The sequence below is a fragment of the Somniosus microcephalus genome, chromosome 6 (genome assembly GCF_052327205.1).
Source record: "Somniosus microcephalus isolate GS21.2 chromosome 6, FLI_Smic_1.0, whole genome shotgun sequence".
Lineage (NCBI taxonomy): Eukaryota > Metazoa > Chordata > Chondrichthyes > Squaliformes > Somniosidae > Somniosus > Somniosus microcephalus.
The window spans coordinates 188,544,621-188,616,709 of NC_140992.1; the positions used below are offsets into that span (position 1 = coordinate 188,544,621).

At 43.3% G+C, this 72,089-nt stretch overlaps 1 pseudogene; it reads left to right on the forward strand.

The window, feature by feature from the left end:
* Positions 1 to 17,796: 17,796 nt before the first annotated feature.
* On the forward strand, positions 17,797 to 38,446 carry LOC147116257 (uncharacterized; annotated as a pseudogene).
* The last annotated feature ends 33,643 nt before the right edge of the window (positions 38,447 to 72,089 follow it).

Sequence of the window (72,089 nt, forward strand, 5' to 3'; positions counted from 1 at the left end):
CCTTATCACTGATGTTTCAGACCAGTCTAGATAATGGGCTATAGGCTATTGGAAAGGTATAAGATGTAAAACTTGTCATACTCAAAGCTCACAGCAGAAAAGGAGAGGGAATCATGATAGGCGGGTACTTGTGAAGGTCAGAATGGTGAGATAGTCCAAGAAGCTGCAAATTGCTATGTATTTTGAAAGCCAAAAAGGTTTAAAGGAATTGCTGTTGAACACTGAAAGCAGCGCAAAACCAGAGGATGAGAAGCTTCAGTCAACAGAGAACAGCAAGTGTTAAAGAGACCACACCACAGTCACTTGGAAGGAACACAGGGATACAATGAACAGACTGTAATATCTTCTTGTTAAGTATTACTTCTTTGTACTGGATGTTTAATGCTTAATAAACCTATTTTACTTATACACAATATACCTGTACCCAGAGTGGTTTGTGCAGTCATGGGCAAATTATTAATGGCCCAGAAATTCGGCTCTCCATGGTTGAGTACGCACGGGTTACTCACCCGTAGGCTGAATGGAAATGCCGGTTTCCTGCATGCACTGTGCATGTGTGGGAAACCGGCACTTCCAATCCTCTGAACGAAGGGGTTCAGAGGTCGAACACGCGCGCAGTGGAGGCTGCGCGTGTGCTTTGAACTTAGGCCTTTTTTGCAGGTTTTCACGCAAGTTTAAGCCTGCAGGATTTACACATTTAAAAAGCAGGTGTAAGGCCTGCTTTTTACAAGGTAAGTGGTCAATTAATTAAAATTAAAACATTTTTTCCACAGTTTTATTATTTTTAAATACTTTAAAGCAAGGTAAGTTTATATTTAGCTACGTTTTTTATAAAATTATTTTTTTCAAAAATTTAAATTATTGTTTAAAATTGTTATTTAATGTAATTTATAGTTTATTTACAAAGTGTGATTTTAAAAAAAATATTTGAAGGTTTACTGCTATTTTGGGGCCGTAGTATTCATAAGTTTTCACAGGTCTTCCTGTCAATCTTATGAATGGGCTTTTCCCTCCTCCAATTGGCTGCCCATGGCTCACGTGATCCCAGGGGACTTATCGCACTAACTACGCCCCTGGGACACACAAGCACAGCGCGCCGGCAGCTGGGCCAGGCCTCGGAGCTGAATTCCACGGGGCCCTACAGCTCAACTGCCGGCACCCAAGGTAAGTGCAGGTCGGGGGCTTGCACCCGCGGGAAGCCCCCGACCCGAATTTCTGGGCCATTATAAAGAGCTTTTAGAAGCTACACCTTCCATGAAATGTCTCCATGTACTCCGGCAATGTTCTGCTGGTCATGCAGGATCCCGAAATGTAATTTCTGGCCAGTTAGTTAAAACGTATACAGAATTTAGCTAAAGTGAAAAAAATTTACATTGAATTTCCCCATAATTTTAATTATTTAAAGAGGAATGCTGCTAATTAATGTTATCCCTTGTTACAGTGTGTTGCACCTTCGAACTACGGGTGGGAGGCGATCATGGAGGAGATTTTGCGTAGTTCTCCTTAGGAACATCATGACTCGCCCACTAACCACCTCAGCAAAAGGACACTGGGCAGAAGACAGGCCCCTAACTGAAACTATAATTAAAAAGCGCAACAAGTGTGATGAATTGGATAATATTCTGATTTGTGGAGAAAGGATGAGGAAGTAAATGGGATGGATCCTGTTTACGATGCAGACCTGAGTGATTTATCTGGAACATAACTATGGAGGTATTTCCAGATAACTCGTCTGTTCACAGGCTGCCTTTATTCAGCAGTTGATCATCAAAACAAGTGTTGAATGGAAGACAACAGTTAGGGTGCAAGTATTTCCCTTTATAACATTATAGGAGTAAGGCACTGATTCTACTTTAAGAACACATTGCCTATGACTCTGTTCATATAAACACAAGCACACATACACACAAGTATTTATGTATTTATTCATTAAATAAGAAAGCAATTGCAGAGCTACGGGGAAAGAGCTGTGGAGGGGAACTCATTGGACAACTGATTCAAACAGCCGACAGATGCTGCCTGACTGCTCAGTATTTCCAGCATTTTCTGTTTTTATTTAATATTTCCAGCATCTGTGGTATTTGCTGTTTTTTAAAAGTAAAATGTTGAGTGTTCTACCTTTTTCCCACATTTAATTTAAATATGTGCCAAATATTCTTAATAATTTCAGTGCCAGCTTTAAAGCACGTGCTTCCTTGTTTTAGTCCTTAAACAGTCCCTGTCTTTATAAAGCCTTTCGTAAATCTCAGCAATATTGCTCTACACAGTTGCTCCAAACCTCTTTGTCCTCATTAGATGTGGACTGTCACAGCAAGAAAAAGAATGTATCCAGTAGCGCCAGTCCCTACTTTGGCAATCTTCTTCCTTCTGTGCTGCACTCCTCTCCCTACCCAAAGACAGGCATGGAATCCCTACTACAGTTCTCAAAGTTACAACTGTCTAAGATAGAAAGTAGAAAATGGACCAGAAATTAGGATCGGGTGCTTGCCGCGGGTTCAAGCCCCCGATGTGCACTCACCCGGTGCGCCAACATCTGAAGCCTGGGCCTGCTTGGAATTCCTGTCACTGGTCCGGTTCAGATGTCGGCGCAATGTGCTTGCCTGATCCAGCGGTGTAGTTAGTGCGATGTGCTGGCTGGGATCAGGTGAGCACTGTGCAGCCAATCAGGGGAGGGGAAACTTCATTCATGAGTTTGACAGTAAGAACTGTCAAACTCATGAAAAGTACGGACGCCCAAAAGACTAGTTTAACTTTAAATAAAATTTTAAAAAACATCCCAATAGTTAAATAAACTATAAATAACTTTAAAAAACTATTTTAAACAATTAATAAAATTTTTGAAAAAAATAATTTTTTAAGAAATGGGGCCTAAAAATAAACTTACCTTACTGTAAAGTCCTTAAAAACAATGAAGCTGTGGAAAAAATGTAATAATTTTAAATAATAGACCACTTACCTTCAAGAATCCAGTCCTTACGCCTCCTTTTTATATGTGTAAAAAGTTCAGGCCCTTGCACACGGGCAAACCTGTCAAAAAGAAGGAAGTTCAACGCGTGCGCGCAGAGTCCTGCGCGCCCGCGTTGGACCTCTGAACCCCTTGGAGGAAATGCAGGTTTCCCGCGCATGCGCTGTGCATGCTGAAATCCGGCACTTCCAATGGGCCCACGCGTGAGTACTCCGTCCGTACTCATGCGTTGGGACCGGAATTACTGGCCCATTATTTCTTATTTACAAAGGATGCCCAGGTGGTTTATAACAGGGTGCCATTGGAATCCAGTCTTTAATTCAAGTAGTCGGAGAAACTTCAACCCAGTCTGTGGATGTATTGTAATCTGGTCCTCCTTTCATGTAAAAATCGAGCTTCACTTCTCCATTTACAGGAATGCCTCCATTTCAGCAGGTGATTCATTGAGGAAAAGAAAGACTTGCATTTATATAATGCCTTTCACGACCTCGACGTCCAAAAGCGAATTTACAGCAAATTAAGTACTTTTTGAAGTGTAGTCACTGTTGTAATGTAGGAAACGCGACAGCCAATTTGCGCAGAGCAAGCTCCCACAAGCAGCAATTTGATAATGACCAGATAATCTAGATAAGTGATGTTGATTGGGGGATAAATATTGGCTGGTTCACGGGATAATTCCCCTGCTCTTCTTCGAAATAATGTCATGGGATCTTTTACGTCCACCTGCGATGCTTTGTAAAAATAAAGCATACAGGAAACAAAGCTGATTCACATTTTCTTTGTAATCATTGAATCCCACAATGTGGACGTTTATTCTAAAGAACTTCATGTACCTAATATTTATTGTACACACATATGCGAAAATTCAGTTCTGTCTTGTCAAAATATGACTTCGTAACTGACATTCGTTTTAATCGGTTTCGCTCATGATATAAACACACACCTGCACCTTCAACAACACCGAATAACTGTGAAAATCATAATCTAATTTTAAGAGAAACATTAATAAATGTTCGAAGCAGAAGAAGATAAGTGGTTACAGGAAAGGAAAGGATGATGGAATTAGTTTTTGGTTTGCTCTATCATTAAGCCAGCAATGCAACAAATGCCCTTTTGTGCTATACGCTTCTCTTTAGTCAACATCCGTTTCTGCAACTATGGGGTTGAACTGCACTGCTTGGATCAGAATATTAACATTGTGATATTAATGCTCTCTTCCCTTTAATTCACAGAAACAATAAAGATTTGTTTGGGATCCAAAAATAATATTTTATAAAGTCACTTCCATTGACACAAAATAAGAACACAGTGTGCTGAATTTCTTTCTCCTTTCGATATTCTCGTTGTTTTTAATTTCAGGCTCATCAAACTACTCTTTCTTTTCCAGGGTGTCATAACAAGGTATTTGCTTACCGTTAAAAAAGCAAAATGCTGTGGATAAGGGAAATCTGAAGTAAAAGCAGAAAATATTGGAAATACTCAGCAGGCCAGATAGCATCTGCAGTGAAAAACATATTTGACGGGAATTTTCCAAGCGCTCAGGAAACCTGCTGTGTCAACCCGCCTCCAATCAATCTTCCCAAGTGTTGGGTCCCCGATTTGCGCATGGACCCGAACATAGCAGCGGGAAGAGGATTATAGCCACTTACCTGCCTGTTAACAGGTACTTCATACATGTTAACAGGCACTTTTTCAATTTTGCCGCTTCTGCTTCGGGCTTCCTGACGTCAGGACACCACGCCAGGTCAGTGTGGCGTATTGTGAGTCTGCTGTAATGTTTCTGCATTGATAACAGCTGCAGAAGTGTTCCGAAGGATTCAATGGTACACTGGTGAGTTTCAGAGATAAGAACATGTTGGTAATATCATTTTTAAAGCATTTACACTTTTCTGTAGGTAACAAGTTTTGAATTGGATGTCTAGTCCCACCTCATTGGGAGAACCTTTCTCACCAGTGACAGATCGCTTCTGGAACGTCACCTGCAGCTGCCATCTGTTCTAGCCTAAGGAAGGAGTCAATGGAGGGCCTGGGTGCAAGAGCTCACCTTTGTACAGTGATTGTCAGTGTTTGCAGCAGCTCAAAGCTGTCATACATTGAGAAATCAACATTTAAAAAAAATTATGTGTGGCCCTTTTAAGAAAACCGGCAGATGACGCATCCTCAAATGACGTAATCTGACTGGCTTACTCTTAATTGGCCGGCAAACACGCAGGCCAATTAACGTAAAATCAGGTCTGTGGGTCGGATGCAGTTGAGGGCGGGACTGGAACCCGGAACCCAGCTGACCCGCTCCCAAGCGGCTGTTTCAGGTCGATTACCTTTCATCAGAACGGGAAAAGTTAGCGATTTAAGCTTTTATGCAAGTGGCAGTGAAAGGGGAAGGGTTGGAAAGAAAAAAAGGAAAGGTCCGTGATAGATTGGAAGGCAGGAGCGATTAAGTGACAAAAATTATGATGGTGCAAGGCTAAAAGGGTGTTAATGAGAAAAGTAAAAAAACAGAAGTTGAGACTAGAGGAGCTGTAAATTACAACAGCAGAACCATCACCTGCACCTGTTGTCGGAAAAAATTGGAGCAGTGGTATGACTTGCATTCGTGGAACTCAATATTGAGGGCTGTAAAGTGCCTAATGGAAGAATCAGTTGCTGCTTCTCGAGTTTCCGTTGAGCTTCATTGGAACAGTGCAGGAGGCAGAGGATGGTGGTCAAAGTGGGAGTGGGACAGAGAATTAAAATGCAAATACTCCATGTCACCCCCGCGACGCCCTGGACCACTCTTCAATGATGCCCTATACACACTCCTCTTCCCACAGCACTTACCCGTGAAAGCGCTAGAGATGCAGCACCTGTCCATTCATCTCCTACACACCATCCAAGGCCCCAACACTCCTTCCAGATGAAATAGTAATTTACTTGTATTTCTCTCAATTTAATATACCGTATTCGCTGCAAACATTGTGGACTCCTCTACAATAGCAAAATACTGTGGATGCTAGAAATCTGAATTACCAACAGAAAATGCAAGAAACACTCGGCAGATTAGGCAGCATCCGTGGAGAGAGCGGATGCTGCCTGACCGGCTGAGTGTTTCCAGATTTTCTGTTGTGGTCTCCTCTACATTGGGGAGACCAAACACAGATATGTTGATCGCTTTGTTGAACACATCCATTCAGCCCACAGTCATGATCCTGAATTTCTGGCTGCTTGCCATTTTAAATCTCTGTCCCACTCCCACTATGTTCTCTCTGCTCTCGGCCTCCTACACGTTTCAAATAAAACTCAACAGAAGCTCGAGGAACAGCAGCTCATCTTTCGATTAGGCACGTTACAACCTTCTGGACTCAACATCGAGTTCAACAATTTCAGATCATAACCACTGCTCCCATTTCTTTTCGGACAGCAGTTGCTGATAATTATTCTTTAGTTGCCATTTACAGCTCCACTAGACACATCTTTTGTGTCTTTACTTGTCCCATTACCAACCAATTTTGTCTTGTACCATCATCCCTTTCTTCATGTAATCACTCTTGCCTTCCATCCTATCACAGGACTACTCTTCTCTGCTTTCCTTTCCTCCCCCATTCCCTGCCTCTGTACTTGCTTAAAACGTGTTACAGCTGTAAGATTTTCCAGTTCTGACGATAGGTCAACGACCTGAACCGTTGACTCTGTTTCACTCTCCGCAGATGCTGCCTGACCTGCTGAGTATTTCCAGCATTTGCTGCAATTACTTATCGTTCTGTCTTTCCTTCCTCCAATTATCGTAAGGATTTGTAAAACATGTTATTATCTAATCACTGTACCCGATGTGTCTTGTTTTCTCTCTAACTCATTTTATCTTTGCTGTTCTTTCGCTCTGTGGCCACTGGTTGTTCTCCTCAGCTTGAATTTGTTTTACATTTGTTTAAAGCTGTTCGTACAGCATTCGAAGCCCAGACAGTCCATTCTATTGCTATTGACACAAAAAAAATCTCAGAAAGTTCTATTTGCTAACTCAATTGACGTGGCCAATAATAACATTCAGCATAACCTACCTTTTATTTCAATGAAGGATATTTCCAAACAGATATTTGTTTTTAATTCGCTTATGGGATCTGGGCATCACTGGCAAGGCCAACATTTATTGCCCATCCCTAGTTGCTCTTGAGAAGGTGGTGTTGTGCTGCCTTTTTGTACCTCTGCAGTCCGTGTGGTGAAGGTACTCCCACAGTGCTGTTAGGTAGTGTCAGGGTCCCAGCTACACGTTCCTCTGCTGGCCGCCAGAGGGCGGTTTAGGAGGCCTCAGTACTCTGCTGCCATGTCTCGGTACCTGTCTCCTCACCTGTGTCTCATTAGAGTAATTGTCTCATGAGAGCAATCAGGCCTGTTATTTAAGCTGACCATTTCCTGCCCCAGTCGCTCAGTCTTGAGTTCTCATGCCTGCAAGTCACAGGTTAGTTTCTAGTCCTTGCCCTGCGTTTTGTATACTCGCTTTGTTTCTTTGAATTGTTACTTTGGTCTTTTGTTTGAAGAATTCTCTGTACGTCCTGTATTTGAAGAGCCTTCTACTAATGCATCTTTTGCGTTATACTCCATCTCAGATCTTTGGCTGTCTGTCTGTGCTTGGGCCCACTACCCTACCCATAACAGGTAGGGAGTTCCAGGATTTTGACCCAGCGATGATGGAGGACCAGCGATATACTTCTATGTCAGGATGGTATGTGACTTGGAAGGGCACCTGGAGGTGGTGGAGTTCCGATGCACCTGCTGCACTTGTCCTTCTAGGTGGAAGGGGTCGCGGGTTTGGGAGCTGCTGCCGAAGAAGCCTTGGCGAGTTGCTGCAGTACATCTTGTAGATGGTACACACTGCAGCCACGGTACGCTGGTGGAGGGAGTGAATTTTTAAAGTGGTTAATGGCGTGCCAATCAAGCGGGCTGTGTTGTCGAGCTTCTTGAGTGTAGTTCGGGCTGCACTCATCCAGGCAAGTGGAGAGTATACCATCACACTTCTTACTTGTGCCTTGTAGATGGTGGAAAGGCTTTGGGGAGTCAGGAGGTGAGACACTCGCCGCAGAATAACTAGCCTCTGAACTGCTCTTGTTATCACAGTATTTATGTGACTGGCCCAATTAAGTTTCTGGTTAATGGTAACCCCCAGGATGTTGATAGTGATGTTTTGTTGAGGGCAATGCCATTGAATGTCGGTGGTTAGACTGTAGCTTTTTGGAGATAGACATTGCCTGGCACTTGTGTGGCGTGAATGTTACCTGCCACTTATCAACCCAAGCCTGAACGTTGTCCAGATCATGTTGCATGCGGGCATGGAATGCTTCATTTTCTGAGGAGTTGAGAATGGCACTGAATGCTATGCAGTCATCAGCCAACATCCCAATTTCTGACCTTATGTTGTAAGGAAGGTCATTGATGAAGCAGCTGAAGATGGTTGGGCCTAGGACACTGCCCTGATGAACTCCTGCAACGATGTCCTGGGGCTATGATGATTGACCTTCAACCACCTTCCTTTGTGTTATGTGTGACTCTAACCAGTGGAGGGTTTTCCCACCGATTCACATTGACTTCAGTGTTACAGGGGCTCCTTTATGACACACACGGTCAAATGCTGCCTTGATGTCAAGGGCTGTCACTCTCCCCTCTTTTCCGGAATTCAGCTCCTTTGTCCATGATTGGACCAAGGCTGTACTGAGTTCGGGAGCTGAGTGGTCTTGACGGAACCCAAGCTGGGCAAGAGTGAGCAGGTTATTGGTGAGTAAGTGCTACCTGCTCTGAATCTATCACATTTAGCACAACACAATGGAGAGTGTCCTCAGTGTGAAGACGGGACTTCGTCTCCACACTCTTCTTCTTCTTAGGCAGTCCCTCGGAACTGAAGATGACTTGCTTCCACATTAAAAATGAGCTCACAGGTGGCTGATTTGTCCAATGCGGGACCTACAGTCTCTGTCACAGGTGGGGCAGACAGTGGTTGAAGGGGTGGGTGGGGTGCTTGGGTTGAGGTGCGCTCCTTGCGCTCCTTGTGTTGCTTGCACTTGGCTTCCACTTGCTCCCGGCGAAGAGACTCGAGGTGTTCGGTGCCTTCCCGGATGCTTCTCCTCCACTTTGTGTGGTCTTGGGCCAGGGATTCCCAGGTGTCGGTGGGGATGTTGCACTTTTTCAAGGAGGCTTTGAGGGTGTCTTTGAAGCGTTTCCTCTGCCCACCTGGGGCTCTCTTGCCATGACGGAGCTCCTAGTCGAGCACTTGTTTTGGGAGTCTCGTATCGGGCATGCGGACAATGTGATCCGTCCATCGGAGCTGATTGAGCACGGTCAGAGCTTCGATGCTGTGGATGTTCGCCTGAGCAAGAACACTGACGTTGGTGTGCCTATCCTGCCAATGGATTTGCAGGATCTTGTGGAGGCAGCATTGGTGATACCTCTCCAGTGCTTTAAGGTGCCTGCTGTAAATGGTCCATGTCTCTGAGGCATACAGCAGGGCAGGTATCACTGCTGCCCTGTAGACCATGAGCTTAGTGCCGGGTTTGAGGTCCTGGTCTTCATACACTCCCTTCCTCAGGTGACAGAAGGCTGCACTGGCACAGTGAAGGCGATGTTGGACTTCGTTGTCAACGTCTGCCCTTGTTGACAGTAGGCTGCCGAGGTATGGAAAGTTATCCACGTTGTCCAAGGCCTTGTCGTGGATTTTGATAATCGGGGGGCAGCACTGTGTGGCAGGGGCGGTTTGATAGAGGACCTTTGTCTTATGGATGTTTAGTGTAAGGCCCATGCTCTCGTATGCTTCGGTGAAGGTGTTTACGATAGTTTGGAGTTCGACCTCCGAGTGAGCGCAGACGCAAGCATCGTCTGCATACTGTAATTCGATGATAATAACTGTGCTGGTCAGTGCTACCAATGCTTTGATGGACAGATGCATCTGCGACAGGTATTTTGGTGAGGATAAGGTCAAGTAGTTTTTTCCCTCGTGTTGGTTCCCTCCCCACCTGTTGCAGGCCCAGACTGTCAGCTATGTCCTTCAGGACTCGACCAGCTCAGTCAGTAGTGGTGCTACCGAGCCACTCTTGGTGAAGGGCATTGAAGTCCCCCACCCAGAGTACATTCTGTGCCCTTGCGACTCTCAGTGCTTCTTCCAAGCGGTGTTGCAGAATTTTAACGGCCTAATCTAAGCCCTGTGTTAGCCATTATCACATAGAATACATTCTCATAATACAAAAATATTAATATTAACTTCTGTAATTTAAAACTAATTTCTTTATTTCTCGCAGATGTTCTAAACTTTCTACCGAATCACCTCTAATATACATCGCTGCTTTCTGCACTTTCATCTTTACTGTAGCCCTCTATTCAAATTACCATGTAATACATTTTACTCATGCGAAATGTTTAACCTATTGTATTATACATTATCCTATATAAATCAAATGTCGTTCTCACGTTGAACTGACCGAGAGATTGCGAACAATTTTTTGCCGTTGTTTCTCCTGTTGCTCTGAGCAATTACCTTTTGCATCCTTCAGCGTATACAACCTAAGTACAGTGGGGTAAATCAAATGTTTATATATTAAGGAAAAGGTGTTAATTCTGAAAAATAATAAAAGTTAATGATTCTTATTTCATCATATTCAATAGTTTAGAATTCAAGTTGCAATTCAATGGTTGGGTCATATATAACATATGAAATCTCGTAGCCGCTTCGTATGCCATTCACTATCAGCAGCCAGTGTGTGTGTGGATGTGCGCGCGTGGTGGGGGTTGCTTTGGTTGCTATTTCTTGTGGACGCGAACATGTTTTCGCCGGAAATACCTTCCAGAACAAAAGTATTTTACTTTTGTATTAGTGTTTAATTCACTGCCTCTTCTCTTCTAGGAATGCCCATTTTGAAGATCTTCTGCTCTTCTCTCCGGCGCGATTTCCGTTTGTCCCTTTTACCTTGTTAATCTCTCCACTGAGAGCGAAAACTGGCCCAAGATTACCACCCATCTGACACCGCGCATATTTTAGCATTATATTGTAGAATGCAGTCGTAGTTAGTACTTTTTCAATCAGCAAAGAACTTATATAGGAAAACGTGAACGTTATGATAATTGTTCATGTTAACTCTGTATCCGTTATCAGGACAAATGAAACGGTAATAACATAATGTGCTACTGTTAAATTTACGCACTCAATTGACTATTGCGCCTTCTAAAAGCCTCATTAAAGTTTTTGTTCAAGGTCTCAACCTGTCTTAAAAGCTTAGAATTCGACTGGATATTTGGTTATCTCACAGCAGTTGGAGGGGACGTTCAACTACATCTGTGCATTATGAGTTTGTGTGGCTTGCAGAATTTTACAGCGTGCAATTTTTGCATTCTGAGCATGCATACTTTGCAACATTTCCCTACATACTGCCTGTGCATCAAAAGGAATTGAAGAGTAGAAGGTTTTTCCCTTCAGTTCTGATAGTTTGACAATTGCTTTTCTTTTTCCAAAAGACTTTAAAATAAATTGGATATTGAATTCTCAAATGAAAGTGATGCTGTTCTCTGTTTTGAACTGCTTAGACAACGCCTGTGAGAGACCGACCCAGTGCTTAGCAACATTGTGACTGTGGTTTCCACAACCAAAATTTTACTCTTATGCCATTAAATTCAGTGGGCGGGATCTGCAATAACGTCGGCAATAGACTGGATTTTTCCTTAGAGAAACACAGGACATGGCTAAATAAAACTGGGATAATCGCTGTGGAATTTCCTGGCTTCTGAGCTGGCATATAAACAAAAGGACAAACGTTTCATTCTTGTATTTCGGGCATAGGCTGAGAGCGAATATTGTGAAATGTTGCACCTCCACGCCATTGATTGTAGGAAGCAGAGAAGTTGTACTTCTATACTTCAGCCTCTTGTATCTCCATCCATGTGTATGTCCTGTCCCACCGGCAAGAAGGATCAACCAGATGTGGTGGCACAGCGGTATACAGTCGGGAGAGAGTGGCCATGGAAGTCCTCAACATTGACTATGGACCGCATGAATTCTCATGGCATCAGGTCAAACGTGGGCATGGAAACCGCCTGCTGATCATCATTTACTGCCGTCCCTCAGCTAATGAATCTGTGCCACATTGAACACCACTTCGCAGGAGCACTGAGGGCAGCAAGGGCACAAATGTACACTCAGTAGCAGACTTCAATATGATGGAAGGTATCGGTGTTATTGCTATCAAGCGGCACTAACTCACCAATAACTTGCTCACTGATGCTCATTTGGGGTTCCACCAGGACCACTTGGCTCCCGACCACATAACAGCCTTTGTACTAACATGGACAAAAGAGCTGAATTCAGAGGTGATGTGAGAGTCACTGCCCTTGACATCAAGGGAGAATTTGACCGAGTGTGGCATCAAGGAGCCCTAGTAAAATTGAAGTCAATGGGAATAAGGGGGAAACTGCTCAATTGGTTGGAGTCATACCTATCACAAAGAAAGATTTTTGTGGTTGTTGGAGGCCAATCCTCTTAGCCCCAGGATATCACTGCAGGAGTACCGCAGGGTAGTGGCCTAGGCCCAACCGTCTTCAACTACTTCATTAATGAGCTTCCATCCATCATAAGGTCAGAAGTGGGATATCCACTGATGATTACACAGTATTTCCATTCACAAATCCTCAAAATGAGGCAGTCTTTGCCATCATGCAGCAAGTCCTAGACAACATTCAGGCTTGGGCTGGCAAGTTGCAAGTAACATTTGCACCACAAACGTTGCAGGCATTGAGCATTTCCAACCAGAAAGAGTCTAACGAACTCCCCTTGACATTCAACGGCATTACCATCGTCGAATTCCTTTCATTCAACATCCTGGGGGTCACCAATGACCAGAAACGTAACTGGACCAGCCATTTAAACACTGTGGCTACAAGAGGATGTCAGAGGCTGAGTATTCTTCGGCGAGTGAGGCATCTCCTGATTCTCTAGAGTTTTTCCACCATCTACAAGGCACAAGTCAGGAGTCTGATGGATAACTCTTCACTTGCCTGCAAAAGTGCAGCTGCAACAACACCCCAGATACTCAACACCATCCAAGACAAAGCCGCCTACTTGATAGGCACCCCATTCACCACCTTAAAATTTCAAAATCTCAACTTGCAGTGCATCGTGGCTGTAGTGTGTATCTACAAGATGCACTACCAAGGCTTCTTCAACAGCACATCCCACATCCACAATCCCTATCACCTAGAAGGGCAGGGGCAGCAAGCACAGGAGAACAACATGACCTCCAAGTTTCCCTCGATTTCACACACCATCATGACTTGGAAATATATCGCCGATCCTTCATCGTCGCTGAGTTAAAATCCTGGAACTACATAGCAACCAGCACTGTGGGAGTACCGTCACCAAATGTACTGTAGCACTTCATAATGATAGCTCACCAACACATTCTCAAGGTAAATCAGGAATGGGAAATAAATGCTGGCCTTGCCAGGAATGCCCACATCCCGTGAATGCTGCAGTTAAAATGCTAATGCGTATAAATTCTTCTTGTGCGGTAGTGGGAAAAACACGTATCCGTGAAACGACTGCTCGTTTTGCAGTCGGCTGATTTACCACTTCATTTATTTCAAGGAAAAAATAATCAGGTGGAGTGCAAAATGGAATGTCAGTTCACTGTTGCCCATTTTGCCCTAACGCAGAAGACAAATTTCTAAACCAATATGACACTAGGGTAGATTTTGAGTTTCTGCGATAAGGAAAATCGGAAATGAGGCCAAGATTTTCCGAGGGTCAGAGGACGCGATCAGTGGGGCGGCGGGGGGTTGGGTGGGAAAGTGTTTTTTTCCCCAGCGGGTCATAACCCTGCTATGAACCCGCCGCCACATGCCTTTCCCTATGAAGTGTCAGTCAGCATTGAGCAGACCCGACGCACAGCGTTGGGGGACCCAATTGAATTCATTATGAACTTATTTGGAGATTATTAAACATATATTTCAGCTTACCCTTTGATTTTACGAGCTCGCCCACGGGGTCCACACTTTTCGTTGACCACGTCTGTCAAGCTGAGGCAGGAGTTCAGTGGCCATTTTATCAGCTGTTGAGTTGACAGCTTCAAATGTATAGTAAGAGCTCCCACCTTATAGAGATATCTTCCCTCAGCCACAAGCTCGTCTTCACTGCATTTTCACGACAGAATCGTCAGGCTGCAAGAGTTTAAATAAGTCTCCACCCAGTCTGACCTCATTACCTCTCTCACCATTGAGAGATCGATTCTGTCATCTCTACTTCACCTGCCAGCTATACCATCAGCATGGGTGTCCTTTATACTCTCTCACCTTGGTCCTCAGAATCATACCACGATCAACCCCGACACCAGCAGCACCAGGCACACCAGCAGCCCCAACAACAGCACCACCAACTTTCTCTGCAATTACCTGATGCTGCACAGGACACAGGGCAACAGGGCATCAGCACCTGACCACATTGCTGACCAGGAGGCCAGGGATGGCCTCACCATGGCCAGATTTACTTCACTTGATGCTGTACACCCTGAATTGCCAGGTTGGCACCACTCCACACCAACATCATAAAGCATCCCTACAATGCCCAAGACATTCCTTTCACATTCATCACCATTGCAGGGGGTACCGTTATGTCTCACCATTCACTGTAACTCACTAAGCTACTTCCAAAGGTGCACACTGAACCGTCCAAAAACAAAAAGTGTTGAAAATGAAGATTTCACTGTTTGTGTGTTGTTAGTTTGCATGATTGTACTAGGATGAGGGTGATTGTGAGTGGTGGCTAGTGAGATGAGAAGTAAGAATGTGAATAGAGAGGGATGGGTAGAGGTGCAATGTAAGTTGGTGTGAGAAGGATGTGCAGATGTAGGGTGGGGAAGGCAGAGTGATGGGGATGTAATGAGTAGCATATCAGGATGAGGTTGAGTGTGGTTTTGTACTAACGTTTCTTGATCTACCGAGATCATTGAAACATTTGTGGCACAGCACCCAGATCCTCCTGACCACATCCGTTCTTGTGCCCTCCTCTGCAATGTACAACCAGGCTGTGTTGATCTCCTTCAGAGGTCTTTTTTGCCGATTGGAAGGGAAAAGGAACTCCCTGTGTGCTGCGACTTCCTCCATAAGCATATGCAGGAAGTCACGGGAGAGCATGGGTGGAGCCCTGTGCCTTTGTGCAGTCATTGTCAGTGTTTGCAGCACCTCACTTTTGTAGAACAATGACAGCACAAATGTCAAATTAAAGTTGGCCATGGTCCCTTTAAGGAAACGGGCAGATGACCCGCCACCGACGTCACCCTTCACGGACCCGCCGAGATCATCAAACTCCCGGCCAGAGTATAATCGGTGGACGAGCCACCACCACGCATTCTGCGCCCCTACTAAGGTTGAATTTCACTCCCTCTATTGCTGGCAGATCAGAGTGACTGCAGCAGCTGATCGCAGACCACAGACTAAATCCAGTTTCCTCTGGTTCTCGTCCCAAAGGGCAAATTGAGAAACCTTAAGGGAGGAAATGAATATTATTTGTTCTAAAATAGCGCCTCACTTGGCTGTTGCATCTGGCGATAAGGTTAAATCTATTTTAAGTACTTCAGGTTCGTCGAAACTATTTTATGTGTGCATTTGGTGATACAATGATGCCAATAAACAAAACAATACCGATATGATTTTGGGCCTATAAATGCGTTTTCCAGACTCAAAGCGAACTCAGAACTGATTGTCTAGTATACCGATTGGTGGGTTTTGAATGCGCAGTTTTACTCTGAATTTAAATGTGATAAGAAGAACAGAATAGTTTTTCGAACTCTCTGGATTGGATGACTATAGGCATTTCCAAGAAGGCTCCTAATTGCAATGCCAAATGTTCCGCTGTGACACAGTCCGAAAACTTGAAGTACATTTTCAGCAACGGTTTCCCTATAATTACGTTATTTTTCCATTCGATTTCTTCATCTAATAGTAATCATAGAATCGTAGAAACATAGAATTTTACAGCAAAGAAGGAGGCCATTCTGTCCGATGTTCCTCTTTAAAACAGCTGTCCAATTTAGTCCCGCACCCCAGCTTTTTCCTGATCATCCTGCAAATAAGTCTTCCTCAAGTACATCTCCAATTGTCTTTTGAAAGTTCTTATGGAATCTGCTTCCAACAATCCTTCAAGTAGTGCATTCTGGATATTACCAAACATCTGTATCAAAAGAATTCTTCTAACTTTCCTTCTAGTTCTTTTGCCAATTATTTTGCCACAAATCTGTGAGCTCTGGCTACCGACTTAATTGTTCCAATTGGAGAATATATAATTGGGGTATGGATTAATTTAATAACCCGATACCGGAATATAAAACAATCAGATATAACAGCCTGAAGTGTCTGCATGTTCCACTTATCACGTAGTCTGATAAAACTTAGGGAAATAGCGAAGGTTTTGAACGTGTGTGCTTTTTGCAATACTTAAACTTGTTTGGAAATAATGACACTAGCGCATTATGTTCTCCAGCTAAATGAAGAATGTGGCTCATCAATTCACTTCTACACAGCAGCAGTTCAAGTAATGGCCCAGAAAATCGGGTCCCAACGCGTGAGTACGCACGGGGTACTCACGTGTGGACCCGATGGAAGAGACAGTTTCTTGCATGCACTGCGCATGCGCAGGAAACAGGCACTTCCGTTCCTCTGAACGAAGGGGTTCAGAGGTTGAACGCGTGCGCGCGGGAGTCTGAGCGTGCGCATTGAAATTACGTTTTTTTTTCAGGTTTTTCCGGAGGGTAAGTCTTTAGATTTTAGAAATGTAAAAACCAGGTGTAAGACCTGCATTTTAAAAGGTAAGTGCTCAATTAATTAAAATTAAAACATTTTTTCCACAGGTTTATTATTTTTAAATACTTTAAAGCAAGGTAACTTTATTTTTAGCCCCGTTTTTTCATAAAATTATTTTTTTCAAAAATTTAAATTATTGTTTAAAATAGTTACTTAATGTAATTTATAGTTTATTTAAAAAGTGTGATTTAAAAAAAAATTATTTGAAGGTTTACTGTTATTTTGGGGCCGTATATTCATAAGTTTAGACAGGTCTTCCTGTCAATCTTATGAATGGGCTTTTCCCTCCTCTGATTGGCTGCCCATGGCTCACGTGATCCCAGGAGATGCATCACACTAACTACGCCCATGGGACACGCAAGCACAGCACGCCGGGAGTTGGAGCAGGCCCCGGAGCGGAATTCCACAGGAGCCCAGAGCTCAACTGCCGGAGTGCAAGGTAAGTGCAGGTCGGGGGTTTGCACCCGCGGGAAGCCCCCGACCCGAATTTCTGGACCATTAAGTTTAGCTCTGTTCAATGCAATATCCTGCGAAAGTGCCGCATACGCGTAGTTTTCACATTCAACCACAACTAAACTTCATATATGCGGTGTAACATTTCTTAACACCTAGAGTGCACAATGGCATCGACAGAAGATGCTATATTTGATCCATTCTTTATATTTATCGACATTATTCAAAATTTAGAACAAACATTAGGTGTGTTCTTCTAAATACTGCCACTTTATTTTTTTCGCCTACACCTCTACTACTGTGAAATTGGTTAGATCCCTTCCGCGAAGTTCCTCCATGGATAACACTGTTCCGCTGATCATGCGGGATCTCGAAATGTAATTTCTGGCCAGTCAGCTAAAATATAAACATAATTTAGCTAAAGTGATGCATTTTTAAATTGAATTTCCCCATTATTGTAACTTTTTTAAGAGGGCTGCTGCTAATTAAAGTTATCCCTTGTTACAGTGTGATGCACCTTGGAGCTGCAGGTGGGAGGCGATCATGGAGGAGATTTTGAGTAGTTCTTCTCCTTTAGTTGCATTATGACGCCACCCTCTAACCAACTCAGAACAGGATGGGGAAAGAACAGAACTTCCTTTGTAACTATAGTTGGAAAGCACAACAAGTGTTGTGAATTGGACAACATTTTGACGTGTGGGGAAAGTCTGAGGAAGACGACGGGATGGATCCTGGGTTACGATAAGTTGAGAGTGAATTATCTGGAACATAATTATGGAGGTACTTCCAGATAAGCCGTCTGCTCACAGGTTGCCATCATTCAACAGTTCAACATCAAAACAAAGGTAGAATAGAAGACAACAGTTAGTGTACAAGCATTCCCTTTTCTAACATTATAGGAACAAGGCACATGTTCTCCGTTAGGAACATGTTATACTTACACAAGTATTTATTTATTATTAAATAAGAAAAACATGCAGAGCAACGGAGAATGACCAGGGTAGTGGGACTGAATGGATAGATGTTGCAAACAGCCGGCGCAGACATGATGGACCGAAGGGCCTCCTTCTGTACCAGTATGAACGGAGATAGTAAAAGCAAGGATAATAATTTCCAACGATTCACAATTCGCTTTATGATCTCATTCAGATGAAAGTATATTTCTTTGTGTTATGTTCCCTCAACTACACCGAATAACGGTAAAAATCATAATCCGACTTTAAGGGAAACGTTCATAAATATTTGAAGCAGCAAAAGGGTTACAGGAAGCGTAAGGCTGCTGGAATTAGTTTTGGGTTTGCTTTATCATTAAGCCAACACGGACGCAATAGGCCAATTGCCCTCCATTTGTGCTGTAAACGTTGTCTCTTTAGTCCACCACTGCTTTCGGTTTCTGCAACTGTGTGGTTGAATTACATTACCTGGATCAGAAGATTAACATTGGGGCATCAACGCTCTCTTCCGTTTACTTCACAGAAACAATAAAGATTTGTTTGGGATGTAACACGTATATTTTATAAAACCATTTCCATTGATACCATATGAGAATATGGCGTTTTGAAGTTCCTTCTCCTTCCCATGTGTGGTACTGTTCCTCGAGCTTCCGTTGACCTTTATTGGAACCTTGTAGAAAGCCGAGGACAGAGAGGTCAGAGTGGGAGTGGGACGGAGAATTAAAATGGTAAGCGATTGGAAACTCAGGTCAGCCAGGGCCTTTGGAGAGATAAACAGCGTTGGGTTGGATTTTTCCAACCTCGCCGGGTCCGGGGTGGGCGACCACGGTGGCGTGTGGGAACCTTGCACCTGTCTCGATTCCGGCCTCCAACAAGATATTCCGATGATTGGCCGTGTTAAACCCGCCCTGCGGGTTTCCGGCCAATTAATCGGAAGCGGGCCTAATGATGTAATTTGACACCACGTCATCAGCCGGTTTCCTTAAAGGGGCCATGTCCAAATTGATATTGACAGTTCTGCTGCCAGTTTTCTGCAGCATTGAGTTGCTGCAAATACTGATGAGCACTGCAGAAAACTGCAGGCTGCACCGAGGCTCTCCCATATGAAGGGAGTCACCGCACACAGGGAGGTTATATTCACTTCCATTGGGCGGAAGACACATCCCCAGGACACCAACGCAGCCTGGTTACACATTGCACAGGAGGACACAAGCAGGGATGTCGTCAGGTGGATCAACTGGTGCACACCTTTCAATTATCTCAGTAGATGACGAAACGTTACTGCAAAGCCACACTCAGCCTCATCCTGCGGCGCCACTCATCACATCCCCATCGTTCTGCCTTCCCTACGCTACTCCAGCACATTTTTACTCACACCAACTTTACTTGCACCTCCACTCATCCCTCTCTATCTACATTATCACTTCCCCTGCTCACTAGCCACCCCTCACACTCACCCTCATCCTACTGGAAACATACCAATTAGCAACACACAAGGGTAGACACTAGGGTGCTTTAGCCTATGTACATGTGACGTTTCTGTTAATGTGCTGTCAAACATTGAAATCTTTATTTTCAACACATTGCATTTTTGGAGTGATTTGTGTGCACCTTTGAAAGTGTGTTAGTGAATTGCAGTGAATGGTGAGACAAAACTTCAAACCCCACCCCCACCCCCTCCCGCAATGGTGATGTGTGTGAAAGGAATGGCTTGGACATTGTAGGTATGCTGATGTGGGGTGTTGCCAACCTTGTGCATGATGTTGCAGCCAGTGTGTACAGTGTTAAATGAAGATAATCTAGACATGCTGAGTCCTTCACTGGCGTCCCAGGCAGCAATGTGCACGAGTGATAATGCCCTGTGTCCAGCGAAGCATCAGTTGATTCTGGAGAAGGTTGGTGTGGATGTTGGTGCTGCTGGAATGCCCGGTGATGCTGGTGTTGGTGCTGATCGTTTTGGGATTCTGAGGACCAAGGTGAGATCTTTTCAATGGCACCGATGCTGATGGAATAGATGGCAGGTGAGTTTGAGATGAGAGAAGTAATCTGTCAATATTGAGATAGGTTGTTCCAAGGAGTTGACAGTGGATAGAGAGGTTACTGAAAACACTTCAAAAGTGCATAAAGCTCAAAGTAGATTCTAAATACTGAAGGCTGAAGATTCTGAGATTAGAAACTGACCAGTTTTCAAATGTATGGTTTTAAACCACTTTTGCAGCTGTCGCCTATTGAAAGAAATGGAGGGTTGTTCAGACCCCGACGTACCTACCTGGCGTGATATCCAAGCGAAGGGACCCTCGTGGAAAGCTTAGCAAAGTGCTTAGGAAAATGGGGACTTAATTACTTTAAACACCCGCCTAAGAAGCGCAATTGAATGACCCGCCGCTTAGTGCCGTGTCTGCAAAGCACAGGCAGAAATGACACTTGGGAAACTGACAAAGAGGCGGGTTCAGAGTGGGATAACGGCCCTCTGTCAATCTTTTTGATTTTAACAGCGGACCCGCCTTCAAACCCACCCTCTGAATGCCGGCAAAATTGAGCTGGATTTTACCAACCTCGGCGGGTCTGTGGCGCTGAGGTCGGCGGCAGCTCCCGACCCCGCTGCTGTCACCATCCCGTTGTCCAAAATGATTTTTCCCCTGACTGACAGAAACGAACTTTAAATGGTGAAATACGTTGTTCCAATGAGGTGACACTGGATACAGAGTTTACTCCAAGCACGTGGAACCTGCATAAAGCTAAGTCTGTCTTCCAAATGCAGTAAGCAACAGCTTCTGAGTTTGGAAAGTGAACAGATGTGAGATGGGCACTTTTTTTTAGCGCATTTCAAGCTGTCAACTAATGAGATGATTCCATGGTCATAAAACTCCCGACGTGCTTACCTGACATGATCCCCGAGCAGCGTGGACCCCGTGGGTGATATCGTATAATGTAAGGTGATCTCAAACTACTTTTTAATGAGCTGTTAACAAGGTCATAATTACTTGAATTGCCTCCACTGCTGTTGCGTGTCGGGTCTGTTCAGTGCTGACACACCCAACAGCTGGGAAAGGCACATGACAGCATGTTGACAGCTGTCTAAAAAATATTTCCCACAGGACTCACGAGCGAACGCACCCGCTGAACCCCCAGGAAATTCCCCCTGATGTATTGCAATGGAAGTGCCAGTGTCAGTAATAAATTGCTGGCCATAAATTGGATGGGGGAACTTCAATGTACATCACCAAGAGTCGCTTGGTGGCATCACTACTGACAGAGCTGGCTGAGTCCTGAAGGACATAGCTGCCAGACTAAGCTTGCCACTGCTGGTGACAGAACCAACATGAGGGAAAAACCCAGTTGTCCTCGTCTTCACCAATCTACTTATGGAGGATGCATCTGTCCATGACAGTACTGGTAGGAGTTAGCACTGCATAGTCCTTGTGGAAACGAAGTCCCATCTTCACACTGAGGACACCTTTCATCGTTTTGTGTGGCACTACCACTGTGCTAAATGGGATAAATTCAGAACAGATCTAGCAGTTCAAAAATGGGCATCCATGAGGTATTGCAGGCCATCAGCAACAGCAGAAAATCATATCCCTCACTCTACCATTGCCATTAAGCCAGGCAACTAGCGCTGGTTCAACAGGGATTGTAGAAGAGCATGCCAGGGGCAGTACCAGGCTTATCTGAAAATGAGATGCAAACCTGGTGAAGCTACAACACAGGGCTACATGCAAGCTAAACAGCAGAAATAGCATGCTATAGACAGAGACAAGCGATCCCTCAACTAAAGGATCATATCAAAGCTCTGCAGTCCTGCAATGTTCAGTCATGAAAGGTGGCAGATTAGTAAACAACTAACAGGTGGAACAGGCTTCCTGATAATCCCCATCCTCAATGATGATGGAGCCCCGTGCTTGAGTGCAAAAACAAGGCTGAGGGCCCCGACAACCTCCCGAATGTAGTGTTGAACACTTGTGCTCCAGAACTAGCAACTGGCTAAGCTGTTCCAGTAAAGCTACAACACTGGTATCTAACCGACAAAGTAAGACGTTGCCCAAGTATGTCCTGTCCACAAAAAGCAGGACAAATACAATCCGATCAATTACTGCCCCATCAGCCTACTCTCAATCATCAGCAAAATGATGGAAGGTGGCGTCCACAGTGCTATCAAGCGCCACCTACTCACCAATGTGTGGCACTTCTACTGTGCTAAATGGAATATATCCAGAACAGATCCAGCACTACAGCCGGGATAGCACGCTTATTGTTTCTTAACTCCAACCAAATAGATTCTGCCTTTGGCCCCTCAAGGGCATTTTCTTTTTCTTGCACTGTAATATTATCCTTCATCAAAACTGCTACCCATCCTCCTTTTTTCCTTCCCTATCTTTCCTGAATACATTGTACCCTGGAATATTAAGGGTCCGATCCATACCCGCACCCCAGACCACTTGAACCAGGTCTCAGTTATCGCCACTGCATGATATTCCCACGTGGCTATTGGCGCCTGGAGCTCACCATCCTTATTAATTACACTTCGTGAATTTACACACATACACTACAAACCTAACTTAGGCCTCTTTGTATTTTCTATGATCTCACCTAATTCTGTATTATTTCTAATTCTAGCTGTCTCTCCCAGTTCTCTGCACTTTTAAACACAACATCTTGGTGCCCAACCCCCTGCCGAATTACTTTAAACCATTCTCCACAGCACTAGTTTTCTTGATCAGTTTGTTTCCAGCCCAGCGAAGAAGGAGCCATTGCTGTATCTAGTCCAGGGGAATGAACTGGGTCAAGTGCAGAATGGCAGTAGAGGAGCATCTCGAGAATCGTGAGCATGGTTTGGATTGTTGTGGACAATGACAAGGAGCAATTTAGATTAAATATATGTAACTGGAGGAGGGCTAATTTCAGCGAATTGAGGAGGGATCTGGCCCAGGAAAATTGGAGTCAAAGACCGGCAGGCAAAAATGTAATAAAGCAATGGGCGGCCTTTAAAGAAGAGCTGGTTCTGGTAGAGTTTAGGTACATTCCCACAAGGGGGAAAGGGAGGGCAAACGAAGCCATAGCTCCCTGGATGACAAAGGAGTTAGAGGGTCGGATGAAGCAGAAAAAGGGGGCGTATGACAGATGTCAGCTTGATATTACAAAGGAGCATCAGGCTGAATATAAAATGTACAGAGGAGAAGTGAAAGAGGAAATAAGAAGGGCAAAGAGACAATAAGAGAATAGATCGGCGACTAGCATAAACGTGAATCCAAAGGTTTCCTATAGTAAAAGGTTTATCAGCGAAGCGGTGGGGACAATTAGGGACCAAAGTTGATATCTATTGCTGGAGGCAGAAGGCAAGAATTAGGTACTAAATTAGTACTTTAAATCGGTGTTTACCAAAGAAGATGACTTTGCCAAAGCTATGGTAAACAAGGAGGTTGCTAGGATACTGGATGAGATAAAAGTAGATAAAGTGGAGGTATTAGAAAGGCTGGCAGTACGTAGTGTGGATACTTCACTCGGTGCAGACTCTTTTCCTGTAATGATTCCCTGTGGTGCTTGTAGATGATACTGTAATAGGGTTTCCAATGTTACTCCAATCGCTGAGTTATAACAAATCCCTGTAAAATCAGCATGAAGTGCTGTATTATCTGTTGCCCACAAGTTACTCAAAATATTTTCTATAAAATAATCCAGAATTGTTTCCATTTATGAAGAATTAAAGTAAAAATTAGAAATAATAACGTTATTAGATCTACCCGTTGAATTTTCTCTTGTATTCTTTAATGACTTCATTAAATGTTTACTTAAAGACCTCAGTCTATCCCAAAAGCAAGGCGCCAACTTCATATTTTTGCCCAGAGCTATGATTCTGTTCCGAAAAAGCCGTTACCGAAGAAGTGCAGTGTATCTAATTTCCTAGGATGCATCAGCACCATTCTGTCAACGGTACGGGGGAATATTTTTCTTTAACCTCAAGCAATTTATTCCCAGTTGTTTATCAAAGTTATTTAATGGAAAGCTAGGGGATGTTTATTCTGCGCATTTATGTGTGCGTTTGTAACTGTGAGAGAGACAGAAAGAAACAAGAATGAAAATGCGGTGATTACACGTCTGTTGAAGATTTTGTTTTGTGTTCCTATAACTTTTAGAAAGCACATTGAACTGATCGAGTAGCTCTTTTCTCACCATACGTTTTGTAAAAGTTTCAAAGATAGTTACATTTTGAAGCAACAGAACGCTTGTAAGCGTCTCTCCTGTGTTATTTTGACAGGTAGAAAATTAAATATTCTAATTTCGGACACTTATGAAAAGCACAGAAAGACAGAGAAACATATGTATACAAATTGATAGAAAGACAGACAGAAATATTTTCTTTTCTGTACAATCCACACGTGAAACTGCAGTCATCAGCAGCTTATTTTGCCAGGATAATATGTCACCCCACGTATGAAAAGAAATAACGGAAGAAGTAAAAGGCAGAGAGGCAGAAGAGACGAGCGATAGAGGAGAGGAGAAGAGAGAGGGAGACACCGAGTGTATCCGTGTTTATGTGAGAGAGAGGCAACGAGAAGCTTTAGAGTGAGAGAAACAAGGTAAGAGAAAGAGAGACAAAAGCAGAGAAGCAGAGACAGACAGAGAGACATAGCAACACGAAGACAACAGAGACAGATAAAAGCAAGATTTCCAGCATCTGCAGTTGAGGTTTATGATGTAATAGGATCGTTTCAAACTTCATTTATAACTTTTTTGTGTCTTGATAAAGTGCAGAATAACCAATTCAATCTTTGCTAATATTGAACCAGGATTTAGACACAGGTGAACTGAGCTTCTGCAATACAGACAATCAGGCACATTTTTTATATTTTGTTATTTATTCGATCATGGGATGTGGGCACCGCTGGCCAGGCTAGCATTTATTGCCCATCCCTAGTTGCCTTTGAAAAGATGGGGGTGAGCTGCCTTCTTGAACCGCTGCAGTCCATGTGGTGATGGTGCAGTAAGTTCCAGGATTTTGACGCAGCGACGATGAAGGACCAGCGATATACTTCCAAGTCAGGATGGTGTGTGACTTGGAGGGGAACTTGGAAGTGGTGGTGTTCCCAAGCGCCTGCTGCCCTTGTCCCTCTAGATGGTAGAGGTCGTGGGTTTAGGAGCTGCTGCCGAAGAAGCCTTGGCAATTTGCTGCAGTGCATCGTGTACATGGTACAAACTGCGGCCACGGTATGCCGGTGGTGGAGGGAGTGCACGTTTATGATGGCGGATGGGGTGCCAATCAAGTGGGCTGCATTGCCTTGGATGGTTTCGAGCTCCTTGAGTGTTGTTGGAGCTGCACTCATCCATGCAAGTGTAGAGTATTCCATCGCACTCCTGGCTTGTGCCTTGTAGATGGTGGAAAGTCTTTGGGGGAGTCAGGAGGTGAGACACTTCTCGCAGAATTCCCTGCTCTTGTTGCCACAGTATTTATGTGGCTGGTCCAGTGATGTTTCTGGTCAATGGTGACCTCCCAGGATGTTGATGGTAGGGGATTCGGCGATGGTAATGTCGTTGAATGTCAAGGGGCAGTGGTTAGACGCTCGATTGTTGGAGATAGTCATTGCCTGGCACTTGTGTGGCGCGAATGATACCTGCATCTTATCAGCCCATTCAGGGCATTCAGGACAATCTCTGCTTTGCGCGACCAGCGAATAGTGTGCAGCTACAGTCCTTTAATTCTCTAAGCGGCTTGTATCCTCAAATGCGCCATTGCTAGTTACCAGTCAGTTATTTTACCTTGAAATTGAATTTCAATATACTTGGCTGTAAATACAGTTTATTTAATATTGATAACCAGCTTTATCCCTTTTTAAAATATTGTTTCTGTATCGCTCACAGGTACAGTTAACTCGGACCAGAATGAATCAGAAATAGATAAATTACATGTATACGCTACATCCAACGGTTTGAAACTTTGAGATGAGGCAATGTTTAGCATGTATTCATAATTCACCTTCCTGAAAACGCACACGGGCTCAGCGCCTCTCATAAAACGTCCAGAACAGAAAGACAACAAATCCCCAAAACAAGGAGTTAGGTGCAAACAGTCCTGTTTTATGCTAATATCGAATTTGTAAAGTTGCCACCGATGATTACATTGATTGTACACAAACCGCATCAAACGCACACAAGAGCTAGAGTCACATAGAGAAACTGCAATACGATAAGATTGCTCCCCGAGGGCAGCACGGTGGCATAGTGGTTAGCACTGTTGCCTCACAGTGCCAGGGACCCGGCTTCGAATCCGGCCTCGGGTGACTGTCTGTGTGGAGTTTGCGCATTCTCCCCGTGTTTGCGTGGGCTTCCTCCGGGTGCTCCGGTTTCCTCCCACAGTCCAAAGATGTGCAGGTTAGGTTGATTGGCTATGATAAATTGACCCTTAGTGTTAGGGGGATTAAATACGGGGATAGGGTGGGATATGTGTTGGTGTTGGTGTAGGGGTTATAGGGATCGGGTGGGATATGTGTCGGTGCAGGCTCGATGGGCCGAAATGGCCTCTATCTGCACTGTGGGGTTTCTGTGATTATGTGATAAGCATCTATTCTGAAAATTGCCCTGTGTGATATTAACACAGGATCGCTGAAGGTGTGCGTATTAAAATTGTTTCCCCTTATTTTACTTGAGACAGCAACTTCTTTGAAGTACATTCGTTAATGCCTGTATTGAAATAACCGACGGAAGAAGTTGTTATGAATTCGTGAAGATTGCTAACCGAATGTAGTACTGCATAATTTCAAGGGCTTTATTCAATTGTCCGTAAATATCTGAGTCTCTAGTTATGCTGTGAGACAGTAGCTTTGGAACTCGGAATGCGTTCGTCCAAAATTTCTCTCTTCCTCATTTCACCGGATGCACGAACCCTTTTAAAGCAGAATGGCAAACGCCTCCTCTAAAAGAGGGAAGATACAAACTGCAGATAATACCTAAATTGTTCTCAGAGAGTAACCTCAAGGCCTATTTGTACAAGCCACGTTTATGGATGGGGTTGGATTTGAGAAATGTTATTACTCTGTTTCGAATAGTTTTATGTGGCAGTAATTGGCGAACATCAGATAAAACTAGAATCCTGATCACGTTCAAAGTGAGAGCTATGGTGTATTCTTCATTACCCAAACACTGCCTAATTTCTGGACCCTATTTGAATCAGTGTTAAAGCCAAATCAAGCAGCTGCTATCACTAACACTACTTTATAAAAACAAAATATGTTATTGCCTACATGGCTGAAAGCGCATTTAATCACTTAGCCCAAATTATTTCTCGTTGAAATATTGAACAGGACGTCATCTTTGAGTTCTCAACTTCAAGGTCAAACATCACTCGTTCCCACTGGCGATATTCCTTTCCATTCTGCTGTCCATTTATCAGCTGGAGAGATGACAGGGAGGCAAAGACATCGATTTATATAGGAAAAATGATCAATCTGTATTTGCATTCTTGCACCTCACCCTCTGCTAGAAAGTGCGCCTGAGCGGATACCATGAGGGGAGAGGATATGTTTCAGCTTTGTTGGCCCTAACAATCGAAAAGCCTACCGCCACTCTAGGACACTTGGGTGAGCGTGTAGAGTGTAACAGGCAGCCTTGGGTGTATATCCAAAAAAAATTCAATTCCTACGAAGAACGGGGGAGGACACTGAAGGCATATAAGTCAGAATCAAATGTCTGAAGACCACTGGCAACAAATTTAAATATGTTTTATCTCTGACGAGGTGAAGAGACTAGCAGCAAACTGAATTGTTTACTGAATTGCTGGTAGGCACACATTAAATACCCACTGCAAAATGCAGTCGAAAATTAAAAATGGCTAAACACCAATTATAACTTTAGTAGAAATTGCGAGAGTGTAATGCTGCAATATCTATTACACAAAATTTCAATCAAATATCTTCTGGTCATGTAATTAAATGAAGAGTAGATGTGTATCTGGGATAGCAATGTATTGTTAACTCATTTCATTGGATAAGAAGGATCCTGCTTGGGATTAAACCAAAGAACGAAAAGAAAGAGCGGAAGAACGGTGACGATTTCTACATTGTGTATTTTTATATACAGTCCATGTAATGGGCAACTCATGAGGAGTAAACCTGTGTGGGTGCCTCTGAATATTAACTGAACATCTCGAAGACATTAAGCTGTGTACCTCGGTGACGCATAGAATCAGGAGCAGTTAAACAAAGATTGTATACATGGAACAAGATTATAGTCACCTACGATACATATTTAAATGCTATTTTATTTAGTTGTTATTTTATTGCTCAGCCGAAGCTTCACATCGCATAATATCGTTTATTTATTGCTCTGCGTAAATTGTTTAAATGATTCGTTATGGACTAGAATTGAATCGGTACACGGAAATAAGCTAAGATTTGTACAGTTGATCCTTACTGTGTCTCTCTGTGCATTCTTTATTCTCCAATTGAGCTTCTAGGTTAAGTTTCATTCCCAGTTCACCTACATGACATGTCTCATCGTGTGTTGTACCTTCACAGTACCTTGCCTATCTTACCTAGAACAGAGATGCCTCAATAAAAGGGACCGCCTTGAACTACGTCATGTCAATCTGAGTGTCATCTTAAAATTGATTAATTGTTGAAAAACAAAGCAGATGCTAACATATTTATCCCAGCCCGTTAAACCATTTGCAAAAATCCAGGCACTGTCCAATACCCCGACATAACGTACATCATTTACTCACTGGACTAGTTTCGAGCGATCGATACTGAGAGGTGTCTCAGGCCTTAACTTTATATTTGGTCCTGGGAATTACGTTTGAACGGCTTTCCAAATTGCGTACACGCATGTAAAATAAAGACGCATAAATTAGAAAGTAAACTGATTGAAAAAATGGCAGGTTATAAGACAAACTTTAAACGGTATAAATAATATATAAAAAATAGAAATAGCCGGGGTGCTAATCCGTTACTCAAACAAAACATGCTAGCTTGATCTTTCAGTACTAGCGTTAGACCAATGATTGCTGTTCTTTTGATTTGAATGTTGTAAAATGAGCAAGCGACCGTGCACAATGAGGTTATAAATTTATCTCCTTCAACCTGTTGCAGTGACCGGGCGAATGTTTCGCAATGTGATGAATACGGTTGTGCGGCGGCGATAGGCTGTTTACGGTCCTTTCAATTTAACCAGATGCTCGAGTTATTTCTGTCCAGGAAGCTTCGGTTGCATTAGTGCAGGTGTTAATATTTAGCCACGCAGTAAACCTCACTACCAAAATATATCGAATATAATACACCATGCACTCTTTATATATGAATGTGCTGTATGTCAAATGGTAGTAATCGCAATAAAATTAAATAAATGAATTGGGATTCATCTGCAGTGTTACGAGCAAGCACCTTCCCAAGAGGAAATGTGATCACAGCCTTATGACTCGGGATTGTGTGACCACAGAACGCTGACTTGCTGTTTTCTGAAGGAGGGAATGCAGTGGGTACGGTAGTGTAGTAGTTATGTTACTGGACTTGTAATCGAGCGAGCGTAAGTTAAAATTTCAACATGGCAGTTTGAGAATTTGAATTCAGTTTGAAAATAAAAAGCATGATTAGCAAAAATGTTTCAGATAAATCTCTTTATGGATGTGATTGAAGGAGTAAAAATCTGGTAGCAGTAAAAGCGAAAATCAAGCTGTTGGATTGTAAAAATCTCAGCGATTTACTGTTGACTAACGATCAACTAACGGCACATTCCTTTAGGCAAGGAAAACTGGCACCCGGCCTATACGTGTCTCCAGTATCGCACCAATGTGGTTCACTCTGAACTGTACTCTGAAAAGGCATAGGAAGCCATCCAGTTGTTAAAAAATTCCTCATGGAAAAGGCTCGGCACCGTCTCCTTCTCATGTTAACGGGATGCTCCCAAAGCCACTTAGAAAATAAAGAACGTCTACACTGTAAACGCGATGAATCACTTATATTTAAAACAGTTTACCTGCTTTCGAAAATGCAGGAGCAGATTTAAAACAATGTTGCCTACTTTCCTGACCATTTTTCTGCTCTTGAAAGGGAATCAGATAAGTTCACATGCACAATTAGCCCTCCTGTACCATTCACCCTCACCAAACTGACCATTCTTCAAGCGTCAACCCAATGGTGACTGGGGTTGGAACATAGGAATGGAGCCAGAATTGGGCCACATGGGACATGCACGCATACACACACACACCTTGTAGCAGGCGTCTCGGTTCCCAAGTAGATACAAGTGAGAAATAAATTTGGGCCGTGTGCCCTGAAAGACGCTACAGATTCCGAACAGATTGTTTATGAAATAATTGCACAGCTTATTTTTTTATCTCCACTACACTAACTGGACGTCCCTTGAACATGGTGACCACTCCTGTGTGAAAATAAATCTTCCTGATATCAGTCTTAAATTTACCTTCTGCTGGATTGCACTCGTGTCAATTTGTCCTACATTCACTGCTTAGCTGTCAGTAGTATTCCAGAAATACCTTTACAATCCTATTTTATACATAAGGATCGTAGAATGATATAAATTTACAGCACAGATGGAAGCCATTCGGCCCGTCTTGCCTGTGATGGCACTTTGAAAATGCATCCATGCTTAGTGCCACTTCCCTGCTTTTTGTCCGTAACAACCTTTTAAAATTATTTAAGGAATCAGCTTCCACCATTTTCGAGTGAAAAAGAAACTCCTCATCACCCTCTAGATCTTTTGTCAATGATATTTAACTTATGGCCTGTAGTTATTGCACCGCTCGCCAGAGGGAATATTTTTTCTCTACACTATAAAAGCCTCTCATCATCTTGAAAACCTCAATTAGGTCACCTCTTAACCTTCTCTGTTCCAAGGAGAACAGTCCTACCTTTTCCAACTTCTCCTCCTAACTGAAGTCCCTCATCCCTGGTAATATCCTAGTAAACCTCCTTGTATCATTTCTAAGGCCTTTACATTTTTCATGAAGTGTGGTCTCCAGAATTGTCCACAATACACAATCTGAGGACTAAGCAGTGATTATAAAGTTCCAGCATGATCTCTTTGCTATTTATATTCTATTCCTCTATTTATAAACCCAATTAACCCATGTGATTTTTAACCATCTTGTCAAGTTGTCCTGCATCATTTCAGGATTTGTGTATATGGATACCAAGGTCTCTCTGCTCATCTGCACTTTTCAAAATCGTGCAGTTTTCAGAATATAGTCTTTCCATATACGTCCTCCAAAGTGCATCACTTCACATTTCTTCGCATTGAACTCCATCTGCCATGCTCCTGCCCATTTCACCATCCTGTCTATGCTATTTCGAAGACTATAACAATCCTGATCTCTACCTACTACTTTACCAAGTTCCGCATCATATGCAAATATCTGATCCCTACAGCCGAGTCTAGGTCGTTTACAAAATTTGAAAAGAGTAATTGACCCAAATCTGAGCTTTGAGGAACATTACTGCAAACCACCTCCAAGTAAGAAAAACATCTATCCACCAGTACGCTTTGCTTCGTGTCACTGAGCCAATTTTGTATCCAAACCGCCAGTTTACCCTTAATTCCATGGACTTTCATCTTCTTAATACGCCTCCTGTGCGCAATTTGTCCAATACATTCCGAAAGTCCATTCATACAACATCTACTGCACGACCTTGATCAACCTTCTCTGTTACCTCATGAAAGAATTTCATCAGATTAGTCAGACAAGGTTATGACTTTAACAAATCCATGCTGAATCTCCTTGATTACCCCATGCCTTTCCAAATGAAAGTTTATTTTGTCCCTGATAATGGTTTCTAGTAACTTCTCCACTACCGATGTTAGGCTGACTGGCCTGTAGTTTCCTGGTTTATCTCCCTCCCCTAACCTGTATAGTGGTGTAGCATTAGCAACCCCCAGTCCTCCGGCACTTCTCCTGTATCCAATGAGAATTGAAAGATTTTGACCAATGCCTCTGCTATTCCTACCTTTGCATCTTTCAGCAACCTAGGATACATTCCACCGTCTTTTGTGAAAACAGATGCAAAGTATTAATTTAATAGTTTAGCCATGTCATCTCCCTTGACATGAAGGTTCCCTTTGGGCCATTAATAGCCCAACGTTGTCCCTTGCTAACTCTTTACGTTTTATATGTTTGTAAAAAGTTTTAGCGTTCGTTTTAATATTGCTTGCTAATCTTTTTTCGCAACCTCTCTTTGCCTCCCGAATTAACTTTTTCAATTCCCTCCTGTACTTTCCATAAACTTCCTATTTAATAATTGAATCTTGCTCCTGAAATTTGTCATAAGCCTCCTTTTTCTGTTTTATTTTAACTTGTATTTCCTTTGTCATCCAGGGCGCATTAACATTGGATATTCTACCTTTTCCCCTCGTAGACGTATGCTTAGTTTGCAATTGAACTATCTCTTCCCTGGATGCTTTCCATTGCTCCGTTACTGCTTTACCCTGCAATCGCCTTTTACAATATATCTGTGCCAGGTCACTCCTTCAATCACTGAAATTGGCCCTTCCTTATTTGAGCACTTTTTCCTTCGATATTTTTGGTCATTTTCCACACTTATTGTAAACAGAATTATGTTGTGGTCACTTTTAGCTAGATGATCTCCTGCGGTAACACAGACCACTTGCCCTTCTTCATTTCGCCGAACCAGATCCAACACTGCTTCCTTCCTTGTTGGACCGAAGACATATTGGTCGAGAAAGTTCTCCTGTACACATATCAGAAATGTCTCTCCTTCCCTACTCTTAGCACTATGTTTTCCCCAGTCTATATTAGGGTAATTAAAGTCTCCTAATATTACTACTCTATTTCTGTTACACGCCTTTGAAGTTTGCCGACAAATATGCTCATCTATCTCCTTCAGAATGTTTGGAGCTCTATAAAAAAAATTCCAACAGTGTAAAAGCTCATCCTGTCCTAGAACTATCGACTTTCGACTTAGAACTTAGAACTGTAACATTATTTTTAATCAATGCTGCCACGCACCGTGCTCTTTATCGTTTTCTATCATTCCTGAATACTTGGTAACCAGGACTATTAATAATCAATTCCTAGCTTGTTTTAGTCAGGTCTCTATTAATACAAGCACGTCATAATCCCATGCAGCAGTTTGTGCCTGCAGCTCAACAACCTTATTACACTGCGGACATTGGCCTACATACAAAACTTCATTTCAGTTGACTGCTTCAGGTGTGGATGACGACCCAAGCCTAATTGATCACTATTCTCTCCAGTGTAGGAGCACTTAGCTCAATCATGCCACTCATGTAATAGTTATTTCTGAGGTCACCTAATACAGAAGACTCCAAGGACGATGGCTTCCCCAAATAAGTGAACAGGTCATGGTAAGCAACCATGCAATCTGAAACAATACAGATATATAGTGAATGAATTTAGTGTCAGCACGAATGTTCGCTGAACGTACATATATAAATCAAACTCACACCGGAGCATTTGATCGGAGGATGGTGCGAATGGGATACTCATAGACTATGGTAGACACTGCAGTCAGTTACTAGAAGCCACTAGGACAGTATGTGTGAATTCAGCAGGATCTGGAAACTATGATCGGGCAACAGGATGAGGGGATTCACTATAACGCACAAAATAACTATAGTCCACACGATCTGGCGTTCCACTTTCACTCTTGTTTACTCATTTGTTCGTTTCAACTTTCATCGCAAATAAGACCAGGAGGTTAATTTCCTTGATTACCCCATGCCTTTCCAAATGAAAGTTTATTTTGTCCCTGATAATGGTTTCTAGTAACTTCTCCACTACCGATGTTAGGCTGACTGGCCTGTAGTTTCCTGGTTTCCTGTATTGTTTCAGATTGCATGGTTGCTTACCATGACCTGTTCACTTATTTGGGGAAGCCATCGTCCTTGGAGTCTTCTGTATTAGGTGACCTCAGAAATAACTATTACAGTAGCGGCATGATTGAGCTAAGTGCTCCTACACTGGAGAGAATAGTGATCACAGCTGAAGTCAAGAGTGTTGTTACATTTGCACAACTGTGGACCAGACAAATAGGATCCTCCAATTTACAGCAGAATGTGAGTCGCTGGATTTTGACATATGCATTTACGCTCTCTAACATGGAGAACTCGGTTGGTTAGCGTAAAGGCGCACGGGATTTCAATGCATAGAATATTTTTTTCACTGATCAGGGTTTGCTGTAGGAATAGGCGGAACAAAATACACCAGTACAATCAATAACGATATATCACTACAAGGACAAGACAGGAGCACAGACATTCCAGAATTCTCTCCGTGTTTCCGCCAAGAGAGAAGTGCAATCTGGAGGCAAACAAGTTACATGGCTTTAAAGATGGCGCATTTTTGCGTAAGTGAGTCAGACGAGTAACTACAATACGCCTAAGTATCCTAGGTCGTTTAAGTAGGGGCATTAAACCCTGAGCCTGCACGACTCTCCGCCCAGAATACTGTCTTAACAAAGGAAATACATCAATTGAAATTGTACATTTAGGCACGTGATATTACGCGCCACTCTAGATCACGTGCAAACCCCTGGCTTTCAAAGCTCCAGGAGCTTAGTGAGTCCCTGCAGCGTATGTCCAGTCTAACGTTCGTCACTCAGAATGGCGGTGAGCTCCGGGTTTTTCTGCATATCTTTGGTGGGAGTTCTTTACAGAGGTGTGTTTGTTTATCTTACCGCTCCATGCTTATCGAAAAAAAACTAATGTTAAAATTTTTTGTCATATTTGTTACACAATTCTTTCTTCCGTTTTTTAATGTGGTTAATTTTCTTGTTTTTTATTTCTAAGTCATTATATTTGTTCTTTTTCTAAAGTATTCAAACTATTATGTCAGCATTTTTGTTTATATTCTGATAGCCGCTGAAGTAACTTCGATCAAAGTGGGTCAATTCCCGAAATACATTAAGGTTGCCAGGAGTACAAATGTTTCCATGTTCTGCACATTTCCCATATTCCAAGATGCCCCCGATGTTTATTGGCGGAGATGGGGCGAGGAGACGTTTCTGGAGCCAGACACCAGAAAGCAATTTAATGTAAAAAAGGGAAGTGGTTCATTTGATCTCCTGAATGCGAGTGTCGCCGACTCCGGAGTGTATTACTGTAAAGTAGAGATGGAAGTGGCTCCCAGCTTACTGTGTACGGTAAGTTTCATTGTGCCGGGGAGTGGGAGATTCTCAGCAGTGTGCGATATATGCAAAACTCAGTAGTGGGGAAAATTTGAACTTCTATCACTTGAAGAAAACCAAGTGATACCAAATTCGTTTTAAAGTTCTGCCGATTTTCTTTTCCGTTGACCCCGGTGTACAACGGCCCGCCGAATCGCCAGCGCTTGGTTTGCACTACTGCCCAGATCAATTTCACCCTTTCATTGTCCGCATGACATTCCAAAGTGCTTTGCATCCAATGAGTTATTTTGAAAGTGCAGTTACAATTATTAAGGTGGCAAGATACTGAAATAATATAAATGTTTAAATCTTGGCTTGAATTTAATAACTGGGATTAGATAGCCAAATTCCTTCTCAACAAAATAGCGGTGCCAAGGAGCGACAATGGGAGCAATTTTATCACCTCCGAGGTCAGATATTTTATACTTCATTAAAGACCAGCTACTGAAACCCAACAAGCTGCCTTCATCACAAACTCAACAGAACAACGTCCTGCTACAATGGTGGTTATTGCACACACCAGGACACATTTTGGCACCACTACTAGAAATTGCCAATCTAATATTTTCTATACAGAATTGTCCAAAAAAGGAATTCTCTCTACCAAAAGGCTGTGGATGATGGGATAATTGGAGCTTCCAAGATTGAGATGGATAGATTTTTGTTAGGTGGGGCTATCAAGGGACATGGCGTTAAGTGGACAAATGGATTTGAGGTACAGATTAGCCAACATCTAATTGAATGGCGAGCAGACTCGAGGGGCTAAATGGCCTTCTCCTGTTCCTATAACCGCAGTTTAGGCTGTGCACTTGCTTTCATTGAGAACTTTTTTGGGACTGCCAAACTCATTACACAAAGGAATCTTATAGCCCGTTGAAATGGGAAGTGTTGGTCTTACCCTCAATGCTGGATTCCACCCCAAGTCCTACACCTTGCAGGAGATTGTAGAAACCCAATGTTTGAACATCTGCCTTACGCCAATTGGACTTTCTTTCATATACTCACAACCTGTAAAGTACGGGCAGATTATCGCCGAAACTGATGTAAGCGACTTGAGTCACGTATTTGCAAATCATGATTTCCATTTCCATTTTACCAATCCCAGACTGAAGTGACGGCAGCAGAGTAATTGAACACTTTCGTCCTCCACCACGGAAATTCTACCGCATTACATATTACACCTATACAGATCAGTGGTAGAGAAATGGAGGAATTCTAAGCTTTGGTCGGGCCGTCAATACAGTGCTGCTGGGGATAAAGGCTAAAATAAGTAGCCAAGTTAATAATACTCCTGATTTAAATATTTCCTGCTACTACAAATTCGGAAAAGTAAACATTTAAAGAAAATATGTTAAGGAGATTGTTTGTAACTAACTGAAAAAACAATGCAAACCTAATAAGGGACTCTATTTCGGCTAAACAGTGACGATAGCTCTAGCGGACAAAGGTTCACATTAGTAAAAGACGATTGTAGGACTGATATAAGCAAAATCTTCTACAGGCAAAACGTGTTCAACAGACCGACTAGACTTGGGGAGGGACAAAAACCCTGGAATACTATAAGACATGCGCTTTGTGTTAGGATTTCCTATTCGGATTCCCTCATCTGTATGAATGATGTGATCTACACATATATATATCATTACCAATATAACCCTTTCATGACGTGAAAAAAATATTCCAGCCCTCGGTTCGCGCTCTGGGGAAAGTATATTTAATGAAAGCTGCACGATCTGAAATGTCCATTACAGACACTGAAATGCTGAGTTAGCAACTGTAATGCGCGAATATTAATCTATAGATATTACAGCAGCCTGTCTGCAATCTTGGCAGATATCAGAGATATTTCGATATATTGGTAAGAATTCTTCTTCTCAATATTCACTGTTTATATAAAATATGTTTGCAATATATGAAATACCTAAAAAGTGATCAATTTCTAAATAAACAAAGAAAATGTTTAATACTCCAAAGTTTATCAATGAACAACGAGAAGCGATTCCATTGTCCGTGCACACTGGGTTGCGCTCTCTCCGTAATAGTCGGACAAGAACCTCACTCGGGGTCACCGCTGCCAACCACAATCCAGCGCCAGGATCTGATACTCCATTCACAACAGTAACGCGTGCCTCCCTGCATGTTAGCAGCCCTGGGAGATTCGCCCACTTTGCGTACGGTCTCCAGTACATTCCGTCATTTTGCTGTGTGCCGTAAAACGATTTATAAAATAAATGCAAACCCGTAGATTTAAAGAAACGACAGCGCGGATAACTGTTATGATATTGGACTGTAACAGCATAACGAGAGAAGGCAACTGAGAATGTGTTCCTTTAAATTGAAAAAAACTTTTTTTCTGTTAAAGTTCCCCCAACTCCCCTGAAAATCGCTCCTGTTGAAGAGATTTCAGCGGCTTCTCTAAAACTCGAGTGTAAAACGGCTGCCTTTTACCCGGAGCAGTTAGAAATCTCCTGGCGAAGAGATGGTGTCGAAAATCTGACCAGAATAGCAACTGTGAAAAACAGGAACGCGGAGGGACTGTTTGAGGTTTCCAGCTCGTTGGAAGAAGCACAGCCTGCCCAGAGCGGAGTTGTTTATACATGTCTGGTTTCACATGTCTCTCTTCTGGTTCCCGCCAATGTCAGCAAGGTAAGATTTGGGCAGATTATGCGTGAATCTGCTTCCAACATCTTTCAAGAGCATTTCTCCGATGGCCCAGATTTTTTGGAGTGTATTTAAGCTACATCACTTCTATCTACGTATTGACTCTATCAGCACATCTAGGACTGTTACTAGAAGTGGCTCCTCCGTATAGTTCACATATAGACGAGACAGCATTGAACCTAAAATAGACCGGTAGAACTCCGTCTAGAAATCTACAGTTCCCCAAACAGAGTCTTTATTTATCACTTTCCCATTCTCCCGGAATATCATGAGGCTGAATTTGCTTCAAAAGCCTCACGCGCAGAACTTTTGCAAGTATCTTCCAAAAATATAAGGAAACTTTTACCTGGATTTCCTCCATCCACTGTGCAAATTCTCTCCTCAATTTATTTTAGATTGATGAAGCAAGACGCATTGCTTCTGAATCCACTCTGGCTACCACTATAGCTATGGACTCTTTAGACCAATAAATAACAGTGCATTAAAGGTTCGGAACCGTTTTGATGACTGCGGATGTTAGACTAAATTTAAGGAATGGTGGAAATTACTGTGCAGATGGAAATAATTTGGCACTTGGCACCTGTGCTGGTGAGAACCTTCTCCCATGAAGGGAGACTACGCCAGGCTACTTGTATGAAAATGAGGAATCTTAAGGCATGTAAGGCGGCCCGATAAACTTCGCAGATCTCCGGAGACAGCCCGGTGGGCTGCAAGCTGAACCGCGAGTGTCATGATCAGGTCACGGTGGGGGGCGGGTTGCAGCATCCCAGATTATCTTTATGGGGCCCACAGGAGCACTCCTGCTTTTCCTAGTCACGCAAAAATAAATTAAATGTACATGTTCAGATCTCTTTATCTCTCTCGCTAGTAAAACTGGCCACAGAATGCAGGGCGTACCAGTTCTGTCCTTAAATGGCCATCGGGATCCTATATTCATCATAGAACCTCGATTTGGTTATGAAGAGTAGCCTACTGCCTGAGACAAATGCGATAGCCCCTAGCAGCAGGCCTTCTCTTACAGTAGAAGGCTCCGTTGTCGGCGTTAACATGCTGCTATGTCTACCGATCCAATTTTGAAACTATTTTCGCACCGTTAGAGCCGATTTAGGCAAGTTCAAAAAGAACCCAAGTAGTTCGGTTTAAAGTAGCCATTTAATGAACCCCATGCCCCTGTATAAACCAATCACTGTTGCTTCCATTCGATAATACTTTTTACAACAGTTTTCTATCTTGGTTTTAATCCAACATTGTAGGTCACAGTTTCAGCATCCGGCTCCTCATGATTGCACGGTTTGCTCTGGGATTTTTGATCATTCTTGCACTGACGGGAATTATTGTGGACCATGTAAAAATAACTTCCAATGAAGGTAAGAAAACGCGTTATTAATTCAGGAAATCACCTTCGAAGTGTGCACACAGATAGAATTGGTATTATGGAGAGGAGAAATGTATTTTTGCCAGCTGTTTGTTTGTAAGCAGCGGCAGAGAGCAGCAGCTGATTAAAAAGTGCGAGGTCCCGAGCACCAGTGATTAAAAGGAGCGGGGCAGAGAGCAGCGGCGGATACCAGACAAACGGAGGGAAAAACTCAAAAAAATGACTTCATTGTTAGTATAGAGTGAGGAGTGGCGGGAGCCGTGGAATCATAGTTAATTGTTTAATTTCTCATCCATCAGCCTATTACAATCATAGTATACTTTAGGTAAGCAAATAGATCTGAGATCTAAGAAAACGGCGAAACCGAGAGCGGCAAGGCAGAAAATTCGCAAAGTGGTGCCACAGCAGAAGGAAGGGTGACGGGGTAAGTTACAGGTAAATATTTAATTTAATCTTTCTCTAACTTAAATTAGATCAAGTAATTAGTTAACAAATAAGGAATATATGCTAAGTTGATAACGTACATAAACTTTAATTAATTAACTACATAAAGTAACGTTATATAGGGATGGCAGCAGGTGTGTCGCAACTGCAGCATGTGGGAGTTTGTGGGGATCATCAGGATCCTGGACAACCGTATCTCCAGTAAGTGTCTGCATCGAGGAATTTCAGCCCAGAGTTGCTAAGCTGGAGTCCGAGGTGCATATATTGCGGGGCTTCAGGGAGGGGAAGAATTACCTGGAAACTTTAACCAGGAGGCAGTCAGACCCCACAGGTCTGTTTCGTGTTAATGGACAGGAGGGTGTGACTGTGAGTCAGGCAAGTCAGGTGCAGTGCTAGAGGAACCTCAGCCTTTGCCCTTATCCAACAGGTACTAGGTTCTTGCTGCCTGTGTGGATGAAGGCAAAGTCTGCAGAGTGGCTAAGCAAACTGACAACAGCAGCGTGATACAGGAGGCCACTCAAGTGAGTGGAGTGAAATAGAATGTGGTCGTGGTAGAGGACAGTATATTCAGGGGAATAGAAACTGTTCTTTTTGGCCACAACCAGGATTTCTGAAGGTTGTGCTGCCTGCCCAGTGCCAGGTTAAGGGTATCTCCTCACAGCGGGAGAAGAACTTATAGTGGAGGGGGAGGATCCAGTTGTCATAGTCCACATAGGAACCAACGAGATAAGTAGAACTAGGAATTAGGTTCTGCTGAGGGAGTTTGAGGAGCTCGGGTCCAAATTACTAAGCAGAATCTTAACAGTAATGATCTCTGGATTAGTACCTGAGACCAGCGCAAATTAGCATGGGGTCATACAGATGAGAGTTGAATGCATGACTGAAAGTGTGGTGTGGGAGATAGGGGTTATAATTCAAAGGGCATTGGCAGCAGTACTGGGGAAAGAGGGTGCTTTTCTGTTGGGACAGGCTCCAATTAGACCGGGCTGGGACCACTGTCCTGGTGAATCGAATAACTAGGGCTGTACACAGGGCTTTAAAGTGAAAAGTGGGGAGGGTGTAGGTGACGGGAAATTTATAAATCTATAGAGAATAGTCAAGGCCATATAGCAGTGTTGTGATTTGGGTAATGATAAGCAGAATGTGGCAGGAAGAGTCAGTAATAATGCATAAGTGAATAAGGACAAATAAGGGAAAAATTATAAAACATTAAAAATTAAGGCACGTTATCTTAATGCATTAAGCATTCATAACAAAACAGACGAATTAATGGCATGAATAAGATAAACAGTTTTGATCTAATAGCCATTAGAAAGCCGTTGTTGCATGGTGACCAAGGTAGGGAACTAAATATTCCACGGTACTCGACGTTTCGAAAAGACAGACAAAATGGAAAAGGAGGGGGTAGCCCTGATAATAAAGGATGACAAAAGGACAATAGGGAGGAAGGATCTTGGCTCAGAAGAGCAGGAAGTAGAATTAGTATGGGGGGAGAAATGAAATAACAAGGGGCAGAAAACACCAGCGGGAATAGTTTGTAGCCCCCTCCCCAACAGCAGCTATACTGTTGGACAGATTATTAATCACGAAATAAGAGGAGCTTGTAAGAAAGTTACTGCAATAATCGTGGGGGACTTTAATCTTCAAAAAGACTGGACAAATCAAATTGGCAAAATTAGTTTGGAAAATGAGTTCAGGGAATCCATTTGAGATCGTTTCCTGGAACAATATTTCGTGCAACCAAACCAGGGAATACGATATTTTAGATTTTGTCTTGTGTAACGAGACAGGGTTAATTAGACATTTCATATTAAGGCAGCCTCTGAGGAAGAGTGATCATAAAATGATAGAATTTCACGTTGAGTTCGAGAGTAACATACTTAAATCCAATACTAGAGTATTATTCTTAAATAAAGCCAATTACATAGGTGTGAGGGGCGAGTTGGCTAAGGTAGATTGGGAAATTAGATTAAAAGATATGATGGTAGATAAGCAATGGCGAACATTTAAACTATTTCATAATTCCGAACAAATATACATTCCATTGAGAACTGAAAACTCCACGGAAAAGGTGATCCATCCATGGCTAAATAAAGAGGATAAAGGATAGTAAATCCTCTGGACCTATTAGCCTACATCCTAGGGTTCTAAAAGATGTGCCTGCAGAGATAGTGGATGCATTGTTTGTGATCTTCCAAAATTCCCTAGATTCTGGAATGGTCCCAGTGGATTGGAAGGTAGCAAATGTAACACCGATATTCAAGAAAGGAGGGTGAAAGAAAACAGGGAACTATGTGCCAGTTAGCCTGATATCAGTCATCGGGAAAATGCTAGAATCTGTTATTAGGAAAGGGCTAACAGTACACTTAGAAAATCATAATAAGATTAGGCAGGGTCAACGTGGTTTTGCGAAAGGGAAATCGTATTTAGCAAATTTATTAGAATATTTTTTGGATGTAACTCGCAGGGTAGTTAAAGGCAAACCAGTGTAGGTAGTATATTTTGGATTTTCAAAAGGCATTTGATAAGGTGCCACACGAAAGTTTGTTACACAAGAAAAGGGCACATGGGGTTGGGGGTAATATATTAGCCTGGATAGAGGATTGGTTAAAGAACAGAAAACAGAGAGTAGGAATAAACAGGTCATTTTCAAGTTGTCAGGATGTTAATAGTGGGCGGCGCAGGAATCAATATTAGGGCCTCAGCTATTTACAATATATATTAATGACCTAGATGAAGGGACCGAGTGTAATGTTTTCAATTTTGTTGACAATAAAAGCTCGGTGGGAAAGTAAGCTGTAAGGCAGACACAAACAGTCTGCAGAGGGATAAAGACGGGTTAAGTGAATGGGCAAGAAGGTGGCAGGTAGAGTATAATGTGGGGAATTGTGAGGTCAATCACTTTGGTAAGAAGAATAGAAAAACCGAATATTTTAAGTGATGATAAATTATTAAATGTTGGTGTTCAGAGGGATTTTGATGTCATTTTACATGAAACGCAGAACGTTAACAGGCAGGTACGGCAAACAATTAGGAAGACCAATAGTATGTTGACCTTTATTGCAAGGGAGTTGGAGTAATAAAGTACAACACTTTGGTGAGACCACAACTGGAGTACTGTGTGCAGCTTTGGTCTCCATACCTAAGGAAGAATGTACTAGTCTTAGAGAGGGTGCAACGAAAGTTCACTAGATTGATTCCTGGGATGATAGGGTTGTTCGATGAGGAGAGATTGAGTAGCATGGGACTAAACTCTCTGGAGTTTAAAAAAATGTGTGATGATCTTATTGAAACATATAATATTCTGAGAGGGTGTGATAGGGTAAATGTTGAGAGGCTGTCTTCTCTGGCTGGAGAATCTCGAAATAGGGGGCATAGTCTCAGGGGTCGGCCATTTGGACCGAGTTGAGGAGAAAGGTTTTCACTCAGGAGATTGTGAATCTTTGGAATTCTCTACTCCAGAGGGCTGAGGATGCTGAGTCGTTGAGGACAATTGAGGCTGAGATCGATAGACGTTTTGGACTCTAAGGGAATCAGGGGATATGGGGATTAGGTGGATAAGTGGGGTTGAGGTCGACGATCATCCAGGGTCTTATTGAATGGTGGATCAGGCACGAGGGCCCTATGGCCAATTCTGCTCCTATTTCTTATGTTCTTATGAAACATATTTTCATGCAATGAGTAGTTAGACTTTGGAATGAACTGCTTCATAGGGAGGTGGATATAGTTTCAGTAGTAGCCTTCAAAAGGGAATTGGATAAATACTTGAAGGAGAATAAAATTGCAGGGTTATAAGGAACGAGCGGGGGAGTGGTGCTAACAGTATTGCTCTTTGAAAAAGCCAGTGCAGATTCGATGGGCTGATATCCTACTTCTGTGCTGAACTAATCAATGCTTCTATGTAATTTAAGGTTAATGATTGAAATGCGTAGCCACCAAATTGCTCACAACACAGAAAAACGATACAAAAACTTGACAAATTTTCATATGTAATTCAGCTTCTTACAGGATAATTCAAATAGGAAACTCTGAACATCGGATGCACTTTTGAGCCCTGGCACAGTGGTAGCTCCTCGCTTTGAGTCAAAATGTTGTGGGTTCATGTTCTCACTCCAGAAGCTTGAGCACAAAATCCACCCTAATATTTCAGCACAGCACTGATGGAGTCCCGTCTGCACTCTTGGGTGCATGTAAAAGATCCCATGGTGCTATTTCGTAGATGCGCATGGGAGATCCCCCCTGTGTCCTGGCCAATAATTGTTGCTCAGTTCACTTTACTAAAACCGATTATTTTGTCAATTATCTCATTGTTTTTTGTTGGAGCTTTCTGTGTGCAAATTGGCTACTGCTTTACCTTACATTACAACAGCGACTACAATTCAAAAATACTTCAATGGTTGTTTGGAACGTCCGATAGTCCTTTGGAAGTACACTTTGGAATGTCCTGTCGTGATAAAAGGTGCTATATAAATGCAACTACTCTCTTGTATTTTCGAAGGTTTATGTGTATGGTTGAATAATTCATATCACAGGCGCCACTTTCGGAGTGCTCTTATTCATTATTGCTTTAACATCAGCAAAAACTGCGGGGTTGGTATTCTGGGACAATTCTTTAATCTGGTTTACATGCCTCTCAGAGTGAGCAGTTTCCATGTGGTTACTTTGCCATTTTCTCCTGTTTTCTCCTCTTCTCAAAGCGCGGATTCTTGCTGGATGTCCACAGCATTTTCCATATATTTCTCACGTGGCCACTGAGAATTAATAACTTTGTAGTAAAGGGGCCTTTAGGGAAGAGTGACCATAATGTGATAGAATTTTATATTGAGTTTGAACGTGACTTAGTTAAATCCAAAACTAGGCTCTTAAATCTAAACAAAGCAATCTACGTAATTATGAGGGGCAAGTTGGCTCAGGTAAATTGGGAAACTACATTAAAAGATATGACAGTGGACGAGCAATGGCTAGCATTTAAAGAATTAATATTAAATTTGCAAAAAATATACATCTTTTAAGGCACAAAAACCCCACAGGAAATTTGGTGCCACCGTGGCTAACAAGGGAAGTCAAAGTCGGTATTATATCAAAGGAAGAGGCTTATAATGCTGCCAAAAAGACTAGTAAGCCTGAGGATTGGGAGGATTTTAGAATTCAGCAAAGGAGGACCAAGAAATTGATAAACAAAGGGCAAATAGAATATAAGAGTAACCTAGTGAGAGACATTAAAAGAGATTGTAAAAACCTCTATAGGCTTGTAAAAAGGTAAAGATTAGGGAAAGTAAATATGCGTCCCTTACAGGCTGAGACAGGCGAAATTATAATGGGAAATAAGGAAATGGCAGAGAAATTAAACAAATACTTTGATTCTGTCTTCATGGAAGAAGACGCAAAAAACTTCACGGAAATAATGGAGAACCAAGGGTATAGCGAGAATGAGGAACTGAAAGAATTTAGTATTAGCAAAAAAGTAGTACTGGATAAAATAATGGGACTGAAAGCCAATAAATCCCATGGACCTGATGGCTGACATCCTAGGGTTTTGAAAGAGTTGGCGATAGAGAAAGTGGATACATAGGTTGTCATTTTCCAAACTTCCATAGATTCTAGAACGGTTCCCACAGATTGGAAGATAGCAAATGTAACCACATGGCCCAGAAATTCGGGTCTCCACGGGTGAGTACGCCCGATGGAAGTGCCGGTTTCGTGCATGCACTGCGCATGCGTGGGAAACCGGCACTTCTGTTCCTCTGAACGAAGAGGTTCAGAGGTCGAACGCATGTGCAGTGGAGTCTGCGTGTGTGCTTTGAACTTACATTTTTTTTGCAGGTTGTTCCGTGAGGGTAAGTCTTTAGAATTTAGAAATTTAAAAAGCAGGCGTAAGGCCTGCTTTTTACAAGGTAAGTGGTCAATTAATTAAAATTAAAACATTTTTTCCACAGTTTTATTATTTTTAAATACTTTAAAGCAAGGTAAGTTTATTTTTAGCCCAGTTAGAATATAAAATTATTTTCTTCAAAAATTTAAATTATTGTTTAAAATAGTCATTTAATGTAATTTATAGTTTATTTAAAAAATGTGATTTTTAAAAAAATTATTTGAAGGTGTACTGCTATTTTGGGGCCATAGTACTTATAAGTCTTGACAGCTCTTCCTGTCAAGACTTCTGAATGGGCTTTTCCCTTCTCCGATTGGCTGCCCATGGCCCACGTGATCCCAGGGGATGCATCGAACTAACTGCGCCCCTGGGACATGCAAGCACTGCGCGACGGCAGCTGGGCCAGGCCCCGGATCAGAATTCCATGGGGCCCTACAGCTCAACTGCCGGCGTGCAAGGTAAGTGCAGTTCGGGGGCTTGCGCCAGCGGGAATCCCCCAACCCGAATTTCTGGGCCATTATTTAAAAAAGGAGGGAGAGAAAATCGGGTAACTGCAGGTCTGTAAACCTGAATTTAGTAGTATGGAAATGCTAGAATCTAGTAATAAGGATGTGGTAATAGGGCACTAGGAAAATAATCATCGGATTGGGCAGGGTCAACACGTAATTATGAAAGAGAAATCATGTTTGACATATCTGTTAGAATTTTTGAGTTTCTATTTAGCAGAATCGATAAGGGGGAACCAGTGGATGTGGTTTATTTATCAAAAGGCATTCGATATTGTGCTAAGCAAGAGGTTATTATAAAAAATTAGGGCTCATGGGATTGGGGGTAATATACTCGCATGGATTGAGGATTGGTTAATGGAGAGAAAACGGAGGTTAAGGAAAAACGGATCATTTTCGAGTTGGCAGGCTGTAACTAGTGGGGTGCCGAAAGGATCAGTGCTTGGGCCTCAGCTATTCACAATCTAAATCAATTATATGGATGAGGGGACAAAATCTAATGGCCCAGAAAGTCAGGTCAGGGGCTTCCCGCGGGTGTAAGCCCCCGACCTGCATTTACCTTGCGTGCCGGCCATTGAGCTGTGGGCTCCCATGGAATTCCGATCCTGGGTCTACTCCAGCTGGCAGCACGCAGTGCTTGCATATCCCAGGGGCGCAGTTAGTTCGATGCATCCCCTGGGATCACGTGGGCCATGGGGAGCCAATCGGAGCAGTGAATGCTCCATTCATAAGTTTGACAGGAAGAGCTGTCAAAACGTATATATACTACGGCCCCAAAACATCACTAAATCTTCAAATAAATTTTAAAAAATCACATTTTTTAAATAAACTATAAATTACATGAAATAACTATTTTAAACAATAATTTAAATTTTTAGAAAAAAATAATTTTATTTTCTAACGGGGCTAAAAATTAACTTAACTTGCTTTAAAGCATTTAACAATAATAAGCCTGTGGAAAAAATGTTTTAATTTTAATTACTTCACCACTTACCTTGTAAAAAGCAGGCCTTACGCCTGCTTTTTGTATGTCTAACTTCTGCAGACTTACCCTCCCGGGAAAACCTGCAAAAAAAAGCTAAGTTCAATACGCATGCGCTGCCTCTCCTGTGCACGCATTCGACCTCTGAACCCCTTCGTTCAGCGGAACGGAAGTGCCGGATTCCCACGCATGCGCAGTGCATGCAGGAAACCGGCACTTCCATTGGGCCTACGGGTGAGTACCCCATGCGTACTCACATGTGGAGACCCGAATTTCTGGGCCAATATATCCCAGTTTGCTGATGATAAGCTGGGTGGCAATGTAAGTTGTGAGGAAGATGCGAGGAGGCTTCAATGGGATATAGACAGGTTAAGTGAATGGCAAGAACATGACAAATGGAATATAATGTGGACAAATATGAAGTATGAAATATGAAGTTTGGAAAAATAGAAAAGCAGGGTATTTTTAAATAGTGAAAGATTGGGAACTGTTGGTCTTCAGAGGGACCTGGATGCCCTTGTACACGTATCACTGAAAGTTAACATGCAGGTACAGCAAGTAATTAGGAAATCAAATGGTATGTTGGCCTTTATTACAAGAGGGTTTGAGTATAAGAGTAAAGACATCTTACTGCAGCTATATATGGTTCTCGTGAGACCACACATGGAGTATTGTATACATTTTCTTCTCCTTACTTAATGATGGATATACTTGCCATAGAGGGCGTGCAATGAAGGTTCACCTGACTGGTTCCTGGGATGGGAGGATTGTCCTATGAGGAAAGATTGAGTGCGCTAGGCCTATATTCTGTAGAGTTTAGAAGAATGAGAGGTGATCTCATTGAAAAATACAAAATTCTTACAGGGTTTGACAGGTTACATGCAGGGAGGATGTTTCTCCTGATTGGGGATTCTAGAACTAGTAGTTAAAGTCTCAGAATAAGGGGTTGGCCATTTAGGACTGAGATGAGATGAAATTTCTTCAATCAGAAGGTGGTTAATCTTGGAAATTCTCTACCCCAGAGAGCTGTGGAGGTTCAGTCGTTGCCTATATTCAAGATGGAGATCGATAGATTTTTGAATATTAGGGAATTAAAGGATATGGGGATAGCGCAGGAAAGTGGAGATGAGGTAGAAGATCAGCCATGATCGTGTTGAATGGCGGAGCAGGCTCGAAGGGCCAAATGTCCTACTCCTGCTTTTACTTCTTATGTTCTTAGATTCCCGTGTGGGCATAGAGAGTGAATACTGACAGGCATCACATGGTCGCTCATGATCCCGTCCTCATTAGACTGGCAATTTCCAGCAGCGGCCCCTGGGTAACTGTTAGAAGCAGTATACAAAGAAATTTCCCTCTTCCTCTCCCTGTGCCCTCAGGGCAGTTTTAGCGTTTCAACTGCTGCCGGAACTGGGATCATTTAACACAACACTGACAGGCAATCCAACGTGGCACCTTCTGATTTGTATGGCTTGGTGCTATACCCATGGGTTCCTTAAGATGTGTATTTATTCAGTGTGAAATGTAGTCAGAATATGTGTGCAAGAGAGTATTGGACATATAAATTAGCCAAATCTAGTGGGAGGATAGAAGATTGGGAAGCGTTTAAAAGCAAGCAAACAATAACTAAAAGATTAATTAAGAAAGGGGAGGTAGATTATGAAAGTAAACTAGCAAAAAATATAAAAACAGATAGCAAGAGTTTCTACAGCTATATAAAAAGAAAAAGGGTGGCTAAAGTGAACGTTGGTCCCTTAGACGATGGGACTGGTAAACTAGTGGTGGGGACATGGAGATGGCAAAGACGCTGAACAAATATTTTGTATCAGTGTTTACAGTAGAGGACACTAAAAATATCCCAACACTGGACAAACAGGGGGCAATTGGGGGGGAGGAGCTAAACACGATTAAAATCACTAAAGAGATGGTACTCAGTAAAATAATGGGACTTAAGGTGGATAAATCCCCCGGACCTGATGGCCTACATCCTAGGGTCTTGAGAGAAGTGGCGGTAGGGATTGTGGATGCATTGGTGATCATTTTCCAGAACTCCCTGGACTCAGGAAAGGTCCCAGCAGATTGGAAAACTGCTACTGTAACACCCTTATTTAAGAAGGGAAGTAGACAAGAAGCTGGAAACTATAGACCAGTTAGCTTAACATCTGTGGTTGGCAAAATGTTGGAGTCCATTATTAAGGAAACAGTATCAGAGCATTTGGATAAACATAATTTTATAGGACAGAGTCAGCATGGTTTTACGAAGGGGAAGTCATGTTTGACAAATTTGCTCGAATTCTTTGAGGATGTAACATACAGGATGGATAAAGGGGAACCAGTGGATGTAGTCTATTTGGACGTCCAAAGGCATTTGACAAGGTTCCACACAAAAGGTTACTGATCAAGATAAAAAATCACGGGATTGGGGTTAATATACTGGCATGGGTGGAATATTGGCTATCTAACAGAAACCAAAGAGTTGGGATAAATGGTTTGTTCTCGGGCTGGCAATCAGTAACTAGTGGTGTCCCACAGGGATCAGTGCTGGGACCCCAACTCTTTGCAATCTATATTAACGATTTGGAGGAAGGGACCGAGTGCAACATATCCAAGTTTGCCGATGATACAAAGATGGGAGGGAAAGCAGTGAGTGAGGAGGACATAAAAAACCTGCAAAAGGACATAGACAGGCTAATTGAGTGGGCAGAGATTTGGCAGATGCAATATAATGTTGGAAAGTGTGAGGTTATGCACTTTGGCAGAAAAAATCAAAGAGCAAGTTATTATCTAAATGGAGAGAAACTGCAAAGTGCTACAGTACAAAGGGATCTGGGGGTCCTGGTACATGAAACACAAAAAGTTAGTATGCAGGTGCAGCAGGTGATCAGGAAGGCCAATGGAATCTTTGCTTTTATTGCAAGGGGGATGGAGTATAAAAACAGAGAAGTCTTGCTGCAGTTATACAGGGTATTGGTGAGGCCACACCTGGAATACTGCGTGCAGTTTTGGTTTCCAAATTTAAGAAAAGATATACTTGCTCTCGAGGCAGTTCAGAGAAGGTTCACTCGGTTGATTCCAGAGATGAGGGGGTTGACGTATGAGGAAAGGTTGAATAGGTTGTGACTCTACTCATTGGAGTTCAGAAGAATGAGAGCCGATCTTATCGAAACATATAAGATTGTGAGGGGGCTTGATCGGGTGGATGCGGTGAGGATGTTTCCACTGATGGGTGAGACTAGAACTCGGGGGCATAATCTTAGAATAAGGGGCTGCCCTTTCAAAACTGAGATGAGGAGAAACTTCTTCACTCAGAGGGTAGTAAATCTATGGAATTTGCTATCCCAGAGAGCTGTGGAAGCTGCAACATTAAATAAATTTAAAATGGAGATAGACATTGTCCTAGCAGATAGGGGAATTAGGGGTTACGGGGAGAGGGCAGGGAAGTGGACGTGAGTCTAGATTCAGATCAGCCATGATCGTATTGAATGGCGGAGCAGGCCCGAGGGGCCGTATGACCTACTCCTGCTCCTATTTCTTATGTTCTTATCAATTGAGTGCAGACGTTTCGAAGGTTTTCATTCAGATATTCATATAACTAAGAGCAATATTTGTGTTTCAATACCATTCTACGTTAAGTGCAGTGGACACGATTCAGTGTGACATCGGTTATAAATTAGGTAATCAGTTGTTAATTTTTATATTAGGTAATTATAATATAGAAAAGATAAAGTACACAATTAAACATACACAATAATCATCAGTGAAAGAATATCACCGAATGAAAGTTAAACACAATTGTAAGTTTTGCCCCAATATTATATGACATCCTGAGATGCCGACATATTTATTTAAAATAGAGTAACGTTTGTCTTAGTCCTGGAATGATTTAATGTAATATTATTTAGATAATTATTGTCGAATCAGAATGAAATGATATAATTGAAGAACGTTTCTTTTATATAATGATAGTTGAATATGTATGCAGTTGTGAGTGTGTCTGTGATTCTACTTATATTGATGCTGATGTGCTCTAAAGGGCACTGCATGTGGATGGAAAATAGAAAATAAAACAACATAATTACTTTATTGAAAAGCACAGGCACCATGGGCCGAATGGCCTCCTTCTGTGTCGTAAATTTCTATGATTCTATGATTCTAAATTTTGTTTTTAATGTCCAGGTAATGCACTGCTGATAATCTCTGCCTCCGCTGCTCACAATTCCACGAGAGCAATAGCTTAGCCATTGAGAAAGAATATCGCGTATCCAGGCAGAGTTGGGAATTAAAAGCAGAAACATACGACAGCAGGGAACGCGATGAAGGAGCCACAATGGAAATGGATAAAGGGTTCCTGCAGCCCTCGCTTACAGCCAGTTCCCATTGTACTTCGCTACACTCTTTCTGCAACGTTAAATTATACAAAGGTAACTGCTAGTTGGCTCCTGTATATAATGAGCTTATTGCATTCTACGTAAATACAGTGTTAAGAAGGGAGAGAGGGTTGTCGTAACTTCATGTTAGTATTTTTTGCGGGCTGACACGTATCTTGATGGATGAATGTTTCCAGCTGAGGATATTTTTCAATAAATCTAAGTGCTGATATTTATGTGTCAAATTGTATCGAGTGTGTAAAACTACCCTATGTCTTATATTTCACTGATGTAAAATTAAGTGACTTAGAAAGAAAGTTCTGCCCATAGAATTATAAATACGAGACTCATTGAAGGTCCATTAATATCTGACATTTATTTGTAATGAACGTCCACGATCAGAATTTATGTCATGGGCGAAACCAATTCAAATTAATGTTTGCTCTTTGAAGAGAAAGTTGGACACTGTGCACCTGGGATGATTAAAAATACACGGTCGCATGGCGGGATACATCGTCCTCGGCATATATAAGGAAACAAATGAGAGGAGCAAAGCAGTAATTACGACGAGAACCATGAAAAAGTATTCGTCCTTCCTGGACTAAACTTGAGAGGCTCCAAGCATTTGGACCCAAAGACATCTTATTGCACTAGGGCAATTTAAAGACACTGATAACTGATAAATAGCGAATCGGTTAATCAGAGTAACCAACTGCTAATGTACTTAACATCGCGCTAAATCCACCTATTTATTCAATTTGGACCTCAAGCGACCAAACAGTTCAAGAAATAAACTACAGATAACCAACAAATAAATAAGTTAATTAATTAATTAATTAAGACATGGCAGTACAGGCGCTGTGTCGGAATTTTAGTATGTGGGAGTTTTGTGGAGAACGAGACTGTCCCAGACTGCCACAGTAAGGTGAGAGTGACTGCCCTTGACATCAAGGCAGCACTTGAGCGAGTGGCATCAAGGAGCCCTAGTAAAATTGAAGTCAATGGGAATCAGGGGAAAACTTTCCATTGGCTGGAGTCATGCCGAGCACAGAGGAAAATGGTTGTGGCTGTTGGAGGTCAATCATCACAGCCCCCGGACATCGCTGCAGGTGTTCCTCAGGGCAGGCTCCAAGGCCCAAACATCTTCAGCTTCTTCATCAATGACCTTCCCTCCATCATAAGATCAGAAGTGGGGATGTCAACTGATGATTGCACAGTATTCAGTTCCATTCGCAAATCCTAACATAATGAAGCAGTCCATGCCCGCATGCATGGGCGACATTCAGACATGGCTGACCAGTGGCAAGTAACATTCGTGCCACAAAAGTTCCAGGCAATGATTATCTCCAACAAAAAAGCGTCTAATCAACACCCTCCCTTGAAGTTCAACAGCATTGGCCCAGATATTCCGATTCCTACAGTGGGTGCGTGCTGTGTGCCCACCCGTAGGGACATCAGAAATGCCAGTTTCAGGCATGCACAGTGCATGAACTGAAAACCGTCTTTTCCAATCTGTCAAGAATGCTCTTGACAGATCCTCCAGCTGCACTGGAGAAGGGCCTCTGCGGGCGGATAGTTCCGCTTTTTGGAGACCCTTCACCCGCAGAAATCCCTTACAATTCTTATGCCTGGCAAAAGCAGGCGTAAGGCCTGCTTTTACCAGGGTAAGAGATGAAAAGAGTAAAAAAAAAAAATTCACTGCTTTATCATTAAAAAGGTACGTTTATTTTTGCCCCGTAAAAAACTTTAATTATTTTTTTCAAAAAATTAAATTTTTGTTTAAATTACTTAATTTTTTGTCATTTCAACTCATTTTTAAAATGTGATGTTTTTTAATTTATTTAAAGTCTTACTTTTTTTTTCATTGATCTCCGTTCATATATTTGTCAGGTCTTCCTGTGAAATGTATGAAGGGAGATTCCCTTCTGTGATTGGCTCCCCATGGCCCACGTGATCCCAGCGACGCTGCGACCTACATGCACCCCTGGGATATGTGGGCCCTGCGCACTTGGAGCGTGGAGAGGCCCAGGAGCAGCAGCGTATGTGCCCCAGGAGCCGTCAGGTAAGGGCGTAGATTTTTCCAGATCACAGGCCTCCACCCGCGGGAGGCCTGCGATCGGAAAATACGGCCCAATATCATCGCCAAATCTGCCACCATCAACATCCTAGGGGTCACCATTCACCAGAAACTTAGCTGGACCAACCACATAAATACTTGGCTAAGAGAGCAGGTCAGAGAGCAACCCGCTTGATTGTCACCACATTTATCATTCACACACTCCATCACCGGCGCACCATGATTACAGTGTGTACCATCTACAAGATGCATTGCAGCAACTCACCAAGGCTTATTAGACAGCAACTCTCAAACCCACAAACTCTACCGCATAGAGGAACAGCAGCAGGCGCAGGGGAACACCATCACGTGGAAGTTTGTTTCCATGTTACACACCAGCCTGATTTGGAAATATATTGCTCTTCCTTCATCGCTGCTGGGTCAAAATTCTGGAACTCCCTCCCAAACAGCCATGTGGGAGTACCTTCATCACACAGAATGCAGCCATTCAAGAAGGTCTCACACCACCACCTTATCAAGGGCAATTATAGATTTGTAATAAATGCTGACCCTGCCAGTGACGCACACATCTCAGAAATGAATTAAAAAAATTTGGTTCAGAGTCATTGAGCAGGGGTGTGAGCTAGAAACACTCCGACACGTAAGGGAGGAGGGGAATCTCTGCCTAATTTATGCCAGAATACAGTTACACACCAGAGGAATGAATAGGTACAGGAAGGGTAGAGAGTGACTGTCAGTCAACTGGGTAAGAGCAACGTAGGAAAGGCAGTGAAGGAGGTCCATCAGAACTATCCAATAGGTACAAAATAGTTGATAGCTGTGAGCATAAGGTGAAAGGGTCATAGGCCCATAATTTCCGATAGGAGGCTTCCTGCGTGCGGATGCCTCTGATCGGGAAAAAAATCTATGTCCTTATCTGAGGGCTCCCGAGGTCCAGACTCTTGTACTCCTGGGCAGCTCCTGGTGCACGCACGCAGAGACCCAGGTATTCCACGGGCGCAGGCAGTTCGCAAGCGTCCCTGGGATCACGTGAGCCAGGTAAGCCAATGGGAGAGGGAATGCCCCTTCAGACTTTTGATAGGTAGACCTGTCAAAAGTATGAATGGGGTTCACTGAAAAAACATCAAAACATTAAATAAATTTTAAAAACCGGTCACCTTTTTAAAATGAGATAAAAATTACATTAAGTTAAATGTTTTAAACAAGAATTTAATTTTTTGAACAAAATAATTAAAGTTTTTTACGGGGCTAAGAATAAACTTACCTTTTTTAAAAGTATTTTTAAATTATAAATGAGTAAAATCTTTTTTTTTAAACTTTTTAAAACTCTTATGCTGGTAAAAATAAGCCTTACGCCTGCTTTTTAGCGGTGTAAGATTTTTAAAGGTTTTCAGTGGGCGGAGGTTCTGCAGGAAGCGGAACTCTCCACCCGCAGAGGCCCTTCTCCAGTGCAGGCATGCGATTTGTCAAGAGGATTCTTGACAGATCGGAAGTGCCGGTTTTCAGCGCATGCGCTGCGTATGCCTGAAACCGGCACTTGCAAGGTCCTTACGGGTGTGTACACAGCCCGTACACACCCGTAGGGATCGGAAATTATGAGTCACATTTTCATAGAGCCATAGAGTCAAAATGGCACAGAAGGAGGACATTCGACACATCGAGTGAGTGCCGGCTCTCTGCAGAACAATCCAGTCAGTCCCATGCCCCCGCGCTATCCCCATAGCCCTGCAAGTTTATTTCCCTCAAATGCCTGCCCAGTCCCCCTTTGAAAAATTGAGTGTCTCCGCTTCCACTACTTCTGTCGGCAGCAAATTGCAGGTCATCACCACTAGCTGCGTAAAGTAGTTTTTCCTCACATCCCCCCCTGTATCTCTTGCCCAAAACCTTAAATCTGTGACCCCAAGTCCTTGTACCATCAACTAGTGGGAACAGTTTTTCCCCGTCTAGCCTATCCAAACACGTCACAATATTGTACACCTCCATCAAATCACCTCTCAACCTCCTTTGCTCTAATAAAAACAAATCCAGCTTCTCCAACCTGTCCTTGTAGCTAAGATCCCCCATCTCCAGAACCATTCTGGTAAATCTCCTCTGCACCCTCTCAAGGGCCTTCACATCCTTCCTAAAATGTGCTGACCAGAACTGGACGCAATACCCCAGTTGTGGTCTAACCAGCACTTCATAAAGGTTCAGCATAACTTCTCTACTTTTGTACTCAATACCTCTATTTATGAAGCCCAAGATCCCATGTGCTTCGTTAACCAATCTTTCAATATGTCCTATCACCTTCACACACCTCTGCACATTAACTCCCAGGTGCATCTGTCCTTGCACACTCTTTTAGAACTGTGCCATTAATTGTATATTGCCTCTCCCTGTTCCTTCTGCCAAAATGCATCACTTTACACTTCTCTATATTTAATTATTTCTACCACTTATCTGCCCATCCTACTAGCCTTTCTATGTCTTTTTGCAGTCGATTGGAATCATCATCACTGTTTGCCACACCAGCAAGTTTGGGTGTCATCTGCAAATTTAGAAATTCTACTGTATATTCCAATATCCAGGTCATTTATATATATATATCAAAAAAAGCAGTGGCCTCAGCACTGACCCTTGGAGAATAGAACTGTCCACCATTCTCCCGTCTGAAAAACAGACAATTACCACAACTCGCTGTTTTCTGTCCTTAAGCCAATTCCATACCCAAGCTGCCACTGAACCACTTATTTCATGAGCCTCAATTGTGTTAACCAGCCTTCTACGTGGTACTTTGTCAAACATCTTCCGAAAATCCATGTAGATAACATCCATTGCGTTCCCTTCAACAATCCTCTCTATTACTTTATCAAAAAATTCAGTTGGATTAGTCAAACATGATCTGCCTTTTACAGATCCGTGTTGGCTCGCATACATTGACTTAAAACTCTCCAAGACTGTGGGAAAGACAGCCAGAATGCCAGCCAAGGCACGATGGAACAGAAGCTTCTCCAAGGGAGGAGGTGCAGAGAAGAAAGTTTGAAGTTATGGGGGATTCTATAATTAAGGGAATAGGTAGTATTCTTTGCAGTTAAGGATCGAGATTACCGAAGGGTATGTTGCCTATCCGTAAGAGTAAGGGAAATCTCGAAATGGATAGTAAATAATCTGGAAGGGGAGAGGAGGATCTCATTGTGTGCTTCTTGTCGGAACCAAAAGCAGAGAATCATAGATATGTAGGGCACAGAAGGAGACTATTCGGACTATTGTGTCTGTGCCGGATGAAAAGGAGTTGTCCAGCCTAATCCCACTTTCCAGCTTTTGGTCCATTGCCTTGTAGGTAGCAGCACTTCAAGTGGTTATCCAAGTACTTTTCAAATGTGATTAGGTTTTCTGCCTGAACCACCCTTTCAAGCAGTGAGTTCCAGACCACCACCACACGCAGAGTGAAAGGTTTTCTCCTCAGTTCTGCTATAATCCTTCTACCAATTATTTTCAGTCTACGCCCCCTGGTTATTGATCTCTCGGCTAAAGGAAACAGATCTTTCCTATCCACCCCTATCCACTAGGCTCCTCATCATTTTATACACCTCAATCAAGTCTCCCATCAGCATCTGCTGTTCCAAAGAAAGCAATCTCAGCTTTCTCCTCATAGATGAAATTCTCCAGTTCTGGCAACATCCTCGTAAATCTCTCCTGAGCAATCACACCATTCCTGTAATTTGGTGACTAGAACTGTACGCAGTATTCTAGCTAGGCCCAGCTAAAGTTTTATACAGTTCAAGCATCACCTCCCAGCTCTTATATTCCATGCCTTGGCTAATAAATGAAAGATTAAGGGATGGGTCCTGCTAAGAGAATATCAGGAGTTAGGAGCTAACTTGAAAAGCAGGGCTTCACGGGTAATAATCTCAGAATTATTACGTGTGAGGTCCGGCTTTTCACGTTTGTTGCGATTATTAACTGAGCCACGTGGAAACTGGTATAGAGACAAACAAATGAGGAAAGTCAATACTTAGCTATAGGAGTGGTGTGGGAAGGATGGGTTCCTTTTCATGGGACCCTGGCACCAGTACTGGAGCAGGAAGGAGTCGTAACTTTGGGACGGGCTGCAGCTGAACCGAGCTGGGACCATGGTCCTAGTGGAAAGGATAACTAAGACTGTAAATAAGACTTTAAAATAATAACATGGAGGGGCGGGGGTGTGGGGGGGGGGTGGTGGGGGGCTGCTAGAATTTAGAGAAACCTAACAATAAAAGAATCAAGAAAAGAGAGTAGAGGGCAAACTAAAGGAAGGAATAAAGATAACACGAATAGCCATAGATTAGATAAATTCATAGACAATAAGATTAAATTAACTACTAAAAGCAAAGTGAGAGGAATAATAAATAAAAATAATTTAATCTATTTGTACAGCAATTCATGTAGTATTCAAAACAAAATGGACGGATTGGAGGCAATAACTTGCAGAGAGGATCCGGATTTAGTCGGGATGACTGAAATATGGTTGGATGGAGAATAGGATTGTTAACTAAATATTGCAGGATATAACACACTAAGGAATGAAAGAGAAGGAAAGGGAAAGAAGGACGGGAGGAGGAGTAGCTGTTCCTGTTAAAGGTAATATAATGGCAGTAGAAATAAGCTTGTAACTATCAGTATGATAGATACAGAATCCATATGGATTGAGTCCAAAGATAACAAAGGATCCATCACCTTAATAGCGGTATACTATAGACCACCAAACAGTGTACAGGGAATTTGAGCAAGAAAGATGTAGGAAAATCTACGAGGTGAATCGTAGAGATAGATTATTAATCATGAGATATTTCAACAACCCCAAATAAACTGGCAGGAAGCAGTAGCGAAACGAGAAAAGGGAATGGAGTTTTTACATGTGTAAGAAGACCAACAAGAAAAGAATCACGACTGGATCCCGTAATGGGCAGTGAACCAGAACAGACAGGAGAAACAAGAGTAGGAGAGCATCTTACTAACTAGTGATCACCGCATAGATTAGGATCACTAGTGACTTACGTAGGTCAAAGACTAAGGTAATAGATTGGAAAAGAGCAAATTATGAAGAAATGAGGGTGGAACTAAAGAGGGTGAACTGGGAGAAAATTTTGAAAACAAACACACAGAAAAACAATGGGAAATCTTTAAAAGGGTAATCAATAGAGTTCAAGAGAAATGCGTTCCACTAAAAGCCAAAACAAGCAAGCTACTTATTGGGCACCATGAATGAATAAATGACTAAAGGGAACATTGTATCTAAAAAAAAAGTAGTAATTAGATACTAAAGGAGAGAAGCAAAATTGTGTATATAAAGAATTTTGGAGCGCAGATTTTATAGAGTCATAGAGTCATAACGGCATAGAAGGAGGCCATTCAACCCAGCGAGTCTGTGCCGGCTATCTGTAGAGCAATCCAGTCAGACCCATTCCCCCGCTCTATCCCCGTAGCCCTGCAAGTTTATTTTGCTCAAGTGCCTATCCTGCCTCCCACTGAAAACATTGAGTGACTCCACTTTCACACTTCCGTTGGCAGTGAATTCCAGGTCATCACCACTCGTTGCGTAAAAAAGCTTTTCCTCACATCCCACCTGTATCTCTTGCCCAAAACCTTAAATCTGTATTCCGTAGTCCTTGTACCATCAACTAGTGTGAACAGGCTTTCCCCATCTAGCCAATCCAAACCCATGATAATCTTGTACACTTCTGTCAAATCACCCCTCAACCTCCTTTGCTCTAATGACTTTAAAACAAACACCCGGAAAACAAAGAGAAATTGCGAAATCACATTATCAATGAATATAAAAATAAATAATGTATAATGTTGAGCACCATTTGGAAGAAACACTGAGGGCACAGAATGTACTGCTACGGGGCTTCAATCACCAAGGGTGGCTCGGTAGCACCACTACTGCCCGAGCTGGGGTTGTGGCAGCTGGTGAGAGAACCAACACGAGGGAAAATCCTACTTGACTAATTAAAACTTGAAAAAACTCACCATGTCATTTGTAGGAGTGACCAACAAAATCCTGTCTTCTCACTGAGGACACGTGTTGTGCAAAATTATATCAGAACAGATCCAGCAGCTCAAAAATAGCATTCTTAAGCAGCACCAGAATAGTATTGCATCACAATCTGTAACCTCATGCTCCCGCATATCCCGAACTCTAATATTGCCATCAAGCCAGACCACCACCCCAGCTTCAATGAGTAATGTAGGCATGCCAGGAGCAGCGGCAGGCGTACCGAAAAATGAGGTTCCAATCTGGGGAAACTCCAACATTCGAAACAGCAGAAGCAGCATGCGATATACAGAGCTAACCACCTGATCAGATCAAATCTCTGCAGTCCTGCCACACCCAGTCGTGAATGATGGTGGACAATTAAACAACTAACGGGACAAGATGCCTCCATGAATATCATCAGCCTCAACGACGGTGGAGCCCAGCACGTAAGTGCAAAAGTCAAGGCTCAAGCATTGGCAACCATCTTCAACCAGAAATTTCCAGTTGATGATCCACCTCTGCCTCCATCACAGGTGTCAGTCGTCAGCCAATTCGACTCACCCCATGTGATATCAAGAAATGGCTGAGTGCAGTGGCTGAGTGCATTGGCTTTGGGTCCTTGCAACATCTCAGCTGTAGTGCTGAAGACTGGTGCTCCAGAATCAGATGCGCCCCTGGCCAAGCTGTTGCAGTACAGCTACAGTACTTGCATCTACCCAATAATGTGGAACATTGCCCAAGTGTGGCCTGTCCACAAAAAGCTGGACAGATTCAACCCGCCCATTTACTGCCTCATCAGCCTACTCACAATCATCAGCATAGTGATGAAAGTTATCGTTGGCAGTGCTTTCAAGTAGCAGTTATTCAGAAATATTCTGCTCACCGATGCTCAGTTAGGATTCTGGCAGGACCACTTAGCTCCAGAACTCATAAAAGCCTTTGTCCAAGCAGAATTCCAGAGGTGAGGTGAGACTGCCCGTCCTTGACATCAAGGCTACATTTGACTGAGTGTGGCACCAAGGGGTCCTAGTAAAATTGAACTCAATGGGGATCGGGGGAAAACACTTCACTGGCTGGTGTCGTACAAAGGAAGATGGTTGTGTTTGTCAGAGGTTACGGTTTTTTCGTCGGAAAGAACACTTAGTGGTGATCTGACGGAGGTTTTTTAAATTATGAATGGGGTGGACAGGGTATATGTGGAAAGAATGTTGCCGCTTTTGGGAGAATCCAAATCTAGGGGCCATAAATACAAGATAGTTACTAATAAATAAAATAGAGAAATAAGGAGAAATCTATTCACTCAGAGAGTGGTTAGAATGTGGAACTCGCTATCACAGGAAATGTTTGACGCAAATAGCTTAGAGGCTTTCAGAAGGAAATGTGACAAGTACATTAGGGCAATGAGAATAGAAAGATATGCTGAATGGTTGAGATGAGGTCGCTGTAATGGGACGAGACTCGTGTGGATTATAAGCACCAGCACAGACTAGTTGGGCTAAATGACCTGTTTCTGTGCTGTATGCTCTTTTTAGGGCATGGAGAGAGTAACCGACAGGACAGCTGTACAACCAAGGCGATGCATTTGGGCAAATATGTTTTTTTTAATTAAAAAAAAGCTCTTTCAATAATGAACCATTTCTTTGTTTAAAAGTGGCCGTTTTTCTTAAAGCCATTGATACCTTTTGCCATAAAAACGTGGCGTGCGGTGGGAATCGTTGAGTCTTTGAGAATTATCAGTTTTTCCTGGGTCTTTCAAACACAACATGGTTCATAGCTAATGATCATACACCGTCAGATTATTTGTCGCCAAATTTCGCTCCAGGTGAAGTGGTTTCCGTTTGCCAGCCATGCTAAACTTGCAGCATGAATCCAAGTCACAGCCTGACCAGGTGCAGCAAGTCTCACAGGGATGGGTTCGATATCACTCTGAGTGTAAAATAGGATGGTGTAGCAGAGCCACCAAGGGTCTCAGAACAATTAGTAATAATCCCTTTAACTACAGTGTAGTGCAGCCGCGGACTGCACCTTTAAACTGCCTGTTAACTGTACTGTATTGTACTTTCCTGCACTCCACGTGATGACGTCACGACGCCGATCACGTGACCGCCAGTGGCGCGAAGAACGCGATGACGTCATGACATCAGCTTCCAGAATCTTCCAGCAGTCGTCGAGTGCCCAGCAAGCTGATTAGACCTGTGTACCGTTTCTCCTGTAGTTTCCCTGTTAACTTCGTTGTTCATTAAAACCTGTTGATTTGATTCATCGAGTCGAATACCTTTCTTCAGATAGGAAGCTCCATTCCTACATTGGTGACCCCGATCTCGTCGGACAACTTTTGTCGAGGATGAACACGAACGCTGTCGCCCTTAAACTGCCGCAGTTCTGGGAACAGCAGCCAGCAGCATGGTTTTTCCAGGCAGAAGCACAGTTCGCTCTCCGGGAGGTCACAGCGGATTCGACCCATTATTATTATGTGGTTTCCGCTCTCGACAGTGCCATGGCCTCGCGGGTCATCAGCCTCCTTGGCAGCACACCGGAGGAGGGCAATACAAAGCGGTTAAAGCCCGTTTGCTACAGGTATTTCATCTTAATAAGTCGGAACGTGCACGCAAGCTTATTTCCATGCCCGGCCTCGGGGACTCAAAACTGTCAGAACTAATGAGTCAAATGCTCATGCTGTTGGGTGCGGAACCCCAATGCTTTTTATTCCATGAGCTTTTCCTCTGCCAGCTACCCGAACCGGTTCAGGCAGCCTTGGCCAACACTGCCATCACAGACGGTGCTGAATTCGCTGCAGAGGCAGACAAGATATTTACTGTTACTCAGCAATGTTGTGCAGCCACGAGGCACCTTTCCCCCACGCGTGTGAAGCCCAGCCCTCCCCCAGCAGGATGGTGCGCGTACCACGCCTGTTTCGGCGCCAAAGCTCGATGCTGCCGGCCTCCTTGCAGTTTCCCTCAAAAAAAAAAACTCCAACAAGCCCGCGCCCTCCCGGACGGATGACAAGGTCTGAAAAGCATGGCAAGTTAGCTATGGTGGTGGGCTCAGCGGGCAAACTCATTTACGTTACGGATTCCGTTACAGGCCGACGATTCCTGTGCAACACTGGTTCACAGTGCAGCATCCTGCCAGCTTCATAGCTGGACCTATTGTCCGGCAGCCATGGGTCTTCCCTCGTGGCAATAAACGGTGCTGCCATTCATACCTTCGGTAAACGGACGGTAGACTTAACCTTCACCGGTCAGAGTTTTGTCTGTGACTTTATTACAGCTAAGGTCTCACAGGCCATCCTGGGAGCTGATTTTTTCTGTGCCAACGGTCTGCTGGTCGACATCCAACACTGCCGACTCATTAATGTGTCCACTTTCCATGCAGTGCCCTGCCACCGCAGCACTGCCATATCCTGGTCGGTGGCCTGTGCGGTTCCGTCGCAAGACGGGTTTATGCGCATGCTCGGTGAATTCCCGGAGCTCACCAGGCCTACTTTTTCGGCAGCAGTCACACGGCACAGGGTGGCACACCATATCTCCATGACCAAAGCACCAGTTTACGCTCGGGTGCGGCGATTAGAAGCCGGCAATCTGGCAGCCGCAAAGGCTGAGTTCCAGACCATGGAGCGCCTTGGGATCATCCGGCGCTCGGACAGCCCTTGGTCCTCCCCACTGCATATAGTACCCAAACCAGGTGGCAGATGGCGACCTTGCGGGGATTACCGACGCTTAAACGACGCCACGACACTGGACAGGTATCCTATTACCCACATCCAAGATTTTTCGGCACATCTGGCTGGCAGCTCTATATTTTCTAAAGTGGACCTCGTTCGTGGATATCACCAAGTTCCAGTGCACCCTCCAGACATCCCCAAAACGGCAGTCATCACTCCGTTCAGCCTGTTTGAGTTCCTCCGCATGCTGTTCAGTCTGAAAAACGCAGCTCACGCATTCCAGCGGTTGATGGACTCTGTCTTACGGGATCTGCCCTTCATTTTTGTGTATTTGGACGACATCCTAATAGCCAGCAAGGATACGACAGATCACATTGCCAATTTAGGCACACTTTTCGCCCGGCTCAGCCAACACGGCCTTATTGTCAATCCAGCCAAATGCATGTTTGGAGTATCCAGTATTGATTTCATGGGACACAGGATTACCCCGGAAGGTGCCGTCCCGCTAGCTACCAAGGTAGAGGCAGTTACCGCATTCCCGCGGCCTCACACAGTAAAACCCCTGCAAGAGTTCTTGGGGATGGTAAATTTTTATCATCGTTTCGTCCCCAAGGCAGCCTGGTTAATGCAACCTCTGTACGAAGCACTAAAAGGAAAGTCGGGCAAGGATGTTCTCACTTGGACACCACAAATGGACCAGGCGTTCCGCGATACCAAGGCGGCGTTGGCAGATGCAACTATGCTCGCACACCCACTCCCGGGCGCGACTGTTGCCCTCACTACAGATGCCTCTGACTATGCCATCGAAGCAGTTCAAGAGCAGTGGGTCGATGGGAGTTGGCAGCCGTTAGCCTTTTTCAGCCGCTAACTGCGTAAGAACGAGCGAAAGTATAGCACTTTTGACAGAGAGTTGCTAGCCCTGTTTTTGGCCGTCCGGCATTTCTGTTTCCTTCTAGAAGGCCGTCCATTCAGTGCATTCATGGACCACAAGCCGCTCACCTTCACCATGGCCAAAACGGCAGAACGTTGGTCAGCTCGGCAGCAGCGCTACCTCACATTTATATCCGAATTCACAACAGATTTGTGGCACGTGTCAGGCAAGGATAATCTCTTGGCGGATTGCCTTTCCTGGGCTCCAGTCCAGGCAGTCTACCTGGGCATCGATTTAGTCGGACTGGCAGAGGATCAACTGGCAGACCCAGAGGTTCAAGCGTTTAGGACCACGCCTTCCAGTTGGCAGGTTGCAGACATGCCGTTTCAAGTGGCAGGAACCACGCTCTTGTGCGACACATCCATGGGAGTGCCCCGGCCCATTGTGCCGGTCAAATGGCGCAAGAAAGTATTCCAGGCAATCCACGGGTTATCTCACCCAGGGATGTGGGCTTCTCAACGGCTCATGTCCCGCAAATTTGTTTGGAAAGGCATGCATTTGGACGTCCGGGACTGGACAAACAATTGCGTCGAATGTCAAAAATCCAAAGTCCACCGTCACGTCAAGGCTCCGTTGGCCAACTTCCCGGTGCCTGAGCGCCACTTTGACCATGTTCACATGGACTTAGTAGGTCCCCTTCCCGGGTCATATGGATTCACACACCTCCTGATGGTGGTAGACCGGACCACCAGGTGGCCCGAGGCGATTCCTTTGGCCGCTACCACCGCAGCAGACATCGCCAGGGCGTTTCTTTCATTGTGGGTGACTCGGATCGGGGTGCCATCTGACATCTCCTCCGACCGTGGTCCACAATTCACATCAGAGCTGTGGAACACAGTGGCACAAGGCCTGGGTACCAAGCTGCACCGTACCACTGCTTACCATCCGCAGGCGAATGGTCTGTGCGAAAGGTTCCATCGGTCTCTCAAAGCATCCCTCCATGCCAGCTTGAGGGGACCCAACTGGGTGGACAGGCTCCCATGGGTGATGCTAGGCCTCCGGACAGCCCCAAAGGAGGACCTCCAGTCTTCATCGGCTGAGCTGGTTTATGGACAGACACTCAGCGTGCCAGTTGACTTTCTCCCTCCACACAACGAACCATGGTCTGCAGCTCAACAGCTCCTGCTACATCAGGAGGCGGCCAAGAATTTCCTGCCCATCCCAACCTCGCATCATGACCAGCAGAGGCCTCATGTCCCGACAGAACTCATGAGTTCGGACTATGTCTTTATTAGAAAGGACGGTCATAGAGACCCGCTCAAGCTGCCGTATACCGGACCGTTTCGTGTCATCTCAGCAGGGGAAAAGTTTTTCACAGTCGAAGTCGGGGGCAAGTCCGATGCCATCTCTATTGACCCGCTTAAACCAGCCCACCTAGATTGGGGTGAGCCTGTCATGGCTGCCCATCTGCCTTGCCACAGCTGACCACCATTGACCGCCAGACCAGCCGTGCACCAGCCCACCGTCGAACAGCCCGATTCGGCCTCAGATGCGCCTGCACCTCTGACCACCGTTTCTGCCTCACCAGAGACGCCACTTCTGCCGCAACACGGCACTGGTTCATCTACCAATGCTCCGTTTCCACTGACTGAGTTTTGTCGCCGTTCGGCCAGGATCATTAAACCTCCTGCTCGGTTGACAATTTCCGTTAATGTGGATTCTGGGGGGGCGCCTGTGGCGGAGCCACCAAGGGACTCAGAACAATTAGAACAATTCCAGCTCCGTGTTGAAGAGCTGGAGTCCGAGCTTCAAACACTGAGACACATCAGGGAGGGGGAGAGTTACCTGGACTCTGTGTATCACGAGGTATTCACACCAATTAGATTAATTAATTCAGATGTAGTCCGTGGCCAGGGTCAGGATGGTGTGTCTAGAAGTGAGGCAGGTACGGGGATCCAGGAGGTAGTGTTGGAGGAGCCGCAGCCCTTGCACTTGTCCAACAGGTTCGAGGCTCTTGCTCCCTGTGAGGATGGGAACAGGGACTGCGGGGAGGATGAGCAACCTGGCCACAGCACCGTGGAGTGGGGGGCCATTCAAGTGGGGGGAGTTAAAAGAAATGTTGTAGTGGTAGGGAATAGTATCGTTAGGGGGATAGATAGAGTTCTTTGCAGCCGAGAGCGAGAGTCCCGATGGCTGTGTTGCCTGCCCGGTGCCAGGGTTAAGGACATCTCCTCCGGACTGGAGAGAAACTTGGAGTGGGAGGGGCAGGATCCAGTTGTCGTGGTCCATGTTGGTACCAACGACATAGATAGGACAAGGAAGGAGGTTCTGCTGAGGGAGTTTGAGCAGCTAGGGGCCAAATTAAAAAGCAGAACCACAAGGATAATAATCTCTGGATTATTACCTGAGCCACGAGCGAATTTGGCTAGGACAAATAAAATTGGAGAGTTAAATGCGTGGCTCAAAGACTGGTGTGGGAGAAATGGGTTTTGCTTCCTGGGACACTGGCACCAATACTGGGGCAGGAGGGAGCTGTTCCATTGGGACGGGTTTCACTTGGCCAGTGCTGGGAATAGAGTCCGGGCGGATCATATAAATAGGGCTGTAGGGAGGGCTTTAAACTAACTAGTAGGGGGGGAGGTTCCTAGAGAGCAAATAATAAAAATGACAACAGAGAAGGTCATAGGCTTAGGTAGCAGTGGGGAAATTAAAAACCAGAGCGTGTCAGGAAGGGACAGAAGGTATGGAGTAAAAGGTAAAGTAATAAAAAGGGCAAAAGCAGGAACTAAATGTCACAAAACATATTTGAAAGTTCTCTATCTGAATGCACGTAGCATTCGTAACAAAATAGACGAGTTAATGGCACCAATAACTACATATGGGTATGATCTTGTGGCCATTACAGAAACATGGCTGCAGGGTGACAATGCCTGAGAATTAAACATACCAGGATATTTAACGATCAGGAAGGACAGGCGGGAAGGAAGGGAAGGTGGGGTGGCTATGTTAATAAAGGAAGGAGTCACTGTAATACAGAGAAATGATATTGGGTCAAAAGATCAGGATAATGAAACAGTTTGGGTGGAGGTAAGGAATAATAAGGGGAAAAAAACACTAGTGGGTGTAGTCTATAGGCCTCCGAACAGTGGCAACTCTGTTGGACGGAGTATCAATCAGGAAATAGTTGAGGCTTGTAATAAGGGAACATCTATAATTATGGGGGATTTTAACTATCATATTAATTGGACAAATTAAATTGGGCAGGGCTGCCTTGAGGATGAGTTCATTGAGTGTATTAGGGATGGGTTTCTTGAGCAGTATGTAACTGAACCGACCAGGGGGCAAGCAACCTTAGATCTGGTCCTGTGTAACGAGACAGGATTAATTAAAAATGTCCTGGTAAAGGATCCCCTTGGAATGAGTGACCATAACATGGTTGAATTCCATATTCAATTAGAGGGTGAAAAGGTTGGATCTCAAACAAGCGTGCTAAGCTTGAATAAAGGAGACTATGAATGTATGAGAGCGGAATTGAGTAGAGTGGATTGGGAAAATAGATTAAAGGGTTAGACGATACATGATCAGTGGTCTACATTTAAGGAGTTATTTTACAACTTCCAAAAAATATATATTCCACTGAGAAGAAAAGGGTGTAAAAGAAAAGACAGCCATCCCTGGCTAAGTAAAGAAATTAAGGATAGCATTCGACTAAAAACAAGGGCATATAAGGTAGCCAAATCTAGTGGGAGGATAGAGGATTGGGAAAACTTTAAAAGACAGCAAAAAATAACAAAAAGATTGATTAAGAAAGGGAAGATAGATTATGAAAGTAAATTAGCAAAAAATATAAAAACCGATAGTAAGAGTTTTTATATTTATTTCAAAAGAAAAAGGGTGGCTAAAGAAAATGTTGGTCCCTTAGAGGATGAGACTGGGAAATTAATGGTGGGAAATATGGAGATGGCAAAAACACTGAATGAATATTTTATATCAGTCTTTACAGTAGAAGACACTAAGAATATCCCAACACTGGACAAACAGGGGGCTAAAGGGGGGGGGAGGAGCTAAACATGATCAAAATCACTAAGGAAGTGGTACTCGGTAAAATAATGGGACTCAAGGCGGATAAATCACCTGGACCTGATGGCTTACATCCTAGGGTCTTGAGGAAAGTGGCGGTAGGGATTATGGATGCATTGGTAATAATTTTCCAAAACTCCCTGGACTCGGCAAAGGTCCCGTCAGACTGGAAAACTGCTAATGTAACACCCTTATTTAAAAAGGGCAGTAGACAGAAGGCTGGAAACTATAGACCGGTTAGCCTAATATCTGTGGTAGGTAAAATTTTGGAGTCCATTATTAAGGAGACCGTAACAGGACATTTGGATAATCATAATTTAATAGGACAAAGTCAGCATGGTTTTATGAAGGGGAAGTCATGTTTGACAAATTTGCTGGAGTTCTTTGAGGAAGTAACATATAGGGTGGATAAAGGGGAACCAGTGGACCGCGTGTATTTAGACTTCCAAAAGGCATTTGACAAGGTGCCACACAAAAGATTATTGCTTAAGATAAAAAATCACGGGATTGGGGGTAATATTCTGGCATGGATAGAGGATTGGCTATCTAACAGAAGGCAGAGAGTTGGGATAAATGGTTCATTCTCAGACTGGCAATCAGTAACTAGTGGTGTTCCGCAGGGGTCAGTGCTGGGTCCCCAGCTCTTTACATTCTATATTAACGATTTGGAGAAGGGGACCGAATGTAACATATCAAAGTTTGCAGATGATACTAAGATGGGAGGGAAAGTACTGAGTGAGGAGGACATAAAAAACCTGCAAGGGGACATAGACAGGCTAAGTAAGTGGGCAGATATTTGGCAGATGGAATACAATACTGGAAAGTGTGAGGTTATGCACTTTGGCAGGAAAAATCGTAGAGCAAGTTATTATCTTAATGGCAAGAAACTGGAAAGTACTGAAGTACAAAGGGATCTGGGGGTCCTGGTGCACGAAACTCAAAAGGTTAGTATGCAGGTGCAGCAAGTGATTAAGAAGGCCAATGGAATGTTGGCTTTCATTGCTAGGGGGATAGAATATAAAAATAGGGAGGTATTGCTTCAGTTGTACAAGGTATTGGTGAGACCGCACCTGGAATACTGCGTACAGTTTTGGTGTCCATACTTAAGAAAGGACATACTTGCTCTCGAGTCAGTACAAAGAAGGTTCACTCGGTTAATCCCGGGGATGAGGGGATGGACATATGAGGAGAAGTTGAGTAGATTGGGACTCTACTCATTGGAGTTCAGAAGAATGAGAGGCGATCTTATTGAAACATATAAGATTCCGAAGGTGTTGGATCGGGTGGATGCGGGGAGGATATTCCCGATGATGGGTGAAACTAGAACTAGGGGGCATAGTCTTAGAATAAGGGGCTGCTCTTTCAAAACTGAGATGAGGAGGAACTACTTCACTCAGAGGGTGGTATCCCCATTGAATATGCTGCCCCAAAAAGCTGTAGAAGCCACATCATTACATAAATTTAAAACAGAAATAGACAGTTTCCTAGAAGTAAAGGGAATTAAGGGTTACGGGGAGCGGGCAGGAATTTGGACATGAGTCTAGGTTCGGATTGGTCATGGCCCTGTGGGTAGCGGAGCGGTCCCAGGGGCCGTGTAGCCTGATCCTGCTCCTATTTCGTGTGTCTAATTCTGTTAGATTCAGGAGATGGTTCTGTGATAGTGGATTGGCGGTTAGGATCAGATCAGCCATGATCTTATTGAATGGCGGAGCAGGCTCGAGGGGCCGATTGGCCTACTCCTGCTCCTATTTCTTATGTTCTTATGTTCTAATAAGCCCTTTAACTACAGTGTAGTGCAGCCGCGGACTGCACCTTTAAACTGCCTGTTAACTGTACTGTATTGTACTTTCCTGCACTCCACGTGATGATGTCATGACGCCGATCACTGACCGCCAGTGGCGCGAAGAACGCGGTGACGTCATGACGTCAGCTTCCGGACTCTTCCAGCAGTCGTTGAGTGCCCAGCAAGCTGATTAGGCCTGTGTACCATTTCTCCTGTAGTTTCCCTGTGAACTCCGTTGTTCATTAAAACCTGTTGATTTGATTCATCGAGTCGAATACCTTTATTCAGATCGGAACCTCCGTTCCTACAATGGGAGATTATGTAACAAAATGAAGTTCCCAGCCAATCCATTGCGGTGTTCGTTATTTCTTCATTTTGTACTGACTTTCATCAGCACTTGTGTTTCGCAGTGTAAACAAATATTCCGCGGCTGCAAACACAGTCCTCATCAGGTAAGGCAGTAGGGACTCTTATTGACAGTGGTTTTAATGTGAACAGTGCTTATATCGAGTGTTGTCAATATAAAACGATACATCCCATAGAGATAGCTGCAACCCCTTTTTTACGTGGACTGATAAATGTGGCAAATCAATCGCATTGGGAAAGGCGGTTGTCTGTGTGGAATCAGAGGTCGCGATTCTAAACTGTAGAATCTATGTTCTGAATATAACTGAAAGCCCAATTTTTCGGACTCAGACCTCTAACGGTAATGTGCGGCAATTGATTAATAGAGAATCGGCGAATTAAACTGATTTCTCATTGGGGGAGAGGTGGTGAGAAAGTAAAACGGGTTTACTGGGTAACATAGAGATCAGGCAAATAAGGAAAACATCATCGTGTTTGAGTTCGTTAAGTTAATTATCCATTCCTATTCATATTTTTACTTTGATTATGTATCAATTGTAATATGAACCAAAACTATTTAATTGCAGCAAGGATTACCTTTACATTAAGCCACCAGAAAAATACTAATCAGCAAATCTATCTGGACGGAGAGAGCCAAGATGTGCTCCCACTGGCAGTCGAAGTTGGATACTTTGTCAATAAGTATCCACAGCCAAGATATATTTGCCGTGCATATTTGTCGGTATATTTTCTTCTGCGCATATGCCTGCGCATTGCCTTTTCAAGCTGTGTGCATAATCATAGATTATTTACGGGGAATGCAAACATCTCGACGCTTCAGAACTGCCTGATATTCCTTCAATGTTGTAACGGAAAGTATCTGTCCACTCATTACTGTCTTCCAGTCCCCTTTGTTATGATACTAGTCTGCCGGTTGCATGCTTTCTGTGAGCAGGAATTCCGTATGGAAGTGCCTCTCCTATGATTATTGCCTCTCCTCAATGTCCCGATGCGATTGGAACGGGTCGGCTAGACGACACCTTAGAAATTCTTTGCAAATCTGCTCCTTCATCACCTCCAAACTCCAGTTCTATGATGTCAAACATTGTGATAGGAACAACTTGAATGACAAAATGGTTTCAATTATGGTGAAATTGAATAAAAGGTGCTTTTTTGGACGAACTCTTTTGACATTTTGGACAATATGCAGAACCTACAATTTGTGAGCTCATGTGACCAATTTTACAATATTGTAGGACATGAAGAACTTGCAATGCGTTTCAGAGATTTAACCAATTTAACTGTACTGAAATTTGTGTGTGGATATATCAATCAAAAAGGCAGAAAATGTACTTAATAATACACTTAGATTAATCTGTGAAAATTGAATGAATAAAAGAGGTACAAACGCCTTAAAGCGAAGCGTTTACACATTCTCACCGCTAGCGATAGTGAGGTTGGGGAAGTTACAATGATAAACGTGAAGTAAAATCTACGTTGAATGTGAACATAAGTGTTGTTATAATTACACTGAAACATGCGATGTGAAATAACTGCTGCTATTCAGCACTAGATACGTTTTCAGTATGTTGCAATTAACAGAGTTAAATTGAAAACAAGACGTGTTGGTGCTTCGAGTTGAGCCACTGAACCGCTTCCTTTACCTAGCTCGCATAAGCGATTTGCGGTTGTAGATATTGAGTAACACATCAGTGTAGCGAAAAACTGAAGGTAAAAACCCCAACTAATCGA